This window comes from Daucus carota, chromosome 8 (genome assembly GCF_001625215.2).
Source record: "Daucus carota subsp. sativus chromosome 8, DH1 v3.0, whole genome shotgun sequence".
Taxonomy (NCBI): domain Eukaryota; kingdom Viridiplantae; phylum Streptophyta; class Magnoliopsida; order Apiales; family Apiaceae; genus Daucus; species Daucus carota.
In genome coordinates, this window is record NC_030388.2 from 11,922,516 (window position 1) to 11,993,901 (window position 71,386).

The 71,386-nt window shown below is 35.2% G+C and overlaps 8 protein-coding genes across 25 annotated transcripts; 7 read left to right on the forward strand and 1 right to left on the reverse strand.

Annotated features, from left to right (window-relative positions):
- The first annotated feature begins 7,646 nt into the window (after positions 1–7,646).
- On the forward strand, positions 7,647–14,753 carry LOC108197384 (aspartic proteinase A1). Of its 2 annotated transcripts, none has more exons than XM_017364990.2 (14): positions 7,647–7,870; positions 9,310–9,687; positions 9,845–9,905; positions 11,012–11,106; positions 11,176–11,288; positions 11,452–11,620; positions 11,712–11,751; positions 11,986–12,050; positions 12,132–12,245; positions 12,382–12,446; positions 12,606–12,759; positions 12,965–13,084; positions 14,237–14,325; positions 14,432–14,753. In XM_017364990.2, exons 2-14 carry the CDS (start codon positions 9,316–9,318, stop codon positions 14,514–14,516), a joined length of 1,542 nt encoding a protein of 513 aa, XP_017220479.1. In that variant the 5' UTR covers positions 7,647–7,870; positions 9,310–9,315; the 3' UTR covers positions 14,517–14,753. The 2 variants fall into 2 exon arrangements, with proteins under 2 accessions (XP_017220479.1, XP_017220478.1); XM_017364989.2 differs by having other exon boundaries at positions 7,750–7,981.
- A 4,114-nt stretch (positions 14,754–18,867) lies between these two features.
- On the forward strand, positions 18,868–27,570 carry LOC108197040 (F-box/kelch-repeat protein At3g06240). Of its 11 annotated transcripts, none has more exons than XM_064083115.1 (7): positions 18,868–23,333; positions 23,426–23,477; positions 23,565–23,694; positions 25,148–25,196; positions 25,698–26,089; positions 26,882–27,033; positions 27,271–27,570. In XM_064083115.1, the coding sequence occupies exon 1, from the start codon at positions 19,039–19,041 to the stop codon at positions 20,254–20,256; it is 1,218 nt and encodes a 405-aa protein (XP_063939185.1). In that variant the 5' UTR covers positions 18,868–19,038; the 3' UTR covers positions 20,257–23,333; positions 23,426–23,477; positions 23,565–23,694; positions 25,148–25,196; positions 25,698–26,089; positions 26,882–27,033; positions 27,271–27,570. The 11 variants fall into 11 exon arrangements, with proteins under 11 accessions (XP_063939185.1, XP_063939178.1, XP_063939183.1 ...); XM_064083108.1 differs by having other exon boundaries at positions 18,868–22,419; positions 22,601–22,698; positions 23,040–23,694; XM_064083113.1 differs by adding an exon at positions 25,275–25,346 and having other exon boundaries at positions 18,868–23,694.
- On the reverse strand, positions 20,731–22,061 carry LOC108198135 (G-type lectin S-receptor-like serine/threonine-protein kinase SD2-5). The gene is given in 4 exon segments (XM_064083704.1): positions 20,731–21,344; positions 21,347–21,401; positions 21,403–21,822; positions 22,032–22,061. Coding segments are annotated over 4 exon segments (1,119 nt in total).
- A 775-nt stretch (positions 27,571–28,345) lies between the features above and the next one.
- Positions 28,346–29,134, forward strand: LOC108198136 (F-box/kelch-repeat protein At3g23880). The gene is made up of 2 exons (XM_017365905.1): positions 28,346–28,879; positions 28,994–29,134. Exons 1-2 carry the CDS (start codon positions 28,346–28,348, stop codon positions 29,132–29,134), a joined length of 675 nt encoding a protein of 224 aa, XP_017221394.1.
- A 3,127-nt stretch (positions 29,135–32,261) lies between these two features.
- Positions 32,262–38,210, forward strand: LOC108198872 (ABC transporter C family member 3). The gene is made up of 10 exons (XM_017366646.2): positions 32,262–32,751; positions 32,955–34,744; positions 34,846–34,932; positions 35,039–35,659; positions 35,908–36,072; positions 36,374–36,665; positions 36,747–37,267; positions 37,361–37,424; positions 37,540–37,779; positions 37,882–38,210. Exons 1-10 carry the CDS (start codon positions 32,661–32,663, stop codon positions 38,004–38,006), a joined length of 3,996 nt encoding a protein of 1,331 aa, XP_017222135.1. The 5' UTR covers positions 32,262–32,660; the 3' UTR covers positions 38,007–38,210.
- A 1,500-nt stretch (positions 38,211–39,710) lies between these two features.
- Positions 39,711–47,002, forward strand: LOC108198768 (uncharacterized). Of its 7 annotated transcripts, none has more exons than XM_064082365.1 (11): positions 39,712–40,025; positions 42,051–42,210; positions 42,308–42,404; positions 44,938–45,002; positions 45,088–45,138; positions 45,215–45,292; positions 45,805–45,873; positions 45,950–46,007; positions 46,098–46,154; positions 46,239–46,323; positions 46,776–47,002. In XM_064082365.1, exons 4-10 carry the CDS (start codon positions 44,947–44,949, stop codon positions 46,305–46,307), a joined length of 438 nt encoding a protein of 145 aa, XP_063938435.1. In that variant the 5' UTR covers positions 39,712–40,025; positions 42,051–42,210; positions 42,308–42,404; positions 44,938–44,946; the 3' UTR covers positions 46,308–46,323; positions 46,776–47,002. The 7 variants fall into 7 exon arrangements, with proteins under 7 accessions (XP_063938439.1, XP_063938435.1, XP_063938434.1 ...); XM_064082364.1 differs by having other exon boundaries at positions 42,066–42,210; XM_064082366.1 differs by having other exon boundaries at positions 39,713–40,025; positions 42,147–42,210; positions 42,343–42,404.
- Positions 47,003–54,410: 7,408 nt separating this feature from the next.
- On the forward strand, positions 54,411–55,037 carry LOC108198137 (agamous-like MADS-box protein AGL62). The gene has a single exon (XM_017365906.2). It carries the CDS (start codon positions 54,411–54,413, stop codon positions 55,035–55,037), a length of 627 nt encoding a protein of 208 aa, XP_017221395.2.
- A 5,304-nt stretch (positions 55,038–60,341) lies between these two features.
- Positions 60,342–60,968, forward strand: LOC108198138 (agamous-like MADS-box protein AGL62). Its single transcript, XM_017365907.2, has one exon. It carries the CDS (start codon positions 60,342–60,344, stop codon positions 60,966–60,968), a length of 627 nt encoding a protein of 208 aa, XP_017221396.2.
- The last annotated feature ends 10,418 nt before the right edge of the window (positions 60,969–71,386 follow it).

Here is a 71,386-nt window from a genome sequence, read left to right on the forward strand (position 1 = left end):
TCAGAGCTCAATTGCTCTCTTAGTGATACTGTGAATGGTCTCCGATACATCTTGATGATAGTGCTCTTACGATTTCTCTGAACAATCCCAATGCCAGAATCATTGTCATTAGGCGTTGGGTGTTCCAGAGTGAAAGCATGAGTGTTCACCTCATGAAACCCTTTTGGGAAAATTTCCATGATTTCTCCATTCTTGAAGCTGTTGAAGAGATATGTTAAGAATATTAGGCGTGTGTATAGAGAAAAGTGAGTATACGCCCTAGCCAGTTGTTGTCTTTATATTGATAGGAAGCTTCGGTTGGGTTAACTAGCAATGATGACATAATTAGCTGCCCACTGCAAATACATGCATACTGGTGCAGCTATGCACTATAGGTTATAGTTTAGATTTTCCATGCAAAAGCTAGTTGCAAATACTTAAACATTATATCTCTTAAACTGACTCAGGATTATATAAATCAAAACCCAAATAAGAGAGCTTAGTAACAAATGGGATCCAGCTTTTATTGTCAAAATACCATTAACACCATGAATAGAGAATCTTTTTTTCTCATTCTGCCATCTTTTGCCAATTTATCAGCACCCTTTAAATTATTTTTGGGAATGAATTTTACTTTATAATGAGTATCCTCAATTAGTTTGTTCCAACCCTCATCCTCTATTGAGTCCTCCAAATCCTGTAATTCCGCCATACCTCTTAAGAACATCTATCCAAGGATTTTTGAATCAGTGCATAAGGTGAAAAAACCTGATACTTTGGAATTTACTTTGATTTGATTGAATAAGAACATAAGAGCTTGAATCTCTGCTTTCGAAGGAATACTAGCTGAAGTAGGTCCAGAAAATATGAGGAAAATGTTGCTTTTTAGATCAACCAAGCAACATCCTATTCCTGAGCTAAAATTGCCTCCATTTGTCTATTTCCATGACCCATCTATAAATCTTATATATATAGGTGCAATTTTCCCAAGGAATCTCAAGAATCTTGGAACTGTTATTGTACAGTAATAGAGCTCCTGATGGATTTACTTCCAAGAGGCTTTCCATGCTATGAGGAAGCTTGTTGACAGACAGGAACCACTTAAAAGATCTGATCTTTAATAGATAAATTAAGGTTTCTGCATTCCAAGCCTAAAAACTAAGAATCTTTTCATTCCTTCTTAACCAAATTGTCCATAAGCATGCATGCCCAATCTTCTTTGAGTCTAGTACCCTTGAATAAATCCAAAACCTCCCAAATACAACTTAAATTAATGTTTACTGTAGTTGGGTTCCTGCTCCACCAACTAAACAATCCTGATCATACTTTTTTAGTTTGCTCACAACTCCAAAATAAATGCCTGACTGATTCCTCACTGTTTTGGCACAAACTACACCAACTAAAGTGATGAGAGGGAATCCTATCACTTAAAAAGGTATTGGTTGGAAGGATATCATATACCATTTTTCGTAAAAAATAAAAATCTTTGGAGGAACTTTTAATTTTCATTATTTTCTCCAGATAGAGTCGCCCTAACCTTCTAGACACATAGCCCCTGTTTGGGGGAGAGAAGTAGGAGCTGTTTATTGCTTCTGCTTTTCTTGACCCGTTTATTTGAAAAAGGAAGAAGTACTTTTAAGAAGTTGTGAGAAAGAAGTTGAAAGTGGAAAATGCTATCTTCTCTTTACAACTTCTACTTCTTATCCAAACACTTTAACAACTTATAATTATTAATTTACTTCTCACTTCTACTCCACTTCTTTACTTTAAGAATAAAGTCACTTCTTTTAATCTAGCCCAAACGGCCTATAATTTGTAAATAGCCTTGCTTAGTTGTGTAACCTGAACCGGATGACCTCCAAAGCCTTCTATCCTCCCCATACTTGAGAGAGATATAATTTATTATTTCAAGTACTATCCTTTCTTCCTCAGTCTTCAGGACCCTCCTCCATTCCAAACCACCACCCTTTGATAAATGGTCCTTCAGTTTTCTAATGGTATATGATTTAAAACATGATATTCTAGAGTTGGGTTCTGTGGAGACCCAATTTTATTGGAGACTTGGAGACCACATATCTTGCCATTTATTTATATATATATTTAGTGGACACAATTAAAGACATATTAATTTGTTTTTATATTAATTATCACATTGATGCATTCAATATATGCATTTATAATTAGTTGGAGACATATATTGCCTATAATCAATCCCGTCCTTCTGTCAACATAATCGATAGATACAAATCAATACAAATTTATTAAAGATAATATAGTATAAGAGATAATAAAAGGACGATTGCAAAATAATATGAATTTAAATTAGGAGACAGGAGACGAACAGGACAAGTGGACAACCAATTTCTATAGGAGACAAATGAATTAAAACTATGACAATCCGAAAAAGAGAATGATCGACTAGCAGTGCTGCTCTCACGCAAATGGGAGATGAAAGGATTTTTTGAATCAATAAAGAAGTTTCAGAACAAAGTGATGATGATACAGTATTTCAACAAAAAATGATGTAGTTGCCGATTTCTTTCATTAAAAAAACTGGTCGATGATCATTTCTAATGAAATTCTATAATCGTGTTCATGCCAATGCCTGCCATCATATATTAAATATCACATACGTACGCACATGTGTTTGTATTAAATTTAATGTTTATTAAAATACTTTTTTTCTTTGTTGGTTGTAGACCATTAAGTTAAAGGTTGTTGGACGGTTTAGATGATGGTCTCTGATACCCCAAGAAAAAGAGGATTCCAAGGAACTTTACTCTCTCTATTGTTATGGGGGTGTTTGTTTTCGGCTTAAAATTCGGGCTTCTGGTTTATAAGTTAGAAGCACTTATTTGTACCGTTTGTGTAAAAAGTTAAGAAGCACTAATAAAAAGTTAGGAATGCTAGTTTTTGTTTCAGGACTTCTGCTTATTTCCCAAACACTTTAATCACTTATAATTCTTAACACGTTTCTAACTTCTACTCCATTTTTTTATTTTAAACAAAAAGCACTTATTTTAAACTCACCCAAACGGGCTCTATAATTTTGTGGAACTTCCTCCCGTACTTGTCTTCCTCGACAGGCGATTGAAGGAAACGTGAATATTTTAAATATAAAAATCGGGCCATGTATTTTCTATTCTATTCACAAAATCGATAAAACATATCTCACATCCTACTATTTGCTTGCCATCGCTCATTCATTATTATAGCAGAAATACTACTTCCAACATATTGTAGTGTGGCCAAAGCCCAAGGGTGAAAACTCATCCACCCCTTCGCAGAAGAAAGAATAAAATTTAGCTTTATTAATCTTTGATAAGGTTGGATATCTGTTAAAGGCACACCCTTGTTTGGACTAAGTTTCAGTTTAGTAGCCATGGGAAGTTTACTGGATTTTCCAGCAATGATCTTGTATTCCTTCATTAGATCAAGCACATACTTCTTTTGTGACAGAAAAAACCCTGCAGAAGACCTGTGAACCTACAGTCCCAAAAAATAATTGATGTTACCCAAATCTTTCATGTGAAAGTTCCTGTAAAGCATCATCTTGAGGTCATCAATATGAGATGATGAGTTGCAAGCCAACAGTAAATCATCTACATAGACTAATATCAGAGTAATGACTGTAGAATCAGCAGACACTTTGGTGAATAAGCTGTAATCAGCTCTGGACTGTTGAAAGTTATCTTCCTTCAAGGTTGTTGTGAGCTTATTGAACCAACACCTTGGGGCTTGTCGAAGGCCATACAAGCTCTTGACAAGTTTGCAGACAAGTCTCTCATGTGTAGCTGATAGATTAGACTTCTCAGAATTGATCCCTATTCTTGAACCCATACCAGCATATCCTTGAGGAAAATTCATGTACACTTCTTCAAGCAAATCCCCGTGGAGGAATGCGTTTGTCACATCCATCTGAGTAGCAAACCAATTTTGAATTGCAGCCACAGCCAATAGAGTCCTGACAGTTGCCATCTTGGCCACAGGAGTGAATGTCTCTCCATAGTCCACACCAGGTTTTTGCTTGTTACTAAGAACCACAAGTCTACTTTTGAACATGTCAATTGTTCCATCTGATTTGTACTTAGTTTTGTACAACCATTGACAGCCAATAATTTGTTTACCAGGTGGCAAAGTAGTAATAATCCATGTACCATTTCTTTCCAGGGCTTCTAGCTCACAATTCATGACTTCTACCCAGTGGGGAAACTTGACAGCCTGTTTGAATGAGGTGGGGTCTGCATTAGAGGCAAGTGATGTCAAGAAACAAGAGAAATCAGGTTCTACAATTTGATCTATGACACTGGTAATTGACTCCTGTGAATCATCCTGGGAGAGATGAACAAAGATACTGTGATAGTCTGACATCCAATTAGGTTGTTTTCTGTCTCTAATTGATCTTCTCAGTTCATTGTTCTGTGATGTGGTAGCTTCAGTACTAGATGCAGAAGTACCACTGGTAGAGCAAGGAATCAACATGTCATCAAATTCATCAAAATGAACAGACTAACCTTGATCATAAAGAGATGGTAATTGAATAGATAATGGATTGAGAAATCTGGTTAAATCTGTATTTGTATGATAAGGGAACACATTTTCCTTGAAAGTCACATCCCTTGAAATGATGATTGACTTATCCACTAAACCCATCAACCTATAACCTTTGTTGGCAGGAGGATAGCCAAGAAAAATGGAGGGGATGCCTCTATCTGCAAATTTATCTGTCATCAGGGAAACAGCAACAAAAGCCAAGCAACCAAATGCTTTTAGTTCATCATAATCTGGAGACTCATTATAGAGCACTTGATAGGGGCATTGATTGTTAAGCACAGAAAAAAGGAGTCGATTAATAATATACACAGAGGTAAGTACACAGTCTCCCTAGAAGGCAATTGGCAAGCCAGACTGAATTTTAAGGCCCTTGCCATTTCCAAGATATATCTGTGCCTCCTCTCAACTCTGGCGTTCTGTTGAGGTTTGTACACGCAAGCAGTTTGATGAACTATACCTTGCTCTGAATAGCAGTTTTACAAGAAGATTTTTGATTCTTTTTGTAAAATGATTGTAAATGTAAGCAGCAAAGCCTTTAATGGTTTGTAAGAAATCAGATTTGTGTTGAATCAAATATACCCATATCATTCTGCTATGATCATCAACCAATGTCAAGAATAGTTTGTACCTTTGCCTAGTAGCAACCCTGTAGGGACCCCATATGTCGACATGTAGTAAATCAAAAGTTGCAGCAACATGTGAAGAACTTAAAGACATTGGGAGTTTGGTAAATTTTGCCATCGGGCATGTAAGACATACTTGATCATAGGGATAATCGACTTTGCTTTGTAATGCAGGAGTCAGTTTCATCTTTTCTGAAGGAGCATGCCCAAGTCTGTTGTGCCAAGTTTCATAGTTGGAAGACTTTGAGACTGGTGTATGACATAGTTTAGGAGCATCATCAGTCAGATAATACAAATCATTGTGCATCACTCCAGTGCCTACACTATATGTGATTTAGAATGTACAATCTGACAGTTGGATGGTGAAATATGACATGACAGTCATTATCTTGTGCCAACTTATGAATGGAGAGAAGATTATGACTGAACAGTGGAACATAGAGTACTCCAAATAGCTTTAAACCATTCTGCAGCTGTATATCCCCAATGTGTGAAATTACAGCTGAATCTCCATTAGGCAGACTAATAGTTTACTGTGGTGGAGCTTGCTTAACATTCTTCAGCAATGCCAAAGTTGATGTCATATGGTCTGTAGCTCCAGAGTCAACAATCCACTCTCTGGCTGTAGTTTTGTGAGTCACAGTGTTGCATTGCATCATGCCTGAGAAAGGACTGTCCAACTCATGTGTGGCTTCAGTTTTAATCATGGAAGGGAATATTTTAACCAGATGTTCCAGTTGCTTAGCAGAAAATTGCAACTGATCTTCAGAGTCATCACTTTGCTGAACACAATTGACTGACTTATTTCCCTTATTGTTATAATTCCCTTGCTGATTTGTACTCTTTTTGTGTTTACTATGACATTTTGGATACCCAACCACACTCCAGCATTCATCAGGATTATGGCCTTTCCTCCCACACTTTGAGCACACAATCAACTTACTGACAGTAGAATTTTTAGGAACAGTCTTGCTGTACATAACTGCCAATTCAGGTGTTTCAGAAATTTTCAAAGTCTCTCTTTGAGTCTCTTCTTGCTGTATTACAGAACATGCAACTTCTACAAAGAGGTAAAGGAGTCATAAGTAGAATTTGACTCCTCTGAGTAGCATAACACTCATCTAAGCCATTCAGAAATTGAAACAACTTAGACTCCTACTTCTGAGTCTCTAATGCAGCAAGAAAAGTATTGATTTCAGGTGTTATGACACCAATAACAGGTAGAGAATTCATAGCATCAAGTTCCTCCCAAATAGAAGACAAGGCAGTGTAGTATTCAACTAGAGTCAATCCATTTTGTTTGATACTAAACATATCTCTACTCAACTTATATTTTCTGGATCCATTAGACAATTGAAATCATTGTTCCAGCAGTTTCCAAACATCAGATGCAGAGTTAACAAACAATATCGATTTCTTAATAGATTTAGAAATATTGTTGTGTAACCAGGAAATTACCATATTGTTACAGGTATCTCATTGAATTGGATCTGTAGCATCAGTTGTGCTGCGAATTTCAGTTCCATTCACAAACCCTAACTTGCGCTTAGAAGCTAGTTAAATCTCCATGGAACGTCTCCATGTTCGATAATCTTCGACGCCTTGAAGATTTGTGACATTGATAGACATCGGTCCATCACTCAAATGCGGAAACAGAGGATTTTGTAAATCTGCAAACGTAAATCGAGTACCAGCTGCCATTGTCGTAGCTTCAAAGCTTCACGTATGAGTACAGCTTTAATCGATTGATGAAGAGGCTAAATTTCTGCAAGATGAATTGAAATCAGCAAGAGTTTATCAAATCACCGCTCTGATACCATAAAAAAAAGTAAAATGTGATCAAACTCCATTAACACCAACAAAACATCTCTAGAAGTTTCACTATAAGCTCTTGAGTAACAAATGATAGCACAGCTGTTTATATACATTGAGCACTCTCAGCCACTACTTTGTAACAGACTATTAATGAAAAAGACATAAGCACCCTTGCTAGTTTATCTATATGACACATATGCCATGTGTCAGTTATTAAAAATAAAAACAGAATGAGCGGAAACATGATGGCAATTTTTATTTATATTTTACCTTTATATTGAATTACTCCAAAACTTCAAAACCATAAATAAACATATTACCACATGTTTTTTATGTTAATTTTTCACACACATTATGAGACTTTTACATAATTTAATTTTATAATATTTTTTTAAAATAAAACTTTGACGTTTAAATTAATAAATAATTAAAAATTATTATGAAATTATATTTTATGAGAAACTCAAAACACATATAAAGAGTTTTGATTGGGGTGATTGTTGCAACTGTAAGGGGGGTCCACCATTATTAAAGAAGGTAATCCAATAGAAATAATCGGAATTCATAAATTTTGGTGCGTAGTGTGTGCCCATGGGCACACCATAGAAAAACCGTTTATCAAAACCGAAAAAAGAGTTTTGATTCAGCAAATTGACACGACACACAAGGCACAGCATCCGCGTGTCGCTTGTGAGCTAAGCAACCCTGCATGCTTTCTAACACGTATTCACTCGCCTTACAGATGTTCATCCCTTTCTTTTCGTAACCGCTCTCACACATCCAGCCCCACAACTAAAGTTACAACAACTTCCTCGCATAATATCTACGGCCTAGATTTTATCTGACAACCTTTTACATCAATCAACGGTGTTGATCTAAAGTTACTAGTTCTTGCCAAGGTTTAGCACTCCCTTTCCTGCACACTTTCTCTAAAACTATCACAACTCTTGTTTGTCTTCTGTGTTTGTGCTTTAGTTTCTCTTGTTCAGTTCGTCAAGTTCATTTTTCTGGTGAGTTTTGTTTATTATTTTTTATAATCATATACCTTATTGTTTATAATTAATTGGCTTCGATTTATTTTATTATACTCTAGGAACACCGACTTTGAATTGTATGTGTAATATTGGAGAATTTAATGGATGAATGTGCTTTTTGTGTGCGATATTGGTGAATTTCGAAAATTCGTACAATTTGTAGTCTCAGATGATTTTTGTGTGTGTGTGTGAATGTGTTTGTTGTTGGTTTAGTTGAATATGATTGATTTTACTAGTGATTAGCACATGGCAATTGGTGTCGAAAACTTAAGTATAGAGGATTAGAGGTAGTTTGGTTAGTGGGCCAGTATTGAATTTGGATTCGGGATCGGGGTTAAGTTGGTATGAGATTAAGGTATCAATTCTGGTCATCTTTTGTGTTGGCCGAAGTGACGATTATCATGTGTTTGGTTGAGCTGGGTAATAAATGCGCAATTTCAAATAGTTTTGAGGAGTTGATTTTATTTTTTACCAAAATTTTCCATGTATTTGAATATATAAAGATGAAAATAAAAATATAAATATGATTCCCAAACCCGTTTTTATACCCATAGAAACCCGTTCTTTGTGGGTTTGAGTTATGAGTTACAAAGCTGTTTTTTCTCGGCCAAATACCAGCTATGGGTTTGAAATGAAGGAGTCATAGGTTGCTGAAAGCCGTTTATTAAAATGAGATGTTAAGAGGCTTTTTAAATATGTTATTCATTTGACTGCATTTCAAAATATATTTATCCTATGACACAATTTATTATTCCCTTTTCCGTATTCATACCATGAAATTTACCTCAACTTGTATTCATATGTTATTTGGTACTCCTGGTTAATGATTTACGACTTATGAGTACATTACAGGCTAAATTATTTTTTGGAATGTGCTATCTGATAAGTTTAGCCTTTAATTTACCTGCATACTAAATCATACAAGTTAGCTCTTGCACTTTACCTAATTACCTGTTACTGCTGTTGTACGTACACGTTGGTTTATTTCATATCGTTTTTTAAGGGTTTAGTCATATAATTTGATTATCAGTAGAAGCGGCCATTGACATGATGTGTTTGATTGGAGTTTGGGAAGATATTATTGGTGGTAGCTGCAAATTAGTTTAGAGGAGATATAGATGGATGTTCAATAATATGTATAAGAAGTGTGTTTGTATCTGTATTCTGATGTTAATGGCTCATTAGTCCACCTTTTACATTTGATTTTCTATGTTTAAAGGTAGCACATGAACTAATTGAAATTCGACTACTTTACAGATGAAACTTTTTTCATTACATTCTTATTTTTATTTATATGCCCACAGATAAAAATGGGAGCCAAATTGTATGAAGTCGCTGTCTCACTGTTCTTTTCGTCCCTCTTGCTTCCTTTGGTTTTTTGTGAATCAAATGATGGGTTGCTTAGAATCGGACTGAAGAAATTGAAATATGATCAGAACAGCCATATTGCACGACGTTTTGATTCCAAGGAAGGGAAGTCCCTTGCACAATCCTTGGGAAGAGGTAAATTTGGGAACAAACTTGGAGACTCTGAAGATACTGATATCGTCGCACTTAAAAACTACATGGATGCTCAGTACTTTGGTGAGATTGCTGTTGGTACTCCCCCTCAAAAGTTTACTGTGATTTTCGACACTGGCAGCTCTAATCTCTGGGTGCCATCAGCGAAGTGCCACTTCTCCGTGAGTTTATACTTTATATTCATCTTTCATTAAAAGGGGAGAAGCGAATCATATACACACACACAGACACTCCCCCGACATATTTATATATTTAGTACTTATGTTATATGTTTCATTTTTCAATGCGTGAGAATAATGAAAGCTCAATCTCTTTCAGGTTGCATGTTTTTTGCATGCAAAGTATAAGGCAGCGCAATCAAGTACCTACAAGAAAAATGGTTGGCTATGTTTATATTCCTTTATATCTTTATTTATAGTAGTTTACTTTATATATCTTTCTTTGGTAAAATGATTCTTTTAGTTTCCTATTTAGTCTGTGAAGTCATGTTGCAGACTGTATGCTGGAATGATAAATGATAGTTCATGTTTACAAGTACAGGTTATCAATGGATAATCTATACATGTATTGTTGTCAATGGAGAATCTTGGTTATTGTTATCGTTATTGTGCCATGTTAGTAATTAATCATCTGATTTTTTTTCATACTTTTTTCGCAGAAAATTAACAAGCAATTTTGTAATTAATTGCACAGGAACAGTACTTTTTTGCCTTTTCATATTTAGTTTGCGAAATGATAGTCCCGTTGAGCAAGTCTTTTCCACTTAGATACTTTGAAACCATGATATATATGAATATATAGATTGAACAAATCGAAACCATGACGCTGGCAGTCACATCTATTATGAATGGCATGATACATTTTAAATTCTAATACATCTTGGTGGGGGTTGTAATTTCAATGTTTGAGTTGAATTATTAGTCCTTAAATAAAGTGATACCGAGTTAAATCTTCACTCTCTTGCTTGAGCGACAGGGAGAAGGCAGTCAAAGCATGCATCTGATCTAAAACTTTCTAAGGTCGACAAGATTCGAAAAACATGCTAGTCAATGAAAAGAATTAATTCAGGAACATGGATGTGATACAGAGACTGTTGTGCGTATTAACTCCAGCTTACATAGAATGTATATCTAACAACTATAATAGCATGACTATAACATTAGCTCTATAAATTTTGATTAATTATTTGTCAGTGAAGTCTCCATACATCTCAGTGTTTAGTACTTCAATTTGTTGTTTCGGGTAAACATTTGGTATCTGAATCTGCATTTGCATTACTTTATATTTTCTGCTTTTTTTTCCTGGTAACATGTATGTTATAGTTCTTTTCTTTCTTTTTTATGTAATTTGAGTAGAATGGATAATGCACCATAGTCGGTGGTGTATTGTATCTTGTAATCTTTTTGGCCTATTGAAATACCGCTAATTATGCAAATGTTACAGAAGCTTTGTGCTGAAAGATGTGGTTGGTCATCTATTGTGCAGGTACATCTGCTGCTATTCATTATGGTACTGGAGCTATATCTGGATTTTTCAGTCAGGACAATGTCAAAGTTGGTCATCTAACTGTCAAGAATCAGGTAGTTTCACACATCATCACATTAATGTAATATCTTCTTATTGTTTGCTAATATAATTGAACTTGTCAGGATTTTATTGAAGCCACGAGGGAGCCTGGTATCACATTCTTGGCAGCTAAGTTTGATGGTATACTTGGGCTTGGGTTTCAAGAGATATCTGTTGGAAAAGCTGTTCCTGTCTGGTAATTTGTATACATTATACGCAATCAGTCAGCCACACATTTTCTTATATATATAAAATGAGATAGGTATATATAAGTTAGAACTGAGATTGGCACTTGTAGGCAGTTTATTTGTGGAGCATCCTATATACAAGTTGATTAAAACCTGTGTTGTATTTTACAGGTATAATATGGTGGAACAAGGTCTTGTTGAGGAGCCAGTTTTCTCATTTTGGCTAAATCGACACACGGAGGAAGAGGAAGGGGGTGAAATTGTGTTTGGTGGGGTTGATTCAAAACATTACGAAGGTGAGCACACTTATGTTCCAGTCACGCAGAAAGGTTATTGGCAGGTTGGTATTTTTGGCATCTGAGTTTCTAATGTAAATTTATACCCTCTTTCTTGATTATGTTTTCTCTTTAAATATCTCTTTTTTGTGACAGTTTAAAATGGGCGACGTACTCATTGATGGAAAAGAAACTGGTATGCTCTCTAATGTGTCCAGTTTGAGCCTAGAAATATTGTAGAAATTATCGGCAATATACAATTAGTTCCCATCTCCCTCTCCTGGCTCCTCCAAAACACACATACCTAAACTCCTAGATATCAAACACAATTAAAATTTCACATGTAAAAAAGAAGAGAAACCAAATGGACAAGAAATAAGCAGAAGCTAAATTATACAGGGCCATAAATGAAGTATGATTATTTCTGCAGGTTACTGTAAAGAAGGTTGCTCCGCAATTGCCGATTCTGGTACTTCGTTGTTAGCAGGTCCAACGGTATGCTACTGCTGCGATCTCCCTACACTGTGATATATTTCATCTCAAACTTATTGATATTCCCTTTCACAATTATTGCAGACTGTTATCACTATGATAAATCATGCGATTGGGGCAGTTGGTGTTGTTAGCCAGGAATGCAAAAATGTTGTTGATCAATATGGGCAGAAAATTATGGATATGCTGTTAGCAGAGGTAGTTACTTAAAAATGGGAATTAGACTTGATGTTTTGCTGAATTAGTTTAACAAGACTGCTTTTGGCACTGTGAACATTATTCAATGTGTTAGAACATGGCTAATTGTCCAACTCTGTGATGTGAATTAAAATAGGCACAACCAAAAAAGATATGCTCCCAGATTGGTTTGTGTACCTTTGACGGAACTCGTGGTGTTAGGTCAGATCTCTAAGCCACATTAATTTTGTTGTGCACTTCCTTTGCCGAAATGCTTGATCTAGTTTCATGTATCAAAAGTTTATGTTGGCAATGATATCACACTTAGAGGGTAAGGAATTTCATTTGCACCTCAAATAAATATATGAACATGATTTACAGTATGGGAATTGAGAGTGTAGTTGACGAAGGAAACGGGATGTGGTCCGGGCGTAATGATGCCATGTGCTCCACCTGTGAAATGACAGTGGTGTGGATGCAAAATCAACTGAGGCAAAACCAGACCCAGGATCGTATTCTAAACTATGTTAATGAGGTAATAGATGTGCATTTTTCCTATTTAATGAGTTCCATTAATCCTATGGTGAATATCTTTTAAATGTTCCGCATACACCTGACACAGATAATTGGAGTCCCCTTTGCCATTGATGTGAATCGTCACTCATTTTATAGTTTTATATATTTTTGTATCAGAAAAAGGAAAAAAGTATTTATGGACTAAGAACTGTGATAAATTGCAGCTTTGTGAGCGGTTGCCTAGCCCTATGGGAGAATCAAGTGTTGATTGTAGCAAAATTTCTACGATGCCTAGTGTCTCGTTTACCATTGGTGACAAAGTATTCAATCTTCCTGCTAAGCAGGTATGATGTGCTTTCATATTATTTTGTTCTGTTGGTTCTTTGCAAAGAAAATACCTTCGGTGTTATAAGACTATTAATTATGAAAAGAACAGCTTAAACAAAGGACGACTCCAACATCACTCTAACTTTTATCTGTCTTTAATTATGATCCGAGCATTTCTATTTTTTTTTTGTCAGGATGATCCGAGCATTTTAAAATACTAAAAATGTTGCAATTGAAATTTTCTTTTGGAACTGTCATGTTATTGCATTTTCTGAGATGTGCTATTGTAAAATTTTATGCATTCACCAGTTACATAATACATGACATACTGTGCAAATTTGAGCAGATTTGAATATTGATGTACCATGATGTTTTATTGTTTGGCTAAATAATGTACCTGATTTTAATTCTAAATGGTCGATTATCACCATGCTACATGACTTCATTATTCATCCACTATATTTAATCCAACATTAGGGAAGAGTAATTATCATGGTCATCATTCTGTTTTAATTAACCTAGAATATTATTTTATGTATATGACATTATAATTGGTTTTTACACCAGTCACCTAAGTTTACCTAAGGATGGCACGCTTAAGAAGTGAGAGAAAATGTTACCTACTTCCACCCATGATTTGATAGGAAAAAAAATTGAACATCTTATTACAGTTCCTTACAGAAGAAGGTATCATTTCCACCTTCCACAAATCTGTTTTCTGTATACATGGACTTGCATTTCCTTGATGGCCATGCAATTATTGAGGATGTTGTAAAATCTAAATTAGGTTTAGTTCTCGAGGTTTACTCAGATACATAGTACAAGGACCTTTCTCGCTTATTATGACTTGTAAAGACATGTATCTTAGGATTTGGATATTCACCAAGCGGTTTCCTAGTGCCAATGTTATGAGCATTTCAAGGATTATCTCAATTCATTTTGTGCGCCATTTATACATCCAGTTAAAGCTTCCTCAACTCCTTTCATATATACATGATTCCATGCTATTTGTTACGAATTGAAGTTTAATTCAAATACGTTGCATCATGTATCCTAAATGTATTTGCAATTCTGGTGACATTTTGTGATTGCCTGGTATCTGGAAAAGGTGCAACTTAATATATATTATCATATTAGTGATTAAGCTACTTCTTGGTCATACTAATCAGTACATACTGAAAGTTGGTGAGGGAAAAGCTGCTCAATGCATTAGTGGATTTACTGCTTTGGATATTCCTCCTCCTCGTGGACCTCTTTGGTAGGCCTTCGTTCTGTTCTATTTTGTTAGTATATGTTTTCAGCTTAATGATTCTCTGGTTTGGTCTAGCAACTTTGTAACTGAAAGTAGCAAGCTTCTGATGCAGGATCTTGGGAGATGTCTTCATGGGTTACTATCATACCGTATTTGATCATGGAAAGGCAAGAGTGGGTTTTGCCAAAGCGGCATAGATAAATGTGCCCATAGGGCCTCTAGTCCTTTATACCAATGTTTGTTATAAGTAAAATAACTAAGCAAGCTAGCCCTCTAGAGCTATTGCAGCGGATACAGCTGAAGACACTGAAATATGTCCTGTAAATCTACCTAAACTATTGTCTCGGTTGATCTAGCTGTAGACGTCTACAGGCAATAGCTAGTGATATATTGTGCTTGATGTGTTAATCCAGTGTTGTTCGTTTTTTGTTTTATCTCGTGTGCCTCTCTAGTTTGTCTAAAGTTTGCTCTGATTAAAGAACTTAGCCCTGGACATCGAGTCATCACTAGAATACACTGCACAATAATCTTGACATTGGAGTTGTCACTAGAATCATGTTCGTTATAATTTAGATAGGCACTTCTCGGAGATTTCGTTATAATCCCCCAAATGTTAAGCTTATAGTTTTCTCATCTTGGAGATTTCCAGAACCACTGCCTTGAACAATTTTCCTACCTTCGTTAGGCAAATTCTTCCAAATAGTTTTTGCTGACACTCGTATTTCAACTTCTTTGGGAAGCCTTGGGACTACACTTTGCCAACGGTCAAGTACTCGAGTTGCATTCTGCTCTAAAGTTCTTTCAACTTGGAAGACTGACAATTTTTGGAACAGAACTAGCTTCAGTTTCCAGAAAGAATGACATCGAAACTAGGAGCTCCGCTTCCTCCAATGGCCCAAAACAAAGCTTCAAGAATTCTGCCGCTGGCATAATAATCATCTAAAATATATATAAATGATCAGAGAACCAATCTTTAAAATAAATCATAAAATCAGGTTCGGTTCGGCTGCAGAAATCTAAATTATAAATAGATTTTGATGATCTAAATGTTCAAAAATAATTTTAAAATATAATATATAAACACGACATTTTTTGGTGCAATTCTGATGAATACCATAATAATATAATTTGAAAGCTAAGGTTGTAGAATTTGTTCAAGGATTAATAAAGATCATTTTTCTTGAATTATTCACCTGAATTTTTTTTCCCTTAAATTATTTTTCTCTCCCAATTATTATTAACATTATTCATAATTTTTTCTTAAAAATTGTTTAGGTTATGAATTGTTTTTACAAATATTTATATATTTCTATAATTATGTTATAACTATATTTTTATTTTTATTTTATTTTTTTCTGAAAATTAAATCTTATATACTAATTTTATAATCACTGTTATTTACCAAATTCTAGTTACGAAATTAATTAAACACTTGGATGTGAGTAACGTCTTTTTCCTTCTCAAATCCTAAATATAATATGTTTTCGGTCAGACCTCCTAATATAACATCAATTATGTTGTTATGGTAATTGTCATATCGGAAGGTAATCTAGCAAGTGCTTCAAAAGGGAAAGAGATTCAAAGACACAAGAAGTCTTCTAGTCTTCTTGTGATTACTATATATATTTTAAGGACCTCTTGTAAATTGACCAATTATTGTCGCGAGGAAGAAAGTAAATACCTCGTAACACAATTATCAGTAGTTTCCTGTCCAAAAAAAAGGGTCGAAAATAGCGGTTTTTCTTGTAACGAGTAGAATGGATTTTGATCAAGAGGATACCAGGGCTGCCCTGATCCTTTGTTCATTATCCTACGCTGAAGTAGACCAAAAAACAGGGGAAGACATCGAGAAAATACGTAACGAAGCAATCCATAAAACTCTTATACAAAGCTGCCCATTGCTTCCCCCAGTCCCTTGTGTCACACGTTTGATGGAGAAGTGCAGCCCCCCGATTTCGAAACAGTTGGAAACCAGTGACGTCAAGAACAACCAGTCTAGGCTCGCGCTTAAGAAAGAACACGTCGTACAAAAATTCATACCAATGCTGGAGAAAGGTAAGGAGAATGTGAGGGACGGAATTGAAGTGGTGGCTTATGATTCCAACGGGAAAACGTATGAGAATATGAAGTTTATTTTGTGGGGGGAAAAGATGTATGTTTTCACGAGACGGTGGAAAGAATTGTGTGAAGATTATAAGCTGATTAGCGGTAGAGATAGCGTGACGGTGTGGTTGTTCAGGAACAAGGATACGGGGAGGTTGTGTGCAGTGATAATTCCTACACTTGATCAGAGTGTGAGTAGTGCTTCTAGAATCCAGATCAGACTTGAACTCAATGCCAAACAAGTAACTAGCGAGCTAGCGTTAAGCGCCACTGTCCGACCACCCGGGACACGCAGTGGTGTGAGAAACTGAGAATGAGTATCTTGTTATTCGGGTTCTTACATTATACTTTAATTATCATTATATTTTTATTGTCTGATTATATAAACATATATATGTAAGCTTTTGTTGAGATTATGTTGGGATTGTGATGTACTTTTAATCTGGACTGAGAATTATGTGATGACTAGTACTAGCCATTAAGGCAGGCATGCACATCAGCACATGTGAGATAGCGGTATATATAGCTCGAATTTGAGGATTAAAATTATACTAGCTGTCATGACATGGATATATATAATGTTAATTAAACTTTTATAAGTATAATCTAACATGATGCTAGCTTGATGATTAAGAGTATGGTTAAGTTATGGGTTCTAGTTGATGCAAACAAGTGTAGTTTAAACGACAACTTGATTAATGACACAGAAGTGAGCTTCATGTACCCAGTTATACAGATATACAAGTTGATAGTTTGGTTTGTTAATTTGTAAAACCGAGTAGAAACCTCTGAACTGGGAATGGGATTAGGATAGATTTAGCATTCCAGTTTTTAATTTGTTTTTCTTATAATCATTGTTCATCAATCAATCAATACACTTGTAGTACACGGGTTGGCGAAACCGACCAACCCGATCCAAACCGATCATATTTCGGCCGATCCAATCCGAAATTTTTTAACCCGATTAGTAATTGGATCAAAATAGCATTAACCCGATTTAATTGGGTTGGATATGAGTTTCGGGTTTTATAAACCGATCCAACCCAGCCCGATTGAAAAATATGGGAACATATTAAATTTATCCATCTCATCACATATTAGGCTAGTCCAATTATTTTTATTGTATTTGTGTGCCCTAAATTTAATATAATTAAATATATATGAGAATAAATTTATGAATGAGAATATGAGATTAAATTCGTGAATATATATGTTCATTATTTGTCACTAATTATTTTTTTAACTGAATTGAATTTTATGTCTTTGACAAGATTGTTAAAGTAATTTTTAGTGTAAAAAATTGGATGTTGAAGAACTATTCGACACCGACGATTATAACCAAACCAATCCGAACCGAAGTAGTACAAATTGGTTTGGGTTGCAAATTTATACGGTTCGAGTTGGGTTGAAATTTTGAAAACCTGATTTAATTGGGTTGGATCAATAAATTCCGCTAACCCGTGCAACCCGAACCGTGTACACCCCTACTTGTACAAAGGAAATGTGGGGTGCAGTTAACACTTCTCAAATAATTCGGTTATATTTTTATAATGTTCTGAAAATTTTGAATTATCAATATAAAAAAATCTAAATTACCTTTTTAAATTTTGAATAAAAAAAAGTTTGGAAACCATTTATTTTCATATACCTGTTGTGTTAAAAAAACATACTCTCATGTGTATTTTTTAATTTTTATTTTATCAATAAATTTGTAAAAATAAATTAAGTTTCATTCTTTACGCTTGGTTATATGAAATTTTAACTTTTAGTCTAACAAAAAATATATTATTTTAATTACATTTTTATAAATCGTCATTAGCTATATGTTTTAACCAAGAAATATAAAAAAAAAAAATATTCTATGTGTATAATCAATACCACAAATGAAAAATTCAAAATATTATATCAAATATACAAAGAGTATGAAAGATGAATATAAATTATATAAATAAATAAAATTAAAGATTTACATTGTCCATTTTATAATATTTAGGTAAATAGTTTAAAATTGCTATAAATTTTTGATTACATTTTTGTATATGTGATAAGTCATTTTTCAAAATTAATATTATATTAAAATGTTGAATATACTTTAATTTTATAATATATAATTTTTTATAATTTTAAATGGAAAGAATAAAACTTTATTTAGTTTTACAAAAGTATCAAAAAAAAATAAAAGTGAATAAATAAAAATTATATACACATAGTGTGAATATTTTTTCAACACAGCAGGTTTATACTAGCACCTAGCACGTGGAGAACAAATGATTCAAAATAAAAAATATAAACAGGCACATAAATGAAACAGGATGAGTAATTAATGCATACATTGATGCATTACAAGTCTGTCATTCGAGAGAATACCATCATAACGAAAGATTAAATAATAATTTAGGCGAATTGTATTTAGTAATTTTGAACTGTATTTAGCAATCATGTAAAATTATAATTATAATACAGCACATGAAACTCTTTCTGTCATCCGAATCCCATAAACCCTAATCAAATTCTAACACTCTTTCTGCAATCCAAATCCAACAAACCCAATCCGACTCTCCGTGAAAAGCAAACAGTCACATAAATTCACACGCTCTGTAACGTACGTGTACGGACATGGCCACCACACCGCCGCGTAAAACACCCAGGCTACCGGAGAATGAACCGACGTATAGAGAGCCACCACAGCTACCGGAAGACATTATTCTCACCAAGATATTAACGCGATTGCCTGCAAAAATTGTTGGACGGCTCCGTTCAGTTTGTAAACCATGGAGATCTCTTTTGTCTAAGCCCAGTTTCACAAAAGACCATCTCAACTGCACCACTCAGAACCCGGATGAGGATAATCTCATCATCAACAAATTCGTCACAAATTCGAACCGAAAATACTACGAGATAGATGTGCTGTCATTGTCAGATTTATCAGAAACTAAATTATTCGATCAGTACGAATTTCAACGTGATTATCCGGTAATTAAATTGATCGGTTCAATTTACGGAATTGTTTGTTTATATATTAATGTGAGAGATCGAGCTCAGTTTGTATTATGGAATCCGGTGATTAAACAGGCTAAAGAAATTGAATCACCTGAATGCGATATTGACCTTTGCGGATTCTGTTGGGATGAAGTGGAAGCTGATTTTAAAGTAATTGCGTGTAGTTACAGAAGCGAGGGTAGATTTTATAGTGTTGGCCTGGTGTATGTTTATTCGTGTAAGTCTGATTCCTGGACTATGCAGGCTGATGCCAGGAGTTGGCAGCCTGGTATTCGGTTTTGTGATGATTATGATGAGGTGCCTCATTCTGGGGTTCCGGCTGCAATTGTGAATGGAGTTCCGTACTGGCAGTATTCTCAGCGTTTTGAGGCGGGGAAGCCTGTGTTTAAGTTTGAAGTTGGGAGTGGAGAGTTCAGGGAGGTGCCTAAACCTGATGTTGTTGGCGTATCTGACAAACATGAATTCCTCATTGTCAATTGGAAGGAGCGGCTCTCTGCACTGGTGACTCAGTCCTATTTTTCGCTTACTGTGGTGGATGTGTATTGTTTTGACGAGGGGAGTGGTGTTTGGAGTAAGATGCACAATATTGGACCGAATATGAGTAATGAGTATAAGCTGCTCGGATGTTTTAAGTATGGTGGTGAGATTGTGACTGATATAAATGGGAATTATGTGTGCTATGATTACAGAACAGGTGAAACTAAGGGTCTTGGCAACCGCAAGGGGCGACTGCTGACAGGCTTTAGTCATAAGGATAGCCTCGTCTTTCTTGAAGGAATGAAGAGGTATCGTAATGCAACACCATATCTGCTTGAAAAGGGCAAGAACTCCTGAACCTGGTTTTGTTTTCGACTTGTCTTCTATATAGTTAGTTCTCAACTCATATACCTGAGATGTTTATTTTCAACAACATAGCTTTTTCTGAAATTTGTATCTGTTGAGTTTAATTCTTGTTATTTTTGAGTTCACTTCTTTCAATAATATATCATCCGACATACAGACATCAGGAACACACATGTTATCTTAAACCAAACATGAACCAGTCTTCTCCCTTTAAAAGTAAAAAACGCGGTATATATGCAGAAAAAGGTGGGAAGAAGATCTATATTAAATAAACTAGACATATTGCACTCTTCACCCTTCTGTAAATGCAGGTAAATACAGACATCATATCCTTTTGTAAAAGCTTTTGCTGTATTGACTATAAAGGTTATTAATCACGCAATAGAATCTACAGACAACTAGGCTTACGTAGAAGTATTACAAAAATTACCTACCAGATACACATAATATATGACTTCTAATCTGCTATCTTGGTCCTGAAAGCCTTACTGCTGAAAAATCAGCACAACTATTGAGATTTAATGGCTCTAAAGAAGTACTGTGCTCACTCGTTGATTTGAAGGAACTCAAATAGATATGTGAGTTCATCTGCTGAGAAGATGGAGGTGGAGGAACAGGAGATACTTGTTCAAGCATCTGGACTACTTTTGTCATTGATGGTCTAAGGTGCATGTCATATTGTAAACACCGAAGACCTACCTTAATTGCTATGGACACCCTTTCATCATCTTCTGCAATTTGTAGTTTCACATCAAGAATGTCCTTCAGTTTACCTTGCTCCATCATCTTAAAAGCGTATGAAGGAAAATGGCATTTTTCTTCTGTTTCAGATGTATCATAGTTTTTTCTACCACCAATGATCTCAAGCAATACCATTCCATAACTATAGACATCACACTTGTCTGATATTGCATAGTTTGTGATCCACTCTGGTGCAAGGTAACCCCTTGTGCCCCGTAGTGTTGTGAAAACATGGCTCTGCTCTCGGCTTATTAGCTTAGCAAGACCAAAGTCCGAAACCTTTGCAAGAAAGTTGTCATCTAGGAGCACATTTTCAGGCTTAGTGTCACAGTGCACATTTTTACATCACAGTCTTCCTGGAGATAAGCTAATCCGTTGGCTGTGCCTAAAGCAATATATATCATATCTTGTGTCCCAATCCAAGAAATCAACTTTGTTTTCCTTAAGGATCCATCTTTCCAGTGAACCATTTGCCTTGTATACATAAACAAGGAGCCTGTGGGCACCTTCTGTGCAAAAGCCTTTCAGCCTCACCAGGTGGAGATGATGAATGCTACCAATACTACTAACTTCAGCTTGGAATTCTGTCTTTCCTTGGCCAAGGCCTTCTAATTGTTTCACAGCCAATTGGGTTCCAGCAGGTAGAACACCTTCATAAACTGAGCCAAAACCTCCTTTCCCTAGTTTCGTAGTGAAGTTGTTGGTAGCAATTTGAAGATCTTTGTGACTAAAACGTATTGGCATCCTGGATATGTTTTTCAAGAAATTATCCTCTTCTACTTCTTTAGGGAACTCCAACAAGGCACTTTTCTGTTTCTGGTGGTAACAGAAACACGACAAACATGAAATACTTGTAAGTTGACCATGATTTGTTGATTTATAATGTCCAGGAATGCAATATGTTTTTAGTTGACGTTCTGCCCTAACAATCTATTTTCCAGTTTTTGTCATGCTGGATACTCAGGAATTGCTTAATTGAAGACTCATTTTCACCATACATTGGCAGAGATGAAAAGCTTAAATACCTTGTACATTGATTTTTGCAGCTGTTCCATTTTATAAATTCCGTTCAATTTGATCTGTTCTAACCTATGCTGATCCTTATGGACACAGTTATAAATATACCTATCAAGACTTATATTCTGACATTAAATAATCTAGTAACTCGACGATGTTGCTAAAAGGCAAAAGCTCTACACTGGCATTATGTTAGGGGCAACAATATTTGATTTAAACCCCTATAAGCAGCGTAATGCATAAAGTTGATTACAAAATGTGGTGTATGCTATTGTAAACATAAATACTTTATTAGGGTCATACAAACTTCTCTCCTTCGCAGAGGTTTGAGCTTTATCAGGTTGTCTGGACCTATCCCAGATTCAGTTCAGCCTTGGAGTCCAGCCTAAATTTTTTGTAAGTGGACATACATAAGTTTGTACTTTGCCAATCTAGAAATCTATATCTCCGACTCGAGCAGAATTATTTACCCATTAATTTTTTTTGGCAATTTTCTTCCAACTTGTGCATGGTTTTCCTGTAATTTGTTTGTTTAAACGTAAGGAACTCTATAATATACTAATTTTTTTGGCTTTAGGTATCTGAATAGCAACTTACAGGCACATCAAAGCTGCAACTTGTAACTTTGACCATGCAAATAAGATTTGTGAAGGAGGATTTGGACCAGTTTGTAAGGTAAATTGCTTTCAAATCGAGTCTACTCTTGCTTCATTACTACACACACGTAGGACTATATGAAAGGCTTGGCCTAGATGCTTTGGGCAAGTACAGGGGCGTGTGAGTGTTTAAGTTTATGTAATTAAACAAAACCAGAGAAAGAGTTTCTTAAAAGAACTACTTCATTTTCTTGCCTTCTATATATTTATATAAAGGAGGATCTCAGGAGGCTCTGAGATCTCTCCCTTACATTTTTCTAATTTTTAGGTTTTTCTTAAGTTAGTGACTGACTTTTTGTTCTCCTAAATTATTGATTATTACAGTTACTTTTTGCTTCTTTGTTTTCACACGACCCAAAGGGTTGTTCATGTTATCCAGCGTTTATCTTCACATTCACACGATCGAGAAGGTTCATGGTGAGGTTGTTAAAGGCATCAATCAATAGCCTCGATAGATTCGTCCTCCGTCAAGCTCGCGGTACTTCCCCTGAGGTCTGCATCAATGGCCTTCTACATGTTTGCGAAATGTCACAATGAATGAAATAACACAAATGTGGGCTAGGTAAAAAAAATGATTTAAGAGGAAGCAGTCTGGAGGAGCAAGAAGAGGTCAAAAAAAAATGATTCAAGAAGACACTGTTCATGGGTTTCTCAGTATGTATCTCGTGCTCAATTTTTGTGTTTACTACTCTTATTTACTGAGAATGATTGCTTAGTTGTGCTTAAATTCGTAGTTTTCTATTTAGGACTTTTTTGCCTTTGGATAATAAGATGAACAAAATATTTATGTTCAATCAGGTTCTGCTTCTACTTAATTTCAGCCTCTCATTTGGAAGAAAAAAATAATAGGAATCTGTTCTATGATTTTAGTTTTTTTGTGATTAGTGTGTAGATGGTCGTAAAGCTGTCAACTAGACAGCCAAACCTGGAGAGTTGGATGAAGGTCCTCAAAGCAATTGCTTCAGAGAATGGCATTAGTCTACAAGTTGAAGAGGAATTCTCCATGACAATAGAGGTAAGCAAGCAATATTAGAAATTAGTTGCTTAGCATGTAAAGCATTTGTTATGTAATCAAGGAGATAACTATTTTGTATGTGTTTGGCGAATGATGATTACAATTGACAAAGGTCATTTTTGAAAATTAAGCATCTTATTGTTATGTTTATGCTGATGCGAGAGTATTGTGCATGCTGTCGTTACCTGATTATACAACTTTTATCTGATAATATGTTCTGCAATTTGATATTATCCGGTCTTGTATGCAGCAAATTAGGGGAAGCTTTTAAAGTAGATAGCATACTGATGAATGTTGCCTATCTGTTCTTCCTGATAGACATTAAGAAATACTCAACTACTGAATTTTGATAAATAATGCAATCGATTTCAGCTGAGCACCTTCAAGAGTCAAAAATCCATGAATTTTACAGAGATGACCTTGGTAGTTTTTCAAAACTGATATAGACTATTATCACTAGGAATCAAAATAACTGGAGCCAAGAAAAAATCGAAATTAGTTGTTAGGAAATACTAATCCAGTGACTCTTTTTTTGTATTCTACTGGGAATAATAGCAATGGCATGGTCATCGTGGACTACCCAAGCACCAAGAAGCTCCCAGCGTGTAGATATGGCTTAATAACCTTATATCTAATTTGATATGGAGGTTGTTTTATGTTATTTATTTTATATGAACGCTGGCTTGATTAATAAAGAAGCAGCGCAGTAGTACTTGTCTGCAATCTGCATGCGCCATTGCATGTTCTGGTGTTTTTGGATTGAGTCTCTGCATTTGTATCTGTCACAATCGACAATATATCTATGTTTGTCTGCTGTAGCGGCCTCCCTACCTTAAGTTTTCATTACTGTCTTGGCTTCCTTATTCATCGTTCTTCGTGCTTCACTGTGAGTGTAATAAGTACTAATAGAATCACTACATTCATATGAAAAAATTGGACAGAAAAGAGTCATTAACAGCAAGATTGTAAGTTGGTCGGATTAACGCAGTTGGGAGGGAATATGTGACCTTTGTGGAGCGACCATTTATTGTCTGAGCAAGACTCATGGGCGGATCTAGGACAGGTTTCTTAGAGGACACCAAACAAATTTTCGAAAAAAAACTTTTATATATTTTTAAATTTTCTGGGGACACTTATATAATTTTCTAAAATTTAGAATGGTAAAATTATGTCAAAAATTATTTAGGGGGACAGGTGTCGTGGGCAACCAACCGTGCGAAAAGTCCTAATTATCATTTCTTAGAGAGACACATGGTCTCTCCATTTAGTAAATGCTGTAAATCTGATTTTTCATTCATGTTTTTAGCTGAGGTTGAGAATCATGGTTTATTTTAGGAATGTAGATGTCAAATAATAAGAATTACAAGAATATATTGTTTGGTGTTAATTTGTTTTTTATATTTTTTTATTGCCAAGGAGTTAATATACATGTCATTCTCCGACAACATTGCAGGTATTGTGGCTTCTAGATTGAATGTTCCAGAACATGGCAGATGCCTCAGGTATGATACACAAGTTATATTTATGTTAATGCTATTTCTCTGTTTTTTTTTTCTTTTTTTTAACGTAGGAACCCGCAGCCGCTACCCTTCGGGTGCGCACTGGGTAAACCCACGAGCTCACGCAATAGCCTGCAAACTACGTGAACCAAGGTAAACCGCACATAAGCGCGACAGGCTCTGGTCCAGGAGGCATAATCACAAATTCTGCTCCCTTCGGGAGTCGAACCTGTGACCAAGAGGATACATATCCCCTCTTTAACCAGCTGGACCAACCCTTGCGGGCCCTCTTTCCATTATGTGGCTTCAAATCTTCCTCTCTAGCCCTTAATTTCTTTAATGAATCCATAATCCGATTAGAAAATCTTCAAATATTGAGACTTCTGACATATTTTCAGTTTGTACAGACCAAGATTTTACTATTGCTCATGGCACTCTGATATATTTTCATGATTTGTCTAGGACTGCAATAACTTCCCGCCATATTTATTTTTTGAACTCCAGGTAAATATCTCGATGAAAAAAGAGAGTCGTGGGGATAATGTACAGCTGAGCTCCTCAGCGCAAAGGATAGTGGAAGGGCGTAGCGCTATACCGGTTATAAGCTCAGATAATATCGACTTTGAAGATGTCTTTGGAGATCCTCCAAGGAGGTTTCATATCATGAAACAACAAGATACAGTTCAGATGGAACAATAGATGGTATAGAAACTGCGAGGTCTCGTAGTTTGAAAGTAAGTCAGAGTAAGTCAATGAGAAAAGTACATGGCCAAAGGACAAATCTCAGATAATGCACTCGGAGTGACGGCAAGTCCACTTCTCCTGATGAAGATTTCACCTCGATCGTTGAAGATGTGAAGATGTCAAAGATCTACTTTGCCGAAATTCCTGTTAATGTAAGTTGCTAACTCCTTAAAATTATATTTTTACAAATTTATATTAAGTATATCGCATTATATTTATATATAATATTATAAAATAATATTTTTATTAATTATAAATTCAATTGTAGTATTTCTTAAATATAAATTTTACATCTACTTTCATGTTGTGTACTCAAAAATGAAAACACCAATGCTTAATTAAATTTTTGTTTGGCGTTTTCCCATAAAATTTTTGGGTCTACTAACAGCCATCAGGCACCAGGTGAGCTACTTCCAATAATGTCTCACTCAAAATCATTTTATGTTCTCGCTGTCTCGAAACCTGGAAGGTGTTAAACAGGCCAAAGGATTTCTTTTGGCTGCTACATTTACCTGAGCCTTCCGTTTTGTCTTGTATAGACATCATAAGACAAATTAAGAGTGCACTTTAAAGTTCTTCTGGTCACAATAACATGGATGGTCTGCAATGAAATTATATCAGAGATACCTCTTGGTTGGAGTATTAATAGGCCCAAAATCTATAAGGTGTATGACTGTATCAAATGAAACATCCACTGCATTTCGAAGATGCTGTGATTTGAAATAATATGCTTCAAAATCATAGTATCCTGTCAAACTAAGACAAATTGTTGATTTTATACTTTTACCGCTGATCCAGAAGTCATCAGGCAGGCGAATAGGCTAATACTTGTAAAGGTTGTCAGCGACCAATTTCCTTTACTTTCATTTCCGACTTAGAATAGAAGTAGACTTCCTCACCTCCACTAAATTAGTTAACAATAGGTTCTATTTTTTTGAGCGCAGGTTGAACTCAGGTACGAGATTGAGAATTCCAAGCTTTCTGTTACATCGTGCAAGTGTAATGTGTATACTGGTGTAATGTGGCTGAAGAGCACCAGGTTTTAGGACAGGGCATCAGTCTACAAGTTGAACAGGAATCCTCCATGACAATAGAGGTAAGCAAGCAATATTATTTCAAATAAAGAAATATAGGGGCTTATATTTGCAATCATAGAAGTACAAATTTTTTGAGATATACAAGCTAATCAGATCCATGTTATGAATGTGTAGAATTTTTAAGCCAGATCAAATTTAAAAGAGAATTGCTCAATTTTACTTGAAAAAGGTTAAAAGCTTCTCTGATTATATATCAACTCATTGTAACGAGGTACTAAGAATTATATACCAAATAGGATCTCATAAATCATGTCGGCCGGCTTCTTGGTGTATCAATAGCTAAAAATCAATTGACGACTGTTGTCTCTGTTGAGCGATGATCCTTGCACTCGGCACAGTCGGATTATTAAGGCCAACTTTCGTCCCTGCTTGATTCTGATGTTTATTTTAGAAAGGTTATTATTATTTCAAGGTGTTTCGCTAATTGTTCATCCTATTTGCAAATACGAGGAACGTACATTGTATTGTCATTCTTTTGAAAGTAGAACAACAGTGGAGTATATAAATTTAGTTCACCAATCGAACATTTTATGTTATGGGGTGCTTTTTTTTGCATTATTTCATGGATTATGTTGGGATGCAACGAAAAATGATATTATATGAGCCAATGAATACGAATCAATTTACAAACCCAGACTCTAGTCTGAGTAATCGAATTTTAATTAAAATAAAATGATTAATTAAAAATTCCTAATCTAATTATATTATGACTTAATGAGCTTTTAGCCCTCGAAGTATGGGTGAAAGTTCTGATGTGGCCTCGAAGTTTAAAAACGTACCTTTCGACCCTCAAAGTATCTTTGTCATACTTTTTAGCCCTTTTTAAAAATACCGGTATAAATCGGGGGATAAACTTGACAATTCATATTCGGGGTAAAGTTTGGGCGTACCTTTTAACCCTTAAAGTATACATCTCGTTCCTTTTAACTCCTAAAAAATACATTAAAATCCATTAGATGTTCATTTTAACCCTTAATGTTTAATGCTCCCCCGTTAAAAACCGGTATACGCCATAAGGGCTAAAAGGTACGACAAAGATATTTTGAGGGTCGAAAGTTACGTTTTTAAACTTCGAGGCTACATCGGAACTTTCACCCAAACTTCAAGGGCTAAAAAGTCATTTAGTCTTATATTATTAAGTATACTTATTCAATTCGAGCCTTTTATTAAACTCTAATAAACCCGTTGCGAACAAATCCGAACCAAAATATAAAATCCTTCAGTCCTCTCTGACCTCTGTACAAAAAGCAAACAGCGTACAAGTGAATCTCACACAGAATCACATACTACTCTGCAACAACGTGTACTGACATGGCCACCACACCGCCGCTTAAAAACCCCAGGCTACCGGAGAATGAACCGACGTATACAGAGCCACCAGAGCTACCTGAAGACATTATTTTTACGAAGATATTACCGCGGTTGCCTGCAAAATCTGTTGGACGGTTTCGCTCAGTTTGTAAGGCATGGAGATCTCTATTGTCTAAGACCAGTTTCACCAAAGACCATCTCAACTGCACCACTCAGAACCCGAATGACGATAATCTCATCATCAACAAATTCATCACAGAGTCGAACCGAAAATACCACGAGATAGATGTGCTGTCATTGTCAGATTTATCAGAAACTAAGTTATTCGATCTGTACGAATATGCACGTCAATATCCGCTATTTAGATTAATCGGTTCGATTCATGGAATTGTTTGTTTATATCTTAAAGTGGGAATTCGAAATCAGTTTGTTTTATGGAATCCAGTGATTAAACAGGCTAAAGCAATTGCATCACCTGAACATTCTATTGGCCTTTGGGGATTCTGTTGGGATGAAGTGAAAGCTGATTTTAAAGTAATTGAATGTAAATACAAAAGTGAGCGCTTTAACTTGGCGAAGAGAACACAATCTTATAGTTTTGGCCGGGTGTATGTTTATTCGTGTAACACTAATTCCTGGAATTTGCAGGCTGATGCCAGGAGTGGGCAGCCTGTTATTCGGTTTTCTGAACATTATGATGAGGAGCCTCACCCTGGGGTTCCGGCTGCAATTGTGAATGGAGTGCCGTACTGGCAGTATTCTCAGCGTTTGAGGCGGAGAAGCCTGTAATCAAGTTTGAAGTTGGGAGTGGAGAGTTCAGGGGGGTGCCTAAACCTGATGTTGTTGGCGTATCTGACAAACATGAATTCCTCATTGTCAATTGGAAGGAGCGTCTCTCTGCACTGGTGTCTCAGTCCTATTTTTCGCGTACTGTGGTGGATGTGTATTGTTTTGACGAGGGGAGTGGTGTTTGGAGTAAGATGCACAATATTGGACCGAATATGAGTAATGAGTATAAGCTGCTCGGATGTTTTAAGTATGGTTGTGAGATTGTGATCAATATAAATGAGGATTATGCGTGCTATGATTACAGGCTTTAGTCATAAAGATAGCCTCATCTTTCTTGAAGGAATGAAGAGGTACCGTAATGCAACACCATATGGTCCATATCTGCTTGAAAAGGGCAAGAACTCCTGAACCTGGTTTCGTTTACGAATTGTCTTCTCTATAGTTAGTTCTTAACTCATATACCTAAAAATCATTGGCATACATTGTATAACTCTTTCGTCTGATGTTTATTTTGAACAACATAGCTTTTTCTGAAATTTGTATCTGTTGAGTTTAATTCTTATTATTTCTGAGTTCACTTCTTTTAATAATATTTCATCCTGCTTACAGTTATCAGGAACATATGTTATCTAACAATTTAAACAAAATATGAACCAGTCTTCGCCCTTCAAAAGAAAAAAACGCGGTATATATGCAGAAAAAGGTGGGAATAAGATCTGTATTAAAATATCCTTTTGTAAAAGCTATAGCTGTATTGACTATAAAGGTTATTAATTACACAATAGAATCGACTGGCAACTAGGCTTACGTAGAAGTATTACAAATATTACCTATACCAGATACACATGATATATGACTTGTAATCTGCCATCTTGGTCCTGAAAGCTTTACTGCTGAAAAATCAGCACAACTATTGAATTCTAATGGGTCTAAAGAAGTACTGTGCTCACTCGTTGATTTGAAGGAACTCAAATAGAAGTGCGAGTTCATCTGCTGAGAAGAAGATGGAGGTGGAGGAACGGGAGATACTTGTTCAAGCATCTGGACTACTTTTGTCATTGATGGTCTAAGGTGCATGTCATATTGTATACACCAAAGAGCTACCTTAATTGCTATGGACACCCTTTCATCATCTTCTGCTATTTGTAGTTTCACATCAAGAATGTCCTTCAGTTTACCTTGTTCCATCATCTTAAAAGCGTATGAAGGAAAATGGCATTTTTCTTCTGTTTCAGATGCATCATAGTTTTTTCTACCGCCAATGATCTCAAGCAATACCATTCTATAACTATAGACATCACTCTTTCCTGATATTGCATGGTTTGTGATCCACTCTAGGGGTGAACATAACCCGCTCAACCCGCTCAAACCAACCCAAACCAACCCTGTTTTTGGCCGAATAACCCGACCCAATCAAAACCGAAATTTGAATGGGTTAATTTTCAAAAAACCCGATTAAATTGGGTTGGGTCAGGTTTTAACATATTTTAACCCTGAACCAACCCGACCCAACCCGATTGCATAAATATTGGAGACCCATATATATTATGATATTATCTAAGTATAGTCCCTAAGATTTTATTTATACATATATTTAGGAAATTGATATATAAGCTCCAAACTTTACAATTTAAGCTTCATTTCAATTTTTTCTTCTACCCAAAGAGCATAATCACCTATAATATGGATGAAACATGTGTAGAAAGCATGAGCAAATGTGGTATAAAATATGGAATTGGAGTTTAAATAGTAAAATGTGGAGCTTATTTATCAATTCCCTATATTTAATAAATAAATGGATCCATGGTTTGCTAGTCCTAATTCTACACCAGGTCCGAACAGAGGGAAAAATATACACTTTTCTGTACTGATAGTTTGTCCTAATAGTAGGTTTTAGGGCGCTGGAAACTAAGATAGAGAAAATCATAATCTCTGCTTTAACGTTGCTAATCAATTCTGTTTAATGATACCTTGACAAATGTTTAATAATTTTAAACTTCTATTTTGAGTTTGAATTTTGACCGGAAGAATAAACCCAATTAACCCGACCCAAACCGACCCAACCCGACCTATAAATAATAGGGTTGGGTTAGACAAATATATTTGAGTGATTGGGTTAATTTTTTCATAAACCGATTATATTGGGTTGGGTCGTTTTTTGCCTTGAAACCGCCCAACCCAACCCGTGTTCACCCCTAATCCACTCTGGTGCAAGGTAACCCCTTGTGCCCCGTGTTGTGAAAACATGGATCTGCTCTCGGCTCATTAGGTTAGCAAGACCAAGGTCTGAAACCTTTGCAAGAAAGTTGTAGCACATTTTCAGGCTTAATCAATTTTTACATCAGTCTTCGCTAATCCTTTGGCTGTGCCTATAGCAATATCATACTTGTGTCCCAATCCAATAAATCACCTTTGTTTTTCTTAAAGATCAATTTTTCCAGTGAATCATTTGCCATGTATTCATAAACAAGGAGCCTGTGGGCACCTTCTGTGCAAGTTTCACAGCCAATTGGGTTCCATCAGGTAGAACACCTCCATAAACTGAGCCAAAAACAATGAATATTGGCAAATTTTCTTCAACACCGGATGAAAGTGGGTCACAATTTTCCATTCCATTTAAGACAGCTAGCGTTGAAGCATAATTTTGTCAAAATCCTTAGATTATAAATAGGTAGATGAGAGAGAGTGCAAGTCCAACCTACTCCTAAATCAATTTGTAGAAATATTGGATTTTAGTGACTTACACATATACAAGTACTAATTTCTAATTCGGGCGATACACTATTTTTTTTTAATATTATATAGTTTTTATTTTAAATTTTAATTTGAATTGAATTGAATTGAATTATTCATGTTATTTTGAAATAGTATCAAATTTGTTATTTAAAATAGAAAAAATAATAAATTTTATTTGTGATTATAATATTTTATTAAATTGAATTGCACATTTTTGGACAAGAGATATTTTAATTGGAAAAAATAAAAAAGATAACGTGTTTTAGTTGAAAAAGGTAATTAGTTTATATATATACTAATTAGAATTAAAATAAGAATTATTAATAATTTTAATATTTTATTTTATTTTATATAAAAGAATTGCATGTTATAAACCCTGATTAAAATATATTTTGAAAAAAATCATGTTTTAGTTGAGAAAAATAAAAAAATAATTAATTTATATTATAATTAAATTAATTTTAAATTTAAAATAAATAAATCATAAAATAATTAAGTCTCCCTATAAAGATATATGCTGGCGCTCTGTACTGTGTTTATGAATAAATTGGAGACTGTTGCGAGATGTTTGGGATTGAAAGACTCAAGACTCTATTCTGATGTATATCTTTATAGAGTTCACCACAACTGTTCTTCTTCATCAGGTTTGTTTGCATACCTCTGTTCTGATGTTTACCTAACATCTATATATTGTGCAGGATTAAACTTAAACAATGTCACAATATCTCGAGTCATCCTGTGAAGTTGATCAAACCAACGAAGGCTCGACTAAATAAACTCAGCTCGAATTATGTCCGGCTCGAAACTCGGCTCGTCCGAACCGAATAACAGCCCTATGTGGGATCATATCACCTCATTTTTCCAATATACGTGTTCAAAAGGTAAGTGGAATTACAAGTAAAATTTATATTATAGACTTTTTAACAAATACCTTGAATGATTAGCACAATTCTCATGTTATAGCTTATGAGTTAGTGATGATATGAATCACTTAAGTTACTCTATCCAATGATCAAGTTTAACAAGTTAACACTTTGTTGGAAAAGAAATGCTTAATGCATGTTGTTTTGGATATGTTGTGTAGGATCCTTGGATAATGCTGCGACTCGAGACGACGTCACAGATGTTAAAGAACCACTTTTAGATGATGGTAGCCGAGGGTGTGATGCTGTGACTGCCTACGAGAATGCAGGTTTTTATTCTACTCTGTCTTTCTCTTGGATAACTCCACTACTTGCTTTAGGAGTTGAGAAAACAACCTTGGAGCTTGAGGACATCCCTCAACTAGGCCTTTCAAATAGTGTTTTCGGAGCATATCCGTTGTTCCAAAGCAGGCTTTGTGATAATGGTGGTGATAGAGGAGTTGTTGTTACTGAGCTTGGGCTTGCTAAGTTGTATTTTTTGTCAGCTTGGAAGGACATAATTTGGACAGCTCTCCTCGGGATAATTCACACACTAGCTCGTTATGTTCCTCCTTATCTTATTGATAGCTTTGTGAAATGCCTAAATGGGAGAGAAGTATTCCAATATCAGGGATATATTCTTTCTTTGACCTTCTGTGCCGCGACTTTTCTTGAGGTTTTTACATACAGACACTGGATTTTTAAGTTGCAACAAATTGGAATCAGACTTCGAGGAGTGACAACTGTAATGCTCTACAATAAGAGTTTGACACTTTCTGACCAGGGTAGTGGTGGTGGAAGTGGAGGAGGACTTATAAATGCTGTGGCTGTTGATGTCGAGACAATCCGAGGGTTCATCGTGGACATGCATGATGCGTGGTTAATCCTTTTCCAAATCGGTTTAGCATTGCTAATTTTGTACAAGAACTTGGGTCTTCTTGCCTCTGTTGCTTCTTTAGTTGTAACACTGTTTTTTCTTGCGGCAAATTCTCTATTCATGAAATGGCAGGAGAAGTTTCAAAAAAACCTAATGGAATCCAAGGATAATAGAATGAAGGTGACAATTGAGACTTTAAAGAATATGAGAGTTCTTAGGCTTGGAGCATGGGAGATGAGTTTTTTGTCAAAGATTCTTCAGCTCAGGGAAGTGGAGTTGCAATGGTTGAAAAAATATCTATATAGTTCAGTAGTGATTGGTTTTTTCTTTGGAATAAGTCCGACTATGGTGGCTTTAGCCACATTCGGTTCTTGTATATATATGGGAATCCCACTTGAAATGGGGCAAATTTTGACTGCACTTGCTACCTTTAGGGTTCTACAAGCGCCAATCCTCCTCCTCCCAGAAACATTATCCTTGCTAGTCCAAGCCAAGGTTTCACTTGGGAGAATCGCTTCACTTCTCTCCCTTGATGAGCTCCATATTGATGGTTTAAAGAAGCTACCATTGGGTAGTTCTGATACAGCAGTTGAGATTGTTGATGGAAACTTCACTTGGGATAGTAAATCTTCATCTACTGATACATCAGTATTAAAAGACATAAACTTCAAAGTGTCTCATGGTATGAAGGTTGGGATATGTGGTACAGTTGGTTCAGGCAAGTCGAGCTTACTTTCTTGCATTCTGGGTGAAATGCCTAGAATCTCGGGGGAAGTCAAGTTTAGTGGGACAAAGGCTTATGTTTCTCAGTCACCATGGATACAGAGTGGTACAGTTCAAGAGAACATACTGTTCGGCAGGGATATGTGTCGAACAAGATATGATCAAGTACTTGAAGCATGTTGTCTTAAGAAGGACTTGGAGATCCTTTCATTTGGTGACCAGACTGTTATTGGTGAGAAAGGTGTCAACTTAAGTGGCGGACAGAAGCAACGTATACAGATTGCTCGCTCTCTGTACCATGATGTGGATATCTATCTATTTGATGATCCTTTTAGTTCTGTGGATGCTCATACTGGTTCTCATTTATTCAAGGTTTAAATTCTATTTCAATGTCTTGTACTACATGCAAAACAATAGAATGATTATCAAATTTCTGGTTATGAAAATACTAATTTTTTTATTTTGGATAATAGGAAGTAGTGCATGGTATTCTAAGTGAGAAAACTGTTATTTATGTCACTCACCAAGTTGAGTTCTTAAGCGCTGCTGATCTAATTGTGGTGAGTATAGGAATAAACTCTTTCATTTTTATTTTCTCTAATTTTGAAATATTCAAATTCCCAACTATATAATGATGTGTTTTGACTAGCTTAAATTTTTTGAAAGGTCATGAAAAATGGAAGGACTGCACAAGTGGGAAAGTATGCTGACATTCTCGTTCCAAGTTCTGAATTTATACGACTTGTAGGGGCAAAAAATGCAGCTCTGTCGTCTACACTTGATTTCATTAGGGCTGCACCAATATCTGCAGACAGTACGAATACTATCATTAGTAATGAAAATGTGAATGGAAAAGTAGACGAGGGAGGTGCTGCAGGTTTAGCACCTGCAGCACAGCTAGTAAAGGAAGAAGAAAGAGAGAGGGGTAGAGTTGGCTTTCCAGTCTACTGGAAATACATCACAACTGCATATGGAGGAGCTTTGGTGATTCTTGTGATTTTGGCATCAGCCATCCTAACAACTTTTCAGATAGGGAGTGATTCCTGGTTGGCTTGGGCAACTCCGCCATCAAAGGATGTAAAGCCTGTTATTAGTGGAGCTACACTAATGACTGTCTATGCATCCTTGGCTTGTGGCATATGTTTCTGCACCCTTGTTGTAGAATCTCTTGTTGTAGTCACAGGCTATAAAACTGCTATTATACTTTTTAAGCAAATGCTTGAGACCATTTTCCGTGCTCCTATGTCCTTTTTTGATGCGACACCTGCTGGAAGAATTATCAACCGAGTAAGTGAAAATTTTTTATGGTTACAAATTACTTTTTATAAATCACAATCTATTTAATAGGACTCAAGTACTCGTGTTATACGTGGGTATGTGTCCGAGTATCGTGTTATACGTGGGTATGTGTCCGAGTAAATAATCTATATTGGTAATTTTCTGATGTTCCAAATGATATGTAATTAAGATATTACAGTGGATTACTTGTCTCAATCTAATTTTATCGACTTGTTCATTCCATTCCTCCTATATAGTGTTCAACTGATCAAAGTGTTGTGGAGACTCGGATTTCGAACCTACTGGAGGGAATTATTACCGAAACAATCCAACTTGTGGGAATAATTGCTTTGATGTCAACAGTTGCTTGGGAAGTTCTATTGATATTCATCCCCCTTATTTTTGCCTCCATTTGGTATCAGGTAATAGTTTTTAATTTCTAAAGATAAGTAGTTTGTTACTATGATGGATTTATAAGGTTAACTTGTGGCCATGTCTAGATCCCAAAAGTGAAGTTATGAATATGGAAAATGCTTCATGCACAAAATTAGGAGATTAAACCCGAGTGCTATCCAATGATATGTCTGGTATACATATCACTAAATAGTCACTAATTTTTAACTGGTCTTTTGCACATTTGAACGATTTATTTATAAGGCTCTGCTTATTACGTAGCTCTGAGCCTAGACCATATCACGAAACGTTATCATTCATCATATGCAGCAATATTACATGCCTGCATCAAGGGAATTGTCACGGTTGAGTCGGGCATCTGAAGCTCCGGTTATTCAATATTTTTCCGAAACTATTTCGGGACTAACAACTATTAGAAGCTTTGATCAAAATTCAAGATTTCTGCAAACTTATATGAAAATAGTGGATGCATATTCTCGCCCGGAGTTCCAATTTGCTGCTGCAATGAAATGGCTATTGTTGCGGTTGGATGTATTTTCTTGTATTACATTTGCCTTCCTTTTGGTTCTCTCAACATACTTCAGGAAAACAATAAATCCTGGTATGTATTTATCTTTCTCTTTTGTGTGTTTCCCAGCTTTGTGATGTAATCTAGTATCACATGTTTTATTTTCATGCACAGCAATTGCAGGGTTAGCTGTGACGTATGGACTCACATTAAATAATACGCTAATCGGATTAATATGGTGTTTATGCCATTTCCAAACCAAAATGATATCAGTGGAGAGAATTCTTCAATACATGTATGTTCCCAGCGAAGCTGCTCTTACTATACAAGAGAACAGGCCAGATAGTTCTTGGCCATCGAGAGGAGAAATCGATATCCATAATTTGCAGGTTCAATATGCTCCGCATTTACCCCTTATACTACATGGTGTGACTTGCACTTTTCCGGCAGGAAAGAAAACTGGTATTGTTGGAAGAACGGGAAGTGGAAAATCAACTCTGATACAAGCACTTTTTCGGATGGTAGAACCTAAATCCGGTCATATTGTCATTGATGACATTGATATTTCATCAATTGGACTCCAAGATTTGAGGTCAAGACTCAGTATTATTCCTCAGGATCCAGTCATGTTTCAAGGAACCGTACGAAGCAACTTAGACCCACTCGAGCATTACACAGATGCACAGATATGGGATGTGAGTGTCTGTCTGTCTTTACCCTTTCAGCTTATAATTGAAAAATAATAACCATGTATGCTGACTCAAATGTAATTTTCAATTTACCTGTAGGCTTTAGATAAATGTCAACTTGGAGACCAAGTCAAGAAGATGGAAAGAAAGTTGGATTCTATTGGTTTGTAGTTTATAAATCTCTCCAAATACACTTTTGCCTTAGTTTTAGCATACAATCTACTCTTCTATCCCTTACGTTGATGTGAATGCCTGTTTTACAACAACAATGCATACAGTTCACGAGAACGGGGAGAACTGGAGCATGGGTCAGAGACAATTAGTTTGTCTAGGGCGAGTACTACTGAAGAAAAGTAAGGTGTTGATCCTTGATGAAGCAACCGCTTCAGTTGACACAAGCACAGATAATCTTATTCAACAAACTCTTAAACATCACTTATCTGATTGTACTATTGTCACCATTACACATCGTGTCACTTCTGTCCTTGACAGCGACATGGTCTTGCTTCTAAGTCATGGTAAGATCAAGGACTCGATCTTCTCAAAAACAAGACAGTGTTACTTTATTTTTACCACAAACGCTTATTTTCCAGTGCTATTGTATTGGCCATTTTTTGCAGGAGCCGTAAAGGAATATGATTCTCCTTCAAAGTTATTACAAAGCAAGTCTTCTTCATTCTCAATGCTTGTAGCAGAGTATACATCAAGGTCCTCTATTTCAAATTCACAAGCCAAATCAACTTAATAAGATTTTAGTAGACTTTTCAATCTGGTAAGAGGAGAGGTTATGTCAAGGTGGGGGAAACAAACAAGGAATAGAGTGTGGTATTCCTACTTTAAAGGAATAGAGTGGTATTCTTACATTTTTAGCAATATTATTGACTTTTGCTGTTGCAATAGGTCAAATACGGTGTAGTGACGTATTAAACAAGTTTATGCATATTATTGGATGAAGTATATAACTAAAACATTGATTCCTATATTAAAGTTTTGTTTTCTATGTATTCATTGGTTTGAATCCAAAATAACAGATTTTAGTTATATACAAAAATGAATTTGAGGTAAGGACCTTAATGACACAAATGTAAGAATGAATGCGCAAAATAGTCAGTTACGTTAATTTAGATACGCCTACTCCTGGAGTCCTGGTTGTACATCATGATGACGCAAATTTTATATGCGTTTTGGCCATGACGCAACATGTATTTTCTCCGATATTATTTGTTTCGCTGAAGTTTTAACAGTTAACACAATTATAAATGCTTGTCTAGCTAATTGTAGCGAAAGTCTACGTGTGTTAATGCAGGCAATGCCAGTAATTCTGTGTATGAGCACTAATATAATAGATATGTGGACTGGACTTGTCATTAACGTCCAAGGTAACTTAATTTATGAAGCTTATTGCTAGGGTGCTTATAAAATTGTCAACCTGAAGTTTTAGGAATATGCTAGAGTATTTTTTTGTTTTTTGGAATATTCTAGAGTTTGTTTAGTTTACAATAAGTTCGAGTTGTATAAGGTTGAGCCTTATCCTGAATAGTGGTTTGCGTTGTTAGAAGACGTGCATTTAACTGTCGAACATACGAACAATGCATCTACTCTCTCTTCCGATTTATCTGTTTTGTTTGACTTTTAACCAATTAAATTGACTAAATTTTGAATGAAAATCTGATAAAGTATATGATTGAAAACAAATATAATAATTATATTATAAAAAAGTATAACTAATTTACTTTTATACGTATTTTTCATATTTTCAAAATAAATAAAAGAGTAATTTTTAATTTACGGTCAAAGTTGAGTCAATTTGACCGGTTAAAAGTCACATAAAACAGATAAATTAGGATGAAGTAAGTACCATGTAGAGTTTTTGACATTAGGAAAAGTTTAAGAGTTGTGAATTTATTGATTTTAAGTTAACGGATTTCTGTTTCGGTCATTATTCGAGGACCAATAGTCTATATATCTTCTTTTGCAGCAAGAGAGTTTTCTTGATTTGTTCTTCTTTATTCAAGTTTGATTTTGTTATCAAACTCCCGAGTCAGTATTGAAACTCCTTCACAATTTAGATTGGAGTAGTAATTATGCATGCAATTGTTGAATCTGTTATGAATTTGCAGTCAGAGTATTGTGTTTATTCAATTTCTTGAATACAACATCAGCACAACGTACGTAGTGAAAATCGACACTTAAAAATCTTTTAAGCCTCGTTTAGGTACTCAACCAACACAAAAATTAACTTTTTGCGAATTCTAGCGTCGACATTTCATACATTTCATTAAACCGACACTTTAAGTTTAGTTCTTGCATCAGTCGTCGACAAAACACCGACGACGATGACGGTGAACTAAATCTCGACAATTTCTAGTATCAGCAATTTTTTTAACCAACATAATAAATGATGAAAAAATAAATAAAATATATTTAAAATTCATCGCACACGGCTCCAACGGCCTCTATTTCAATTTTTTCATCCCGCGCCTATCCAACTTCACAGTCTCGCTTGCTATTTCAAATACCAAATCAATTATTAGTACCTGCAATCTCAATCTCTTCCTTATAACTCTCATCTCGATAGTCTTATAAGTTTCAAATTCTCCATCTTGATTTCGCCGGCTGCATCAGTTGTCGATTAAGCAATTCCTAGGGTTCATACGAAAAGAGGGCTTGTTCAAATTGTTGTCGTGATTGCATCAATTTGTTGGGTGATTCTTCGGTTGCCAAACTAGGGTTCATACGAAAAGAGGGCTTTCTCAAATTCCTGGTATGTATGTACATATATATGTATGTATACATGTTTCTGAAAATTTACATTCTATTTATAAATTTTTGGAAATATGAGTTAACTAGAATGGCAATTTAATGGAAACTGATAAAAAAATGTGCTATTAATGAGTGTAAACAATGACACTCCGTTGTTCTGGGTATGTAGTTGAGAGATGTTCTGCTTAATAATGATCTTAACATCTGGATGAAGAAAGGGTTGCTATAGTCTTTTAACTAGTTAGTCTCTCCCCATATCAGTACCGTTACTTGTATTACTAATATCGTAACCTAGTGGATATCTTTCTTCTCCGGAAACATGAAATTGAGAGTTCGAGGCTCAACAGACACATGTTTGTGCGCGTATCAGGGAAAGGGTGTCGACGTCTGCCATTAGGGCTTTGAGCTGTTACATGTGAGCAAAATGCTTTCTCCCTATTGACTTGGTTAAAATCTATTAACAAAAGTTGTTTTTTCCATTATTTTCGAATCCTAACCTACCAATTATTTATATTTAGTCGAATATAAGTGTCAGAATCATCTATGTTGCAGACTAGCAATAGCTGGTATGAAGGGTGATTTTGTTGTATTTTATGAAGGTCATGTTTTGTGTGTGTGTTCTGTTTTGGGTTAACTGTTTTGTGTGTTCTTTTGATGTCTATCACTTTGCAAACCTGTTCACAAATGCTTGCACTGATGGCTGTGTTGTGTAGTTGATTCTTTAGTAGGCTACCAAGTTCGTTTGGATCACTTACTTTCTTCTTGGAAGTAATTACTCTAGTGATTACTTCATGCACCAGGTAGACCCTGTGTACTTAAAAATTATATGCAGTTGCATTTGTGATGATCGTTGTCAAGGTGCGGCTCTTTTTATAATAATCTATTCCAGAGATTCGCAGTCCCTGGGGACATTTCGAAAACTTAAACCGTAAAGTAGTTTGATAAACTTACAGTGCTCGCACTAAAATCTGACACTCTAGCACTTAAAAGCCTGCTTTCTCATGTTTGTCATCTATTACTTCGATCTACACATTTTATTGTCTTAAATTGAGCGGATACAGAAAGCTGAACCATGTCGATGTCATGTGTCATGTAATTCTCTATGTCCTATTTCCATGTACTTAAATCATCAAACTACAAGAGCTTACAATAACTGCAGTACCAGACTACCAGTTTTGCTAAATTTTCGAATACTAATAAGCCTTACCACCAGTCCATCCAAACCTGAATTAAATAATCACCATTGGTTATTCTTTGTAATGTGATTCTTTTGACAGAAAAAAGGTAAATATTTTCTGCCATTTCTTTGCCGACAAAATACCAGCTTCACTGTACAATTATTTTACTTTACAACACAAGTTAAAGTAAAAAAGATATAAATATATTAATTTGCCTCCACTTCAATATCCTTTCCAAAAACTCAACTTCCTCACTCCCCTTAGAATACTTTTCAAAATCATGTATATTTTGATCTGAGATTCCAAGAAATTCTGGTAGCCACATGAACATGACAAATATATAAGCCAAAGTAGAGCATCTATTTTTTTATCTTTATAATGTGCATTTGAAATGATATAAAAGGTTATATAGCAGACTAAAAGTCTAGTTTTGGCAAGTTATTTACTATTCCTTCTGTCCCTCTCATTTCTTTACAGTTACTATTTTGGGATGTCCCTCTCATTTCTTTACATTACTATAAATAGTAAGTTTTTCTCATCAATACACCCACTATCTTCCCCCACTATCTCATATTTAACAATAAAAACTATTATTACACCCACTACTTTTCTCCACTATCTCAAATCTATTATTAAATATTGATAGGTCCAACCACTTTACCCACTTTTCATCTAACTTTACTCATTTTTCATACATTGTCTTGGTCTCCGTGTCCCCCTCTAATGTAAACAATTGAGGGGGACGGAGGGAGTATGATATTTTTTTTCCTTTGTCGTCTTTTTAACAATCTGAATGACTTTCTAAATCCTTGCATCAATGAAGTGGTTAAGTTTTTATATCAATTCAGTTTTTTTGCATGTAGGCAGGATAGAAATCTATCTGTTGGTTAATCATGGTATAAAAATCAAAGATTCTGATCTAAAGTTCATATGCTCTACTTCAGAACAGTAGTTACCTTGTAAGTTAGCGGTGATTAACCAGGAAAAGAGCTGCACCCTCTTTACCTTGTAAGTTAGTGGTGATTATGTCCTGCAACATGCTGCTTAGTATTTGTTTAGTATTGTTTGGCTGCTTCACACATATCTTCTCAATTTTGTTATTCAGGACTCGTAGTAATAAGTCACTGACCTGCATGTTAGGTTCATAGCACAGGATTCTTCTAGCTTCTCAGCCGTCGCGTTGGAACTACTCATTTTTTTAGGTAAAGTCTTTCTTTGATTTCTGGCTTGTAAATTTTCAGGACGGAGACGGAAATTAGTCTTACTCGAGTTTTAAAATTTTAAAATTTGTTTATTAGAGTGGGATAAAAAATTAACTTTAGTTTTAATAAAATGCTAAATACATGATAAATATGTACACAAGTTTGCGACTTCAGTAGTGGCTATCTTTCTAGCTTCTGCTGGAGTAATTGCATAATATTGTAGAGACATACTCTTTGCTACACCAATTAAGTAAGTTAGGCGCAAAAAAGCTTGGAAACATAGTGCTCGATGTTTACAGTTTAGGATTTTATTCAAGGATAGTTAGACATGTCTTTCCTTGTCATATGTACTATAATGCTAAAGCTTCTACCTCTGCATGTACCTTATCCTCTTTAGGTCTTTCTTATCTAACATAGTACTTATAAACACCCCAGTGCTGTTGACATAAAATATTTCATGTGCTTCTTGCTAGAATAGATTTGCCAAGTGGTCCTAAATTTTTTCATTTGATAATCAATGGTAGGATTAGAAGTTTTTGTTCTGTTTTCATGCCTTATTGTCACATTCTAAATTGGTGATTGTTTAGATTTAAAGGAATATTTATTTCGAAGACCTACAATTACAATCTTAACTAGCTTAGATATCTGAAGACATACCCCAATAACAGATCACACAAAAGATTTATTTTTACTATTATAGGATCTCATACAGCTCAAATTGAAGTTAAATCCTCACCCGCTTATTATGCTCAAATGATGGGATACTTGACATTGTCTCTGACAATGTTGCAGAAAAGCATGCCTGCTGCTCTGCTTGGACTTGATGCATGCGATGTCTTAATTCTTATACCATTTCTAGTTCCTGCCATTCACTCTTGTCACGTCTAGTTCATTTGGTAGGTTCCCCAGGCTTCCCACACTGTCAGAACAAATAAGGTCTTGGCTTGCTTATAAACATAAAATCTAGTCCCACAAGAAATAATTATGCACTTTAAGGAAAGATAATGTAGATATTGTTATAATTTTCTATAATAACCTATTTAAATAAATAAGATAAAGCTAACAACTATTGATCTCAAGAGATAGAAATAGATGTATTGTAGTAGTACTGTGTAGTAACACAAAATTTCTCTAGTATCTAAACAACGGAGTGCAGGATGCTATTTATAGGGAAAAAGCACCGCCACCTCTTCAGTGTGAAAATGAACCGGAAGTGCATGTATCAGTTTATTACAACGTGTATTGGAAATAGGAATGACCAGAAGCTTTTGACAAATTTCTACCGCCATTGATAATCATAATTAAGATTATAACAAATATAAATTATTTAACACACTGATTGTTATTCAATTAAGGTGCTGCAATGCTCTTCGTCTTTAAAGATCAAGTTTGAATTCGTAACTGACGATAGAGTAAGGTGCGGGATATTGTTTTGCGAAAGCTACGGTTATATCACTAAAACTACGGTCCTATAAGTTCATATACGGATCATTTTTATTTGTAAAAAATTGTAAAATGTAAAGAGTCCAATCTTTTAAAAATCCAATGGTGGATTCTTTGGTCTACATGGACTATGAATTATATTGTACTACACTGAGCCCAGCTCATATATATATAGGCTAGTGATCAAATACAAACGAACCCTTAAATAAAAACTAAAAACCAATATAGGTTAGTGATGTTGTCAATACAATTTAGTGATCTTCTCTTTAGAATTTAGTGATTTGTGTTGCAAAAATTAGTGAAAATCTCCGGAAGTTAGTGAAACCTCCAGATAAAAACCAACCCTTAAATAAAAACCCTTAAATAAATAAATTAATATATATATATATATATATATTGTAATCTCTCTCCCTCTCTCTATATACAGTAGAAACTCTTTAAATTAATACTCGGTAAATTAATAAACTCTTTAAAATAATAAATTTGTCCGGTCCCGACTTGGGCCAGTGTTAAAAATTAAAAAACTCGATAAAATAATAAGATAATAATTTTTTAGGAGATCCCTTTATAATTTTCGGTCCCTAAGAAAATCATAAATTAATAATTCATAGAAACTGAAAAAAATATATTACACTCTATTGAAACATGATTCAATAGTTGTCTGTTTTCCTTTAAAGTTCAAGTCTATTTGGAGCTCATCTCTATTGAAACATGATTTGAATACTCATATAATTTATATATGCCAAATTTGCTTAAGAATAGTGAACATTGAACACATTTATTCATCTTGTTACGTTTACTGTACAAGTCATTATTGATTTCCAAATGCATATAAACACAGTAGTTATTAATTTACTTTGGGTCCCCAGGCTCGCTGCAATGTAACTCTAAAAGACATAGAGTAATTTGTCTTTTTATTTGGTATGTACAATATAATCGGTTAAAAACTCTTTAAATTAATAATTATTAATTTATCGATAAATTAATAACTCTCTAAATTAATAAATTTCTCTGGTCCCGACATTATTAATTTATAGAGTTTTTACTATATTGTAATTGAGTTTCCTAACTATTTGATCCTTGGTTGTAGGAATTCATCATGGTTGTCACCAGATCAATGTCTGGAACATCGAAGACAACTGATACCAATGCCAAGTAAGTTTTTTTATGTTGTTATTAAGTTGATTTGAATTTGGTTTCTAGACTGATTCTTATTCTTATTCTTATTATTTTTATTTAGGATTTCTGTGAATCACAATGCTGCCACCAAGAAAACTGATACCAATACCAAGTAAGTTTTATGTTGTTATTAAGTTGATTAGAATGTGGTTTCTAGACTGATTATTATTATTATTCTTTTGATTAAGGATTTCTGTGAATCACAAAGCTGCTAAGAGACCAAGCAAAAGAGAAAAGTCTCAAAGGACTGAGAAAGTTGACGGCGGGCAAGTTCTTATCAGTTTTTGTTACTTAATATATTCATCTTAGTTCGGTTTCAAAAAAAAAAAATTATATATATATATATAGGGTCGCGCTCAAGAGAGAACCGATGCTTAAAATAGAACCATAGAACTACTAAGGTTCTGCTGCAGAACCCTAAATTTTAAATAGATTTTTAGTATCTAAATCTATTTTTTTTTTTTGATGTTTTTTCATCGTTGTGTGTGTTCAAAAATAATTTTAAAATATAATACATAGGTATTGACATTTTTTGCATGTGAAGTTCTGTTGCAGAACCCTAACTAATACTAGAAATAAGGTAAGGGTTCTATGGGTTCTCTCTCTAATGGTTTGTGTTTCTGTGTGTGTGTGTGTGTAAATTGTAATTTAATTGTCTGAAAATGTATATTTTTGCAGTTTTTTGAACAATTAAATGCCTAACTGTAAACTTCAACATAAGGGTGTTACTTTATATAATATGTACGTATGTGTATAATACATACTTATTATGATTTAGGTTTTATGGGAAGACCTGCGTAATTAAGGACGGCTGGCCATTGGACTTGGACGCTTTTACCATATTCATGTAACTTTTTTCTTCGTTATTTTTCCCTATTCAGTATTTTCATTATAGGTTATGATCTGATTTTGTTTAATTACAGGAGGAATGACTATCTGAAAAAATATTATCGGAATCGTCCACCACCAACCTATGGAATAGTATGATCTTTTTCTCTACACAGGTTTTTTTAGCATCAATTCCTTTCTAATTCAGTGTTAATTTTTTTTTCCGTACTCTTTTCATCAAAGATACCATTTGAGGTCTCTTGTGCTGGACAATTAGAATGGAGAGGCATGAGTGCTAAAGTAAGTAATTTTGCTGAAATATGCTGCATGTTTCCTTCAAGTAAGATGAGATCTCAAAGTTTCGCCTATTTTATTCTTTTTTAGGACAAAGCTCCGTTTCGAAAATTGGCCAGAGAAATGAGGGCTGAAGGACGTAGCTTTTTCAGTTTTTAGGTTGTAGCCTATATTGGTAAGTAACCCATGTATTGTAAGATATTAAACAGTCGTAAACGATTTTCTCTCTCTCTGGTTCTTGCCTTAACTAGCAGATAAGATTTTGTTTTGTACAAATAGGTCTTCTGGTCTTGATAATCAACCTGTTGGTGTTTGTATATATCGCTAATTGCTTTACTAAATATTGTCGATCACAAATGCATCAACAGGCGATGGCTTCATGCTTTAAATCAAATAACTGATGGCTTCTAATCCAGCATTCTTCTATTATTGATCCGTTCTTGCATTGATTTATAGCCTGCCATATAATATTAGTTTCTTAAAGATTTCACATATTTATGTTTTGATTTATTTTATCAGATACTTATCCTTTTGAGCTATTATTACCGGGATTGTAACTATAATACTCGTATCTGCCAATCTTTTTGCACTCCCTCTTTATTATATGGTCTGCTAAATCTTTTGCAGATGCCAGCATCAGAGGAATCCTGAAACAAAGTTGCTACCTCAGAAGGCTTAAGTTTCATGCTGCAGACAATGATTTGTATTTTCTATTTTTATTTTCACATTAGGACCAGTTAGTAGTTTTCATTTCTGTTGGATGCTCGGAGCCTCAAGCCATCTAATGTAATTGATGGGTACTTATTAGGATTGCAACTTTTTTTAATATTCAGATGTTTGCATTCTCATGGTTAGTCAACAGCTTTTTTGCATTTAGATTTCCGGGGGGTTAGGGGAAGAGGTGGTGGAGCGGGAGCTAAGGCAGAACTTCAGGGATGTTGTGGACTTGTAGTTGGTCGCAAATATTGTGACTGTCTAGAGTCAAATAAGTCTATTGATACACCAATTTAAAAATTTAAGTCATACACAAAGTCTACGGACTACTAGCTAATGTTTCTAATAGCTTTGACACAACATAAAATAGCAGATATTTTTTTAATCGATGTTCTTAATCAGTCGGGCATATATTATGTCCAATCAGGACCATTCATTGTTTGTATAACATTTTGCAAGAGAGAGCACAACATGTGAAGGATATATTGCCATTACGTTAGGCAGTTGGTCAGTTGGAAGTTGATTAACATTTCATGCATCCTCACAACTTTTTCATTGCATTTGTTTGGGATGAATGTATTTTGCTAGGAATGGAATGAGGCTGAGAATGGAATTATAACCCCATTTCCCTTCTTCACTCAAAGTACTATGGACTCTGCTTGCAGAAGGGTAGTTATAAAGTTTAGCTCCATTTTGCCGAAATGCAATTTTCTAATGATGAGAAACATGGTTGCATTAGAAGGCGCATTTTTGATGGTATTCAAGTGAGTAAGAAGTTAGGTGAGTAAGAAGTTAGGTGTACTAGAGCAGATCAACTGGACCTTTGAGTTGGACTTTTATGAATTCTGTTAATTCCATTTGTATGTCATTTAAGTAACGCTAATATATTCGTCTTTCCAAATTTGAGTTCTTTTTCTCCAAACAGGGGAATATTGTTTGGAAAGATTTTAACATTGCAGAGAAAGCTGGAGGAATTGGAAATGGTATCACCCTGGAGAAGGATGTCACTATTCATAGCTGCAATCTGGAGATTCATCAAAACGAGGGCAGTCCGGGGACTATCAATTCCAATTATTGCTGGCACTGTGTTTGCTTTAATTGTGAGTCTTGCCTTGACATTATATATCTTCTGGATGAAAGGTTTCCTAGGAGGAAAATATCTTGAAGATAAATGTGGGATATCTTATCAAGATATTGAGTGTGTGTATTGTTTCAAGCTCATAGCTTGTTTAAAAAACTGTTGTGATGTTTATTTGCGGATGTCACATATATTACTTGCTGAGTGCAAATTTCGTGAGGAAATACCTTTAAATCAGTGTGGTCAAGAATTCTAAATTTTTTTGACAAAAAATGCAATTTCATTACTCATTTAAAATACAATTCTTGATTTTAACTGGAACAGACCTCCAGTCAAAAATGCAATCAGGATACACATGGGACACTTGAGCTAGCTCGTGCCGGCATATTGGCAGATCGCTTTATAAAATACAATTCTACGTTGTTTACCTCCTTAATCATATTCATGCAGTCTTCAATTACCTGACCAAACCGTGATCTCATTGGAGTTGCATTACGAATCATCTGCACCACAAACAAGCAATCTGATCCTAGTATAAATGAATTCTACTTTCCTCCTTGGCCCAGCTCAGTGCTTCTTTGGTTGCAATAGCTTCCAGCATAGACGGGTTCATCACCTCATTAAAACATTTTGACTTAGCTCCCAGAGGCACGTACACCCTCATGATCGTGAACAATAATGCCAATGTCACAAGAACCCCGGTCAGAAAAAACTGCTGCATCCACTGTTATCTTTACTGTGTCTTGTTGAGGCTTTGCCCAGTGCGTAATACCATCTCCTGCTAATGAAGGTTGAAGAGGTACCTGAAGTTCCTGTCCTGAGCCACTTTCCATTGTGAAAGATACTCCCAAGATTTTGAAACAATTCTCAGGGCTGACCATCTCTTATTGTTCCAAACAAGGTCATTCCTGGCTCGCCAAATCGACCAACATAAAGTGATAACCTTTGCTTTCTTCTCACTAGGCTGTCCAAGAATGCTCTTCTTAAGCCAGGGTCGAAAGTTTAAGCTCACCTCCTAGCAGCAACGTCACATCCAACCAAAGCATGAAAGATTGATTCGACACCATTATCACAGACCGGGCATTTGTTATCAATCTGAACATGTTTCAAGCAAAGTTGGGTTTTTGTTGGAAGACAATCTGTTACAGCCCTCCAAATCAAATTCATTCAGAGCTTTTGAGAGGTGCTTTGGTGTTCCATACCGTTTTCCAGAAATTAATACTACCATTGTTATTCCATGCGCCTTTCTGTGACTACAAGAGTTTATAAGCACTCTTGACGGGATATTGCCCAGATTGCTCTAACTTCCAGAACAACATATCCTTATCTAACTCCTGCTCAATCTTGGTTGAAATGCAAAGATGATCTCTGGCATTAAAGATATCCCTTATAACGTCCAAGTCCCATTCTTTGGTGTCCGTGTGAAATAACGAATCGACATTCATATTTACTATCGACAGAGAATCGGTAGTGATGAAATGATTATATGTATCATTAATCAAAGGATCTCAAATTTGGAAAGACAATCTTTTTGGACAACCAAAGATCTCAAACTTGACTAGAAAACTAAAGTCCCACTAGGCCACATCCACACCCTACCATGCCCTATCTAGACCAACCTTGGGGTCCATCTCCTAGCCCCACCACAACCATCCCCATTCTCCTTAATTAAACTGCTTCATATCCATTTTTTATACTTGTATCAGAGTAGACCCCACACACACATACATGCATTTATATTTCATGTTGCTCTTACAACTCTTAGCCTAAGAACCCTTAGAACTTTCTATTATTAATTAGGGTTCTGCACCAACTGCGCACATGCACAAAATGTAGTGTTTATGTATTATATTTTATAATTATTTTCGAACACCCACAACGATTCAGAAAACATTTATTTAAGTTTAGATCCTGGACATCTATTTAAAATTTAGGGTTCTATATATGGCAGAAACTTAGTGGTTCTAAGGTTCTATTTTAAGAATGGATTCTCTTGAGCGCGACTATATATATATATATATATATATATAGGGTCCTACTCCAATAGAAACTACTAGAATAGAAACTAAATAGAAACCAAGGCGATTAAGTAGAATGATGTGGGTATTGGGACCGGGGATGGATCCCGAGATGGGCTTAGACGGGGTCTAAGTGGGGCCTAGTAGGGCTAGGTCGGGGCCTAGTGGGATCATGGTGGGGTCAAGATTTGGCTCTTTAAGACCGTCCGGAGCCTGTCCAGGGCCTGTGAGGAGCCTTGGCGAGGCCCTAGCGGGCCCGGGATGGATTAAGTGGGGGTGAGGGTGGGCCCTAGGTGGGTGATGACATATAGGGGGTGGGTGATGACATATAGGGGGTGGGTGAGGTCATTTAGATATAGTTTCTCTTGGTTTCCATTTTAGTTTTTATTTTAGTGGTTTCTATTTGAGCAATTTCCTATATATATATATATGCCAAAGTTCTATGGAGTGCAATTTTTTTTTGGAGTATTGGAGTACAAAAGCATCCACCATTTATTTACTTTCCATCCAATGACTGTTAAAGTATTGGCAGCTTTTTTCAATTTGTATTATTCATTTAATCACTGCTTACCAGTCCATATATACCGTACAATACGTAGAGTATGTATTAACTTGTGTTTTGCAGTTACAGCATTGCTTGAATGTAGGCAATTAAATTCTGATTAATAGCATGTATCTTCATCTCTTGTATATCTGCTTTCTTGTTTCATCCTACGCTGCAGCCCGGTCTGTTATCCTGCATAGTAGATCGACGTAAGGTCAATGTACTAATCCGTTGCACAATTTGTTCTCTTCCAGTCTGGGGTTGTCAGATGGCGAACGTCGAAGATCATCCTGGTGAGTCTCGATGTGTATAAGTTGTTTAATATGTACAGATGATGTCCTTTATTGTTGTCAAGAGTTCTTCTTATCGTTATTGATAAATCCTTCACGTTTGTAAATGATGTGCATGTGTTCAGGTTGTAGCTTATATGTTTGGATTCATGTTTGGCTGAAATGTATTTCCTGTAAAGCTAATGCCTTTATGTGTCAATATTGTAGTTTCAGAGGTGCCACACATGGATTCTTCCGACTCTAAAAAATTCAGAAAATGATGTAGGATCTTTAGTATCCAAGACTTCGAAGAGTTGTAGTCCGAATAAAGATGTAGAAGATCCCATCGAAAATGTGAAAATTCACAGGCTACATGTTACGTTGCACACGATGGTGTGAAGTACTGGACTCCTATATGCGAGGAGTTTAAGAAACCTCAGCTAAATCAATACTTTATTACATTGGAGGACGCTTTTAAATTTTACAGGGATTATGGGCTTATTTGCGGTTTAATGTCTGTAAATATACAAAGAAGACATTTAGCAAAAAAAAAAATATACAAAGAAGACTGACAACGATGGCAATATGTATGCCAAGTATTTAATATGTAATCAAGGTGCTTCTCCATTGCCTAATAAGTTGTACGATGCTGATGGTAATTTAGTTCAAGGACCCCGCAGGAAGACATCCTATAAGCGTTGCAAATGTCCTGCTCAGATTGTTCTTTGCTTCTTTCTGAGACAGCTTATCTGAAGCAAGATTAGTACTACGTTTTCTGTTCTCCTCGTCCTCCAAGTCTACAGACACTGGTTCTTTTTTCTTCCAACTAAACACCCAAGGGCTTTCTATTAGTCGGTTGCTCCGTCGTCGTCCTGCAACAGTTCGAAACATTCAGCAATACATCACAATAGATTCCCTCGTGTGACATAATATTTCTCAATAACTAGAGAATGCATTACTAAAAGAACAAACATTTACAATCAGCTAACAAATTAGGACAAAATTCAATAGCAACAAAAGCCCCACTGATATTCATACATGCCGCATAGTATATTAAATGTTTGGCTTGTTATGCACAACCTCAAACTCCACCATAACACTACTACTATTTCATACTAAATCTGCACAGCTTCAATTACAGACATAAATATTATCAAGAAGACAAAACATTAAATGAAATGCATATTGTTAAATAAATATATAGATCACTTCATGGTACATACTTTTTGCTAGACAAATTAAGAACCAAACCATTCTAAAATGTACAACACCAAACAAGGCACCCTATCTGTTCTACGTAAGTGTTGAAGTACAGTTCACATCTTAACAATTGAATATACTACTAGAAACACGCCACTCAAGCATGTATGAAAACAATCTAGAGCAGAACATATTCTAATACTCCACTACTAGAAAAAGTGGATTAGACATCGCAGTTTAGACATCAGTTGCAAATTACCACGATGTTAAAATATCTCTTTGACATCGGCTGCACACTAACCGATGTCTTTTATTAATCTATGCATCGGTTATTCCTTTAACCGATGTCTAAGACGTGTTTAAAATTTTTAAGCGCGCGGTCCTCCCATTCTCCTTTAATCTATGCATCGGTTATTGTAAAACTGCAATAAAATTATTTCTAACACAAATAAATAATAATATTATTATATTAGATAAATTATGTTGCCCACACCCTTGATACTATCTTAAAAGAAGTTTTCATGATTTTACACATAAAGTCATGTCATTAGTAGTTTTACCCATCCTTCTAACTTCTCAAAAAAAAAAAGATAATAACCTCGTATCCGTAAAAATTATTAATATACATATCACAACCATATGATTCGAGACATTTCAAATTTTCATGAGTAAGGATAGAATAAATTTATGAACTAGCACAATTGAAAATTGTGTCCATCAATAAAATAATTACGAATAGATGAACATAACATGTGTACACTCTAATTAATTTGTTTTACATATATAAAAAACTATCTATATTTTCAAAAAGGAAAAAAACCTTTATGATGGCTAATTAATTAATTTCTCTTACCGGTTATAAAAAGTTACTTCACCAATACCTCACCATACAATGGGGTGGCAATATTGGACCCGACCCGACAACCCGACAGGAATTCGACTTGTAAAATATGAATTTGAGTTGGAGTTTTTCGGGTTCAGGTCGAATTCGGGTTGACCCAAAATCAACCTAGAAAAACGGGTCATTTTCGGGTTGAATTCGGGTTATCCGAAATTGACCCGAAATTACCCGAAATTAATATATAATATAAATATTATATACATTTATATTATTTATATTATTTTTATAATGTTTATTACTTAAATTTAATAAACAAAATTTATTTTAATAAAAAAAATTTATTTGAAGTTAAATAATATTTATTTCTTACTTAAAAATATATTTATTAATAAATATTAATTTTCAGGTCGGGTTCGGGTTACCCGCGTGTAATGCGGGTCGGGCTCGGGTTGGGTATTCTAATTCATTAAAATTTCGGGTCGGGTTTGGGTTGGGTAAAACTTTTGACCCGAGACTTTCAACCCGACTCCAAACCCGAAATTGTCAGCCTTACCATACATGTAGATTACTTTCTAAGCATAACTTTATAAATAAAGTCCATTATTTGATATGTAGATTTCTAATTGTATTACAAAAAAAATCTCTAACAATAAAATCGTGCATGTTATAGAAATTAATTTTTTCACTATGTTAGATAAGTGTATTTGTGACACTAAAATTTACCATGGACCTTTAAGTATAATATTTTAAAAATAAACCCGAACACAAAAGAAAGAAATAAAAATTATTTCCACGAGATGAATAGAATATTCTTATGTAAGTTAAATATTTCAACAATTTTTAAAACTAAAAGTAATTTAATAAAATAATATATAAGTTTGTAGTTCAGAATTATGGTGTGTCATTTTGGACCAATATTCCCGGTATTTGAACAACATTAAAACTATTAATAATAAATGATGATGAAATATGCCTTTTATAATATCGGTAAATATATTAATCAATATATTCAAATTGATTTTAGATTTGCAAAAAATAATAAACTAAAATATACCATTTAGTTTTTTTTTCTGAAAAATATTCAAGACTTTACCCATCGTGTCAAATGAAGTTTAGTGCCTGATGTTAGGAATATATGATTGATTTTGGGTTTTGTATAGTTTTTATTGATGTTCAAATTGACTTTTTCTACAAATATAATAAACACTTTAAGTAAGTAGACCAATCATATGTTTTTTAGTTTTAATAAAAATAAGACAAAAAGGAATTATAAGTGTGGCCTGTTTTAGAAACAGAAGTCATTTATTCTCCTTGTATTATCAAAACAACTGTAAGAATGTCATGGCACAAAAAAGAGGAATATAAGATCCCTAATAAATACTAATGTTACAAGAAAATTTCAGAAATTAATTATGTTTTTTCCATTTGAAAGATTACCATATGGTCTTGGCAATGCAAGTTTTTAAATGCTAATAGAATGAAATATTCAGATACCAATATTTCCTCGCTTTTTCCAATAGTGAAGGTACCCAAGGGGTAGCATCCCTTTATAATATCCTGTTCTATTTCATTGTATCAACTAAGGAGGATAGAGGAACATGGCAACAAAGAGCAAGGGTCGCCAAAAGATTGTTATGGCAAAAATGAGCAAGGAAAGTAATCTGAGGGTTACATTCTCCAAGAGGCGTTGTGGGTTATTCAAGAAAGCGAGTGAGCTAAGCACCCTATGTGGTGTAGAGATTGCAATCATCATCTTCTCTCCAGGGAAAAAAGTTTTCTCATTTGGATATCCAAATGTTGAACAAATCCTCGACAAATTCCTCAATGCTCAGGACCCGAGTCCAATGAATTCAACCACCCTTCAACTTGTACAGGCTCTTCGCAGTGCAAGAGTTCGTCTACTCAACAAGGAACTCTCTGAGTTGCTTATATATTCGGAAGAGCAGAAGAAACAAGGGGAGGAGCTCATAAAATTGAGGAAGCAACGAGAAGAAATGTTCTGGTGGGAGGCTCTGGTTGATGATCTTCGATTTGAACAACTTGATATGTTGAAAACAGGTATGGAGGACCTCAAGAGAAGCATCGCAACATACGCTCAGAATCTTGTGATGATGGAACACGCACTAGCACTAAATGGGTGTAGCACCAGCTCTGGACTTTCAATGACACCAAATGGATTTAATCTCGGGCACGGATGTGGACATCCAATTGTGTACCAAAATTAGGGAAACCAACCAAGGGTGTGAGGCATAAGGAGCTAAATTATAAGAACTTGTCGTAAGTGGTCTTTTGTTAAAACATTTTATATATGTTTGTACAATAAGAAAACCAAGCTATATATCATGCTTTTTGTCTTGGTTTGTGCTACTCATTTAATGATTTCTTTCTTGATATCATGATGAATAAAATATTTTAATGTTGTTTTCTCTATTTTGGTTTCATAATATCATTTAATTTATTGAGTTGCTAAAAGTTGTTAGTTCTTATACTCTTTATATATTAATGTTTAGTATAAGTTTCACTTTACAGAATGTTAATTTCTTTATTATATATAGAAGAAGAGAAAAGAATGTGCGAGGGTCGGTAGAAATCTTGATCTTTGCCGGGCCATGTAGAAAACCATCTATGTACAATCTTTTGGATATAGATTGTTCATGGTCTCTTGATAGACCCTAGAGTAATATTCGAGTGATAAAACAGTTCAGATTTGTATATAGTCGAATATTTGAAAATCTTAAAAGGCTTTAAATTATTTTTCTCGGAACCAGGGGAGAACTTTGTTTTCTGTTTAAGAATGGAATTAGTAAATTTTACATATTAAGTATATATTTTTTGCAACCTTATCATCATAGGATGGTTATTCACTACTAAAAGTTCCTTGGTCAGTGTGTGGGCGGCATCTGGTTGGTAATACAGGTGATTATCTCCAGAGTCAGAGTGAGAAATTGTCTATTTCGTCACAAACTAATAAGTCTGTTAGACTTATTTTTTTGAGTTTGGCATGGAATTCATCTAATGGCTAAAACCCTTCGACCATGAAACTCAAAACAGGTGAAATTTAAATGCACAAAGTTGGTGCCCCCAAATATGTCAACCAACAAAATAAGATAACTCATCTTTTGAGAGGAATAGATGCATATATTTGAAATTTCGCACATCCTTGATTTTTATCCTATATATATCTTTGTATACATTGTGTTCGTATAAAATCATAATTAAAATAGAAAACTAACATTAGTCAATTTGTGTCCGTCATTAATTTTTCCAACAACCTCCTCCCACCCTCTCTGCATTGCACATTACTGCAAACTTAAGATATGGATACCTTGCTTGTAGAGTGTTTTATAAAATACAATTTATAGTTATCTTCAAAAAAACCATATATAAACTACTACCTACTATAATAAAAAAATTTAGGTAAAGAAAGTATTATCTTCATAGTGTTTTAAATTGAGTGCATTTAAGTGGAAATTAGTTCAATGGAGCGAACGAACTTAAGGCAATCGAAGTAAGTTTCGTACTTTATTTTTATATATATATACAATTTGATAGCGGTAATATAAACAGAATGCTAGCTAACTTATTAAGTAATATTATATAAGTTTTTGAATTAATCATACTTGTAGCCTTGGTGAAAGAGCTATGACAATTAACATATTTTGAGTAAAGTTATTTATTTTTATTTTTGAAATTCAGTTTTACTCCATGTGTGACCTCAACCATCACATCACATTTCACTCATGATCATTCATCCATATATATCATGTGGCACGAATTCATGGACCAACTCTTGTCTTTTCCCCGCTCCAAACAAATTACAGTCTTCAATTGCTCAATCTACAAATTCCTTATTGTTCTAACTGTCTTGAAAGTACAACGTGGGTATTATATATGTGTTTGGTGAAGTCCAATTAGGGATTTCTAATGAGTTTGAATGATGTGAGGGTTTAGTGCATAACAGAAGATTGTTTATCTTTTTCAAATGAGTTGAGAAAAAATTAGAGTTGAAGATTGCTTGGTATTCTTATTTTTCAGCAATGAATCTGATATGTAGTTGGGAAATAAAGAAAAAGAAAATCAGTTCATCATTAAAAAGTTCATCCTTTAAGCTTCATGCATGTGGTGTACCTATTTTAGGAACTAAAACAACTTTGACTATTCTTATTGACCTTGATAGCAATTCAAAGATCGAAAATTTGATCGACTCTCAAACACTCGACAACATAATTTATAGATTTTACTTCTTCCTCCGGATTATTTAGTAAGAAAATCACTTACTTTCATTCTATATTGTTTCAAGCTATGTTTATATATTTCTTTTACATGTACTTTATATATTCGTTGTGGTTCCAAGCCATTACTATATTGTTAAAACTATCCCATTAGAGTACCTTCCACTACATATGTGACACTCTTCACATTTGTCGGAACAACAAATCTCAACTTTCTTTTTGTAGAGAGTCGTATATTAAATGACCTTTTGCATGCTAGATAGAAGATATTTCTCATAGACCTCTAATGGTCAACGCCACATATATCTTTTACACATTTATCAATAATGGCCGGCAAGAGATGTGCTATAATAGAAATTTTTCATATGTAGAAATGATACTTATTTGAAGACATGAGTGGATCTTGAAAATAAACTAGTGCATGGAACAAGGCCCTACACACCTAGATAGTCATACACAACACACATAACAAACCTTTAGACAACTTGATATCTCACATTGAAAAAGGTTATGTGAAAAATTAGGTTATCAAATCTTCTCTCATATCATATAAATTGATGACTTTAGCACTGGACAATAACTGTGAAAATTAGTAATGGTGAGGAAAGGTGAGCAACTCTTGTACATGAAGAAAATAATACACTACAACATGTTTGATTTGGTTTAAGGGATTTTCCTATATCAAAAACAATAACCAAACTCTTTACATGTGATAGATTTGATTAAAGGAACCATTAACGATGGTTTAAAGCAGTACCGCTTTCCTTCTTGAGATTTTTATGGTTATATTCGAATCTCTAATTTGACGGATTTTTTGAACAATGCTATGAACAAGTATCCTACACTTGTTCAATATAGGTAACTTAAATAATTTAAATTAAATCATATCATGCCTCTGATCATGCATCACACAAACTCAATGTTGCCTTACATTGTATTACACTACATGACACGAATCATCAAAGTAGTGGCACATTGTCACAAAATTCTTTATTCTACATAGAAAACTCAAGCAAACTCAAGGCAGGTTGCTAAAAAATTCTTTAACTACCAAACCATCTAACGACTTCAATAGATTTTTACAAATGAGGATCTTGAGAAAACTATGTGAGACAAGTTGTTTTCTTTTATATTCTACTTCACCATTTCATTTTTTATTTGATAAAATAGAAAAGGTTTTAGATGTACTACATTCCCAAAAACCCTTTTAGGCACATATTCATGAGATGGATGTGAGTAAAAGATATCTTGTAAAACTAACTAAAGTGGAGAGTATAGGAATAAATGTAAAATTGCAATAAAATTAATGATATCTAACAGAAACAAATAATAATATTATTATATTAGATAAATTATGTTGCCCACACCCTTGATACTATCTTAAAAGAAGTTTTCATGATTTTACACATAAAGTCATGTCATTAGTAGTTTTACCCATCCTTCTAACTTCTCAAAAAAAGAAAAGATAATAACCTCGTATCCGTAAAAATTATTAATATACATATCACAACCATATGATTCGAGACATTTCAAATTTGCATGAGTAAGAATAGAAAAAAATTTTGAACTAGCACAATTGGAAATTGTGTCCATCAATAAAACAATTACGAATAGATGAACATAACATGTGTACACACTAATTAATTTGTTTTACATATATAAAAAAACTATCTATATTTTCAAAAAGGAAAAAAACCTTTATGATGGCTAATTAATTAACTCTTACCGGTTATAAAAAGTTACTTCACCAATACCTCACCATACAATGGGGTGGCAATATTGGAACCGACCCGACAACCCGACACGAATTCGACTCGTAAAATACGAATTTGAGTTGGAGTTTTTCGGGTTCAGGTCGAATTTGGGTTGACCCAAAATCAACCCTGAAAAAACGGGTCATTTTCGGGTTGAATTCGGGTTATCCGAAATTGACCCGAAATTAATATATAACATAAATATTATATACATTTATATTATTTTTATAATGTTTATTATTTAAATTTAATAAAACAAAATTTATTTTAATAAAAATTAATTTATTTGAAGTTAAATAATATTTATTTCTTATTTAAAAAATATATTTATTAATAAATATTAATTTTCGGGTCGGGTTCGGGTTACCCGCGGGTAATGCGGGTCGGGCTCGGGTTGGATATTCTAATCTATTAAAATTTCGGGTCGGGTTTGGGTTGGGTAAAACTTTTGACGGGCGACTTTCAACCCGACTCCAAACCCGAAATTGTCAGCCTTACCATACATGTAGATTACTTTCTGAGCATAACTTTATAAATAAAGTCCATTATTTGATATGTAGATTTCTAATTGTATTACAAAAAAAATCTCTAACAATAAAATCGTGCATGTTATAGAAATTAATTTTTTCACTATGTTAGATAAGTGTATTTGTGACACTAAAATTTACCATGGACTTTTAAGTATAATATTTTAAAAATAAACCCGAACACAAAAGAAGAAAAAATAAAATTATTTCCACGAGATGAATAGAATATTCTTATGTAAGTTAAATATTTCAACAATTTTTAAAACTAAAAGTAATTTAATAAAATAATATATAAGTTTGTAGTTCAGAATTATGGTGTGTCATTTTGGACCAATATTCCCGGTATTTGAACAACATTAAAACTATTAATAATAAATGATGATGAAATATGCCTTTTATAATATCGGTAAATATATTAATCAATATATTCAAATTGATTTTAGATTTGCAAAAAATAATAAACTAAAATATACCATTTAGTTTTTTTTCTGAAAAATATTCAAGACTGTACCCATCGTGTCAAATGAAGTTTAGTGCCTGATGTTAGGAATATATGATTGATTTTGGGTTTTGTATAGTTTTTATTGATGTTCAAATTGACTTTTTCTACAAATATAATAAACACTTTAAGTAAGTAGACCAATCATATGTTTTTTAGTTTTAATAAAAATAAGACAAAAAGGAATTATAAGTGTGGCCTGTTTTGGAAACAGAAGTCATTTATTCTCCTTGTATTATCAAAACAACTGTAAGAATGTCATGGCACAAAAAAGAGGAATATAAGATCCCTAATAAATACTAATGTTACAAGAAAATTTCAGAAATTAATTATGTTTTTTCCATTTGAAAGATTACCATATGGTCTTGGCAATGCAAGTTTTTAAATGCTAATAGAATGAAATATTCAGATACCAATATTTCCTCGCTTTTTCCAATAGTGAAGGTACCCAAGGGGTAGCATCCCTTTATAATATCCTGTTCTATTTCATTGTATCAACTAAGGAGGATAGAGGAACATGGCAACAAAGAGCAAGGGTCGCCAAAAGATTGTTATGGCAAAAATGAGCAAGGAAAGTAATCTGAGGGTTACATTCTCCAAGAGGCGTTGTGGGTTATTCAAGAAAGCGAGTGAGCTTCGCACCCTATGTGGTGTAGAGATTGCAATCATCATCTTCTCTCCAGGGAAAAAAGTTTTCTCATTTGGATATCCAAATGTTGAACAAATCCTCGACAAATTCCTCAATGCTCAGGACCCGAGTCCAATGAATTTAACCACCCTTCAACTTGTACAGGCTCTTCGCAGTGCAAGGGTTCGTCTACTCAACAAGGAACTCTCTGAGTTGCTTATATATTCGGAAAAGCAGAAGAAACAAGGGGAGGAGCTCATAAAATTGAGGAAGCAACGAGAAGAAATGTTCTGGTGGGAGGCTCTGGTTGATGATCTTCGATTTGAACAACTTGATATGTTGAAAACAGGTATGGAGGACCTCAAGAGTAGCATCGCAACACACGCTCAGAATCTTGTAATGATGGAACACGCACTAGCACTAAATGGGTGTAGCACCAGCACTGGACTTTCAATGACACCAAATGGATTTAATCTCGGGCACGGATGTGGACATCCAATTGTGTACCAAAATTAGGGAACCCAACCAAGGGTGTGAGGCATAAAGGAGCTAAATTATAAGAACTTGTCGTAAGTGGTCTTTTGTTACAACATTTTATATATGTTTGTACAATAAGAAAACCAAGCTATATATCATGCTTTTTGTCTTGGTTTGTGCTACTCATTTAATGATTTTGAAATTACACACCTAGAGGGGGGGTGAATAGGTGTTATGGCTAATATGACCGATTTTTAATGTTACCGAATAGTTATACTGTCACAGACAGCTTGCTGTTAATTTCAGAGTAAACAGTCAGCTAGCTAACAATGCAGATGCAATGCAAAACAGATATAATCAGTAAGCTAGCAACACAAAGAATTTTAGCCAGGTTCGACCCCTAACCCTAATGGTCTACGTCCTGGTCCCCTACCAACTGGTAAGAGATTATATTATTAATCAATAATGTTAACGATTACAATGATTCAATAATATAACTCCCTTTATCCCTTGTTCCTGTTATCAGCTTGCTGAAACCCCTGAACCACGAACCAAAAGCTCTCCAAGACCTATACTTCCCAAGTATACTCTTCTAGCTAACTAGTCCCCTTGTTCCCTTATTTCACAAGCTCTATACACAGCAACAAAACTTTAAACTTTGAACAATACAATGTATGAGTGTAATACAACCGAAACTATGAACTCAATATATATATATAATCAAATATAAGTACTAGAGCTCAAGTAAAGATTTTGCAATGTAAGTGTGTTGTATTTCAGAAGCTTGATGTGTGTTCTTGTTCTCTACCAAAACGGAAACCACACTCAAGTTTATATACACAAAGATCCAACGGTCAATTTGCTAACAAATTCCAACGTTCTTGTTCCAACCGAACTCACGTATAATTTGTTCTCAATTTGAACGTTTAAACTTGTGAAGATTACTGAGTAAAAAGCGTAGGAACGTTGTAAACAAACTCAGTAAAACGTTTATATAAAAACCATAATTTGAAATTAGGATAGGAGTAGTTTTAGATAAGATTGAGTATGAGATAAAAACTCCTATAAGTTAGGAAATCGTTTTTGTTTGAAATTCTGATTTAAAACTGAGCTCTAATATTTATATAAGTCATATATAAATATTAAAGTCCTTACAAATCGATTCCTAATAAATCTCCTTGCTTTTCGACTTGATCCTTATCCATTTGCTTTTCTGTTAACGCTGTGAGCTCGCTGATAAAACCTGTAAGCTTGCTGACAGTTGAACATAATGCTAAAACAAATTAAGCTGTTAGCACAAGTATATATAACTTTGATAGCTCGCTAACAAGCACTAGTTTTATGCTATTAGCTTGCTGGCAGTGTGATCATCAAAACCTTGAGAGTATCAATCTCCCCCTTTTTGATGATTACACCATATTTAGGAAAAGTATTTAAACTCCCCCTGAATACAGCAATCTAATATCATTAAACTTAACATATAAAGCAATTCAGCATTTAAATCAAATATAGGATATATGACAGTCTAATATGCAAAGCAAAATATATTATGCAATCAGATATCAACCAAATCAAGTACTTGCATAAATAGTTAAACTAATAATCTGACCAGGATAAACCACCTGGATACAGATAAGCATCCATAAGCATCCAAAAACAACTTAAACACATTCAACTCAGGATAAACCACCTGAGAACCAACCAAATCCAAACAAATTCAACAACTTAACAAACTTAGTCTTAAGCAAAACAAACATAGGGCCAATAAAGTACTTAAGCAACAAAGTTTTATTTTACTAGATTCCTAAATTGTCTCCCCCTTAATCATTAAAAAGGTTCGAAACTTAGGTCTCCTCATCATCCTTGTCAGACTTCTCCTTTGCAAACTTCTTCTCGAGCTCCGCAGCAATACGATTTTGCTCCATCATCAAATTTCCAGCAGCAGCGAACTCAGAATCAGTGCCTGCAGCCTCCTTAAGAGCATCCATCGCAGTGCGTGGCCTAGGACTGTCAGTGCCATCCTCAGTAGAAGTGAAAGTGAACTTGACATCAGAAGACCCGCAAGAACCAAACATCCTCTTGCGTAACTCATATTGAAGACTCCCAGAGCTACACTTCTCGGGTGAGTTCCCTGTCTTTCCGCCAAAGACTATATCCTTCCAAAAATCAAACTGATTTGACAGCTCCTCCATTTGTTCAGAGAGCTGTTTCTGACCATCTACCAACTGCTTATGGTTTGATCTCAATTCCTCCATGTAATCCAGAATCTCCTTAGCAGAAATACCCAGATCAACACCAGCAGGAGCAGCAACAGGTGGAGTAACAACAGGAACCTCCAACACAGACAAACTACCATCTTTCTCAATTTTCAAGTTTGACTGACTCAAACACTTAACATCTAAAAATTCTTTGGCCGTAACAGACTCGACCCCATCAAGATCAACACCAAACCATTCAAACACACGAGTTAACAGTAACCCATATGGTAACCCAGCAGTAGACTTCCCTTCAACAGCATTAACCATATTTTTCAAAACTAAATCACCCATGTCAAAACTCTTGCCCGACATTAACATAGCACACACAACAACATCTTGAGCTGACAAATTAGACCTAGTGCCCAACCTAGGACTAATGTTCTCAATTGACACCTTAAACAGAGCATGTGCAAGAGGGATTAACTGAGTGGTAGAGGGAAAAGTATCATTGTCACATTCAAAACCAAGAATAGTCTTAAACTGATCCTTAATCCCAAAATCCACAACATCTTTAAAACCACGCTTAGTGAAAATAGAGACTGGAGAGGGAGGAGTTTTCAAAATCCCATTTAGAAATAACGGTGACAGAGTTATTTTAGTGTCCGACACAAAAGACACATATTGACCAGCAGGGTTTTCGAACAGATTTAAGTAAAATTCACGAACTAAATTGGGATAACAGACCTTAGGGAGATCAACCAGAAAGGATTCAAACCCTAAATCAGCAAATAACTTCACTACCCCACAATTGTTAAAGGCCTTGCCAGAGAGAGGCTTACCCAGAATAACTTTGCGAGAGCCCAAATCTCGCATTTCTGAACCAGCTTCAGCAGCTTGTTTCGCCTTCTTTGATTTGTCCGCCGTAGTTCCCGACTTGCGAACCCCAGAGATTTCATCACTGCTTTCAATATCCACCATTTTTGAATCCAAATCAAGCTCTTCTTCATCGAGGAGCTTTCGCTTGGTAGCACTCGAGGTGGTTGCTCGCATACTGGCTCGAGTTTTCTTCTTCATTGCTAGTCTGGCGCCGATAGTCGCTATGGTGAGGAGAGTAAAGCGATTGAACAAGAGAGATGAAACCCTATTTGGAGGTTGAGGCGTTTTAAAGAGGGCACTGAAGAGACTCGGTGAGAGGATATACTTGAAACACTTTTGAATAATTATCGGGGGATCAAATTTAGGAAATTTGTTAATTAAACTTGTTTTATTAACTAGGTTCATTTTTAATCTATGACTAGATAGGTTTTAAATCTAACAAACACTATCTAACCACTTATCCCATATAAATAGCACATGAAAAATTTGAATCTTAAACTTATCATAAGGAGCTTAGATTATCACATAATCACGTAGGAAAATTCAACACATAAATACATGTGAATCAGCACATAACGGATAGATAATTTATGAAGTTAAACTAATTATAAACTCTTGAACTGACCTACATGCAAAAATAATTAACAATATGTAAAGTACTAAGAGTGAGCTGATAGTACCCGGACCAAGCTTATTAGCTTGCTGACTGCACATCACACATGCCCAATTCCCTTCTCAGCACAATATATCGTTCTTCAGGAAGAGGTTTTGTGAAAATGTCAGCTAGCTGATCTGCTGTAGCCACAAAAATCAGCTTGACAGCACCTTTTGCAACATTGTCTCTCAGAAAATGATGTCGAACATCAATGTGTTTTGTCCTTGAATGATTGACTGGATTTTCTGAAATATTGATTGTACTTGTGTTGTCACAAAAGATAGGAGTTTGCTTGCATTTGATTCCAAAGTCCTTCAATTGTTGTCTCATCCATAGCATTTGAGAGCAACAGCTACCAGCTGCTAAATACTCCCCCTCAGCCGTAGAGAGAGCAACTGAAGTTTGCTTCTTGCTTAACCAAGAAACTAAGCTTTGACCCAAAAATGCACAAACACCACTTGTACTTTTTCTATCAGTTTGACTACCTGCATAATCTGCATCACTATACCCAACAAGATCAAAAGCATTTGTGATAGGATAGAATAAGCCCAAAGTAATAGTTCCACTTAAATATTTAAATATTCTTTTAACAGCTTGTAAGTGAGAATCCTTTGGTTTTGCTTGAAATCTAGCACAAACACAAACACTATACATAATATCAGGTCTAGAGGCTGTAAGATAAAGTAAACTACCAATCATACCTCTATACATTCGAATATCAACATCTTTACCATTTTCATCTGCTGTCAGCTTGCTGACAACGCTCATCGGTGTTGATTTCGCCTTAATATTCTCATATCCAAATCTTTTGAGTAGATTCTTGATATACTTGGATTGATGCACATAAATTCCTTCTGGAGTTTGCTTAATTTGAAGCCCCAAGAAATAATTGAGCTCTCCCATCATGCTCATGTCAAACTCACTATGCATGCACTTTGAAAACCACTTACACAAAGAATCATTAGTAGATCCAAATATAATATCATCCACATATATTTGAACAACTAATATATCTTGACCTTTAATAATGGTAAACAAAGTAGGATCAATTTTACCTCTAATGAAACCATTTTTGATCAAAAATTCACTTAACCTTTCATACCATGACCGAGGTGCTTGCCTTAATCCATAAAGTGCCTTCTTGAGCTTGTAGACACGGTTAGGATATTTTTTATCCTCGAATCCTGGTGGTTGCTTGACATAGACTTCTTCCTTTAGATATCCATTTAAGAATGCACTTTTGACGTCCATTTGATGTAGCTTGAACTTCTTATAGCATGCAAATGACAATAGCATCCTAATAGATTCCTATCTTGCAACCGGAGCATAAGTTTGATCAAAATCAATTCCTTCTTGCTGATTGTATCCTTGTGCAACAAGTCTAGCTTTGTTTCGAGTGATAGTAGCAAATTCATCAACTTTATTCTTGAATACCCATTTGGTTCCAACAATTGAAGCATCCTCTGGTGGATCAACAAGTTCCCAAACATCACATCTTTCAAATTGGTTGAGTTCTTCTTGCATTGCCATGATCCAATTTTCATCTTGTAAAGCTTCTTGAACATTCTTTGGTTCCTCTTGAGCTATGAAGGCAGCATAAGCACAAATGTTGGCTTGAGCTTTCCTTGTCTTGATTCCAGCTGATTTATCTCCAATGATCAACTGAGGAGGATGATTCATCACTGTTCTAGTTGATTTTGGTAGATTATGTTGAGCTATGACCTCTTCATTCCTTGTAGTCTGCCTAGGAGGAGTCTGATCAACAACATTTTGGCTTGCTGATGAAGTTTGACCTCTGGATTCATCCAATGTGAGCTTTGACATCTTATCCAAAGTTTCGTCAAGAGATGGAGTGGATTCAGTAGCTTTATTGCCTTCTGAAGTTGTGACAGTTGACTTGCCAGCTTGCTGATTTCCAGTTTCCTGCACTGTCAGCTTGCTGCTAGTACCTGTACCTGCACATTCTTCCTCATCCCTTGCAAGATCATCAGTAGACTCTTGAAATGAAACATCAATAGACTCTTCAACAGTATGTTTACCAAGATTATACACTCTATAAGCACGACTTGTTAAAGAATAGCCTAAAAATATAGCTTCATAAGATTTAGAGTCAAATTTACCATCCCTATCAATGGTTTTGAGTACGAAGCACTTAGATCCGAAAACCTTGAAGTAGCTGATATTAGGCTTCTTTTTCCTTAGCAATTCATACGGAGTCTTGTTGAGAATTGGCCTGATAAGCACTCTGTTAAGAACATAGCTTGCTGTGTTGACAGCTTCTGCCCAAAAGCTTCTTGGCAGCTTGCTCTCCTGCAGCAATGTCCTAGCTGTTTCTTGTAAGGACCTGTTCTTACGCTCTACAACTCCATTTTGCTGAGGTGTACGAGGTGCTGAGAACTCATGTGAGATTCCTCTTTCTTCACAATAAGTAATGAAGTCTTTTTGGAATTCCCCACCATGATCACTTCGAATACCTACAAGTCTTGTATCTAGTTTGTTCTCAAGCAACTTGATTAGCTTCTCAAATTCACTAAAAGCACAATCTTTAGTACGCAAGAATAATACCCAAGTGAATCTAGAATAATCATCAACAATAACAAAGGCATATTGTTTACCTCCAATACTCTTATAAGCTTCGGGACCAAAAAGATCCAAGTGAAGAAGCTCTAAAGGTTTCGAAGTAGATACCATTTTCTTTGCCTTATGTGGAGTCCTTGTTTGCTTTCCCAATTGACAAGCAGAACACGTCTCCATTTTGACATACTTAAGCTTTGGTAGTCCTCGAACAAGCTTCTTTGCTGACAGCTTGCTGAGATGATCCATATGAGCATGTCCAAGCCTTCTATGCCAAATTTCTGGATTATTATCCACAGCTGCTAAACAAACACCTGCCTCCTGTTCTTCAAAGTTCAAAACATATATATTTCCTTCTCGTTTTGCAACTAAAGGAGTTTTGTTAGCACCAACAAGTATAGTACATTCATCCTTACCAAAGTTGACAATATGACCATCATCAAATAACTGACTTATACTAAGCAAGTTATAAGTAAGACCTTTAACATATTGTACCTTGTTAATAGAAATGATACTATTACCTATAGTTCCTTTGCCAAGAATAGGAAGAGTTTTGCTATCACCAATTGTGACACGACCACCCTTCTTCATCTTCAAGCTTAGAAACTGAGATTTGTCTCCACTCATGTGCCTAGTGCATCCACTATCCAATATCCATTGATTTGGCTTTACTTTAGACACGAGACAAACCTACAAAACAAACACAAAACACTCAACGTTTTGGTACCCTTATTTTGTTGGGTCCAACAGTGTTAGTTGATAAGACATATAGAAAATTAAGATCAGATTTCTTGATCCACATTTGGACCACTTTAGAACTCTTCTTCCATGTTCTGCTGGTCTTATCAGCATTCTGTCCTGGAGCTGTCTTCTGTCTGTTTCTGTTGTCAGCATACTGCCTGTGAGCTGACTTCCTTCCCCAGCTTGCTGATTGAGAATTCTTCATTGGACAATTATTAGCAAGATGGCCCTTCTTTCCACACTTGTGACAAGTTACCCATGGCATGGCATAATTGTATGGAATGCCATTTTTCCCTTCATATCTCATTGAAGATGTGGATGTAGAAGCTGCACCAATGCCTCCTTTATCATGAGAACCTTTAGCTTGTTTCATCATAGATTTGAGACTTTCTTCTCCTTGAACAAACTTTCCCATGGCTTTCTGAAGATCTTTGACTTCTTGCTCCAATGCTTTGATCTTTTCAGCTTGAATAGAGATTTCGTCTAAGCTTTGTGTTTTGCTCAACTCGAATGCCTCCAAGCTTGCATCCTTAGCTTTAAGTTCTACTCTCAGCGAGCTGAGTTCCTTCATGAGTGTATCATTCCTTCTTTGGATTTGCATGTTGTTCCCTTCAAGTTGTGAGATCTGTTCCTTGAGGGTAGCAATGATTCCACTACTAGCTTTGGTACTCTTTTCATTCAAGAAATCACCTAGGACTTTCTTCAAATGAACATTTTCTTTCTCGAGCTCATAATTCTCATTCTTTAGATCAATGAGTTCCATTATTGATAAACAACTCTTATCCTGCATGGTTAGTTCACAAGTAGTTGTATCAATAGTATGTAATTCAGAATTAATAGAGTTTACCTCACTGTTAGTGTCCGTATCTGAATCCGTTGTATCAATTGAGCCATCGAGACCAACAAGAGCCAAATTCACCATCTCATCACTAGAATCATCAGAAGCTGACTCATCTTCATCATCACTCCAAGTTAGAAGTGCCTTGGATTTCTTTTTATTCTTGTAATCAGCTTGCTGTCTAGGCGGCTTTGACTTGTTTTTCAGCTTGTAGCATTCCCTTTTGAAATGCCCTTTCTTGCCACATTCAAAACATGCATCATCCTTTGGATCTTTCTTTGCACCAAAAGCTTTGCCCTTTTCTCGCTTCATTTTGTTTTTCTTTTCAATCATTCTCTTGATTTTCCTGGACATAAGAGCTAGATCCTCATCTGATTCTGTTTCCTCATCTGTTTCCAGCTTGCTGACAGAGGAGTGCAGTGCAAGATTCTTCATTTTCTCTGTTGGCAGCTTGCTGCTTTCTGAGCTGTTAGCTTCAATCTTAGCTTCAAATTGTTCCAACTCAGCAAATATAGCCAGGTGATCCATAGTATCAATGTTGAGAGCTGACTCCAATGCTGTGACTTTGGCACCATATTCGAATGGAGCTGCATTAAGAATATTCATGTTGATTTCCGATTGAGGAATCTTTTTGCCAAGTCTTTCAAGGCTGTTAAGAGTGACTTGGAATCTAGCTTGGCTTTCACGAATGGATTCTCCCTTCTTGATAGCGAAGCTTCCAAATTCTTTCATGAGCTTTCCGAGCTTGACCTTCTTTAGACCTTGTGAGCCTTCATGATACGTCTCCAATGCATCCCAAATTTCCTTTGCTGTTTTGAGAGAGGAGACTTTGTCATATTCAGCTTGATTCAGCCCATTGATAAGTGTACTCCTTGCTTTTCCATTGGCAGCAACCTTTGATAGCTCGTCCGCTGTGAGAACATCAACGTCCTTGACTTTGCCATCTTTATCAAGATATTCATAAGGACCTCTTTGCACCACTCTTTGCATTAGGGGATCTCTGGATAGATGAGCCTCCATTTGGCCTTTCCACCAATTGTAGTTGTCAGAACCCGTGAGGAGAGGAGCTCTAAAATCGGACTTTCCCTGAAAGTTATCAGCCATATCGATCGATACTATTCCTGTTACAGAAGTATTAGTACAAACACAGCTCTGATACCAATTGAAATTACACACCTAGAGGGGGGGTGAATAGGTGTTATGGCTAATATGACCGATTTTTAATGTTACCGAATAGTTATACTATCACAGACAGCTTGCTGTTAATTTCAGAGTAAACAGTCAGCTAGCTAACAATGCAGATGCAATGCAAAACAGATATAATCAGTAAGCTAGCAACACAAAGAATTTTAGCCAGGTTCGACCCCTAACCCTAATGGTCTACGTCCTGGTCCCCTACCAACTGGTAAGAGATTATATTATTAATCAATAATGTTAACGATTACAATGATTCAATAATATAACTCCCTTTATCCCTTGTTCCTGTTATCAGCTTGCTGAAACCCCTGAACCACGAACCAAAAGCTCTCCAAGACCTATACTTCCCAAGTATACTCTTCTAGCTAACTAGTCCCCTTGTTCCCCTGTTTCACAAGCTCTATACACAGCAACAAAACTTTACACTTTGAACAATACAATGTATGAGTGTAATACAACCGAAACTATGAACTCAATATATATATATAATCAAATATAAGTACTAGAGCTCAAGTAAAGATTTTGCAATGTAAGTGTGTTGTATTTCAGAAGCTTGATGTGTGTTCTTGTTCTCTACCAAAACGGAAACCACACTCAAGTTTATATACACAAAGATCCAACGGTCAATTTGCTAACAAATTCCAACGTTCTTGTTCCAACCGAACTCACGTATAATTTGTTCTCAATTTGAACGTTTAAACTTGTGAAGATTACTGAGTAAAAAGCGTAGGAACGTTGTAAACAAACTCAGTAAAACGTTTATATAAAAACCATAATTTGAAATTAGGATAGGAGTAGTTTTAGATAAGATTGAGTATGAGATAAAAACTCCTATAAGTTAGGAAATCGTTTTTGTTTGAAATTCTGATTTAAAACTGAGCTCTAATATTTATATAAGTCATATATAAATATTAAAGTCCTTACAAATCGATTCCTAATAAATCTCCTTGCTTTTCGACTTGATCCTTATCCATTTGCTTTTCTGTTAACGCTGTGAGCTCGCTGATAAAACCTGTAAGCTTGCTGACAGTTGAACATAATGCTAAAACAAATTAAGCTGTTAGCACAAGTATATATAACTTTGATAGCTCGCTAACAAGCACTAGTTTTATGCTATTAGCTTGCTGGCAGTGTGATCATCAAAACCTTGAGAGTATCAGATTTCTTTCTTGATATCATGATGAATAAAATATTTTAATGTTGTTTTCTCTATTTTGGTTTCATAATATCATTTAATTTATTCAGTTGCTAAAAGTTGTTAGTTCTTATACTCTTTATATATTAATGTTTAGTATAAGTTTCACTTTACAGAATGTTAATTTCTTTATTATATATAGAAGAAGAGAAAAGAATGTGCCAGGGTCGGTAGAAATCTTGA

Coding starts and splice junctions, on each gene's coding strand:
- LOC108198137 (XM_017365906.2), top strand. CDS start 54,411: ATGGCAACAAAGAGCAAGGGTCGCCAAAAGATTGTTATGGCAAAAATG.
- LOC108198872 (XM_017366646.2), top strand. CDS start 32,661: ATGTCCGGCTCGAAACTCGGCTCGTCCGAACCGAATAACAGCCCTATG. Junction 34,933..35,038: donor GCGCTGCTGATCTAATTGTG/GTGAGTATAGGA, acceptor ATTTTTTGAAAG/GTCATGAAAAATGGAAGGAC. Junction 37,425..37,539: donor AAGAAAGTTGGATTCTATTG/GTTTGTAGTTTA, acceptor CAATGCATACAG/TTCACGAGAACGGGGAGAAC.
- LOC108198768 (XM_064082369.1), top strand. CDS start 44,947: ATGGTTGTCACCAGATCAATGTCTGGAACATCGAAGACAACTGATACC. Junction 45,139..45,214: donor AAAACTGATACCAATACCAA/GTAAGTTTTATG, acceptor CTTTTGATTAAG/GATTTCTGTGAATCACAAAG. Junction 45,293..45,804: donor ACTGAGAAAGTTGACGGCGG/GCAAGTTCTTAT, acceptor ATTATGATTTAG/GTTTTATGGGAAGACCTGCG.
- LOC108197384 (XM_017364990.2), top strand. CDS start 9,316: ATGGGAGCCAAATTGTATGAAGTCGCTGTCTCACTGTTCTTTTCGTCC. Junction 11,107..11,175: donor ATCTAACTGTCAAGAATCAG/GTAGTTTCACAC, acceptor TGAACTTGTCAG/GATTTTATTGAAGCCACGAG. Junction 11,752..11,985: donor CATTGATGGAAAAGAAACTG/GTATGCTCTCTA, acceptor TTATTTCTGCAG/GTTACTGTAAAGAAGGTTGC.
- LOC108198136 (XM_017365905.1), top strand. CDS start 28,346: ATGGCCACCACACCGCCGCTTAAAAACCCCAGGCTACCGGAGAATGAA. Junction 28,880..28,993: donor AAGTGAAAGCTGATTTTAAA/GTAATTGAATGT, acceptor TGGAATTTGCAG/GCTGATGCCAGGAGTGGGCA.
- LOC108197040 (XM_064083109.1), top strand. CDS start 19,039: ATGGCCACCACACCGCCGCGTAAAACACCCAGGCTACCGGAGAATGAA.
- LOC108198138 (XM_017365907.2), top strand. CDS start 60,342: ATGGCAACAAAGAGCAAGGGTCGCCAAAAGATTGTTATGGCAAAAATG.